A 72,089-nucleotide genomic window follows, 5' to 3' on the forward strand; every position below is an offset into this window, starting at 1 on the left:
ATCAATTTGGTTTTTAAGATGGCCTCTTCAGACCGTCTTCCCCCTGCTCCGCCTCCTCTAAACTACAATTGTCTCCTTGCTGCTGCAGAATCGAGCTCGTGCATGACAACGGGGAGACGCTGCCAAGTTCTATGTTTCATTGAGATGGTGCACATTTCTCGCAGAGTCTTCTATGTTGCCTACGGACTGGTTCTTCGGTCTTGAATCTCCGCTCTGAACCGCTAATTACAGGTCCTTCTGTTCCCATTGACCACTCATTCTTTGACGCTACTCCTGTATAAATTTTGAATAATATGACACTTATTCACAGAGATTATCCCGATTATACACTATTGCGGAATACATGCATAATACATAACCTCCTCTATGTTGATCATCAATTTAGCAACATTAAAATCAATGAAACATCAATCGCATGCACACATTAACACACTATGTAACCCGGGAAAAGCATACCACTGAAAACCCCCCACTATCTGTATATTATAATGATTGAGAACATGTAACAATACATAGTACAATACTCCTCACAAGTACTCAGTACTATCTCCACCTGTTACACACAAAACTAGCTCAGATCTGAACAAGTCACAGGTTCAAATCTCCTCCGCTGCTTTGTCTGCCTCCACTACACAATCCCAAGTGAAAATCACGTGAGCACAAGCTACAATTTCCTTGGTATTGGCCCACACTGCGCAATCCTCATTAGCATTACTCAATCCATGAAAGTGCAAATCCCATGCACAACTGATAGTCACAACTCACCCTTTCACTTACCTCAATCGCCTGTCTCTGTTGAATTGTCCATGAACTGAGTTAACTGATGTATTCTTTAGTTTCTTTATGAGTTAATAATTAGTGAATTAATTAACAATCAATTCACACAACTCATCACTAGTGTATTCTTTAGTTAGACTAAATACAACTAGTTCAACTAAGTCAAACTGAACACAACTCCATCAACTCCACATCCAACTCTACAGAACTCACATGCATGAGTTCTAACTGAAGTCCTCCATGCAATAGCTCAACTAACACATAAGAAACCACGTGATTCCTTTTGTCAGCTGCATGTGCCACATCCGTAGCTCGAACTGAAGTGCTCCAAGAGAATAAGATAATGTTTAGAGTCCAAATATTACTAAGGGCTAATAATATTTGACTGTTTCTATTTTTAGCCTGGTAGTCTAAAAATAGACTCTGATCACTCCGCTGTGAACCAAAAATAGAAGTCCATCTATTTTTCCCAACATGACCAATCATCCATAAACAGCATCATGTAACTCATAGACCATGATCCATATGTCTAAAAATAGACATAGTCTAAAAATAGACTTTGCGCCAAAAATAGCCTGCGGGCCCACTTAGTGAAGGCGACTTCTTTCCACTAAGCTCCATCATCTTGTTGCATTTTCAACACTCCCTCTCAACAAGATATGGATTATCTGCAACCCCTATCCTGCAACTCTTGAATGTTCTACATGCAACATATTTGCCTAGTCCACTTGCTCCAACAACACTTGGAACAAATAACACTCCCAACTGACCACTCTGTTGGGCTACGAACATACTCTGATGTTGAAGCTCTACCTGCTGCTGACAAGTGCTCCCTCTCTGAAATCTACGCTACTGCAACATCTCCATGCATCTCGCACCATTGCACACCTCTTTGTGCCACCTAGCACTGTGCAAAACACTTGTGCCTCTCGCATTGTTGCAGCCTGCTAGCTATGCGTTGCCCTGGGATTCCCTACACTGTCGCTCTCTCTGCTACTCCATCTGCATCTGTCTCTACCCAATCAGTCGGTTCCTACTACTCCACATCGGGGCTCCCGTAGCAAGGTCTCATCCAAGAGGTTGGGTACCTCAAGGATCCTGCCCCTCCTCCTTGGGACGATCAATCCACATCACCACACCTCCTACCTGGGGGTATGGCTGCATGCAATCCCTCTGCCCACCTGGCTCGAAGTTTCCCCCTACTGGAGGTCTCTACATGAGTAGATGTCTCTACTCGATCTCCTCTCAGCTTCCCTTGTTGTGGCTGCTCCACAACCTCCTGAAGTTGTTGCTCCAATCGTGGCTCCTCCATAATCGTTTGAGACTTCTTCTGGCTTTGCATGTTGAGAGGTAATATACACTCCCTCTCAACCACCAAGTCTCCATCAGTTTCCTCACTGCTCAAGGCTTTGCATGCATCTTGAACCTCAAGAGCATACAGGTTCTTGACCCGTGAACCAATTTGCTTCACTTGTCTAGTGATGATGTGTCTAAGGAAAACCTTTCCCTTACTGAAGACTACATTACAGCCTCTGTCTTCTAGCATCGCGATCGACACCAAGTTTCTCTTCAGTCCTGGTATATACTTGACATCGGTCAAGGTAAGGCGAGCTCCATGCTCCCTCTGAAAAATAACCGTGCCTACACCTAAGACACTATACTTCTCATCATTACCCATTACTATGAGTATCTGGAGATCTTTCTCCTCCAAAGCACTGAACAAACTCTTGTCACCGGTCATGTGGAAAGAAGCTCCACTGTCAAGAAACCAACCACTTCCCACCATGGATGAAACCATGCATGCGAAGAGTGTGAAATCCAACTCGAACTGTGAAGCAAGTGCCTCACCTTCAGATCCTTCCCCAGATCCCTTCTTGGATTTCTTCTTTGGGCAATTAGTAGCATAATGGCCCAACTCATGACAACGAAAGCATCTCATCTTCGACTTGTCAACCTTCTTCCCATCATTGGAAGAACTGGATTCGGAAAGAGAACCCTTCACCTTCCCCTTCTTCGCCTTACTCGCTAAGGCACAGTTCTCCTCATCATGCATGCATGAAGAACTGTCTTTGGTGCTCCGTCTGATCTCCTCTTGCACAAGATCCGACCAAAGTCTCTCCCATCCTGGCAATTTCTCTCGTCCATTGACAAAGTCCTGATAGGAATGCCAACTCTTCGGAAGACCAAGGAAAGCCAAGCTCACCAAGTCCTCATCATCGACAGTCACCCCCACACTTCCCAGCTCATCCCGGCATTGGGTGAACATCGTGAGATACTTGGGCATAATGTCTCCCTTCTCACACTTAATGTTTCTGAGTTTATCCTTGAGCGCCAGCTTCCTCTGATCACTCTTGCTTTGGAATAGATCTGTCAACGCTTTCCACATCAAGTATGGAGAAGCCTTTCCATGCTGGATGGACACAATGTGATCCTTCACGCCCTCCAATAGAATCCTTCGACACTTTGCTGTCTTCTTTTGCCAAACCTCAGCTTCAGCAGCATCAGTAAGCTTTGGGACCTCAGCCTCTATGAACTCCTTCAGCGCATTATCATCTAACACCACCTCCATCTTGTCCTTCCATGCAATATAGTTCGAGTTGCCTTCAAGAGCATACTCCAATCGCAATCCGTTGAAAGACATTGCCACGTTGACACCAAGAAAACACTGCTGCAAATTCGAATTCCACCAGCTCAACAACTCAACTGCTTCGGATCTAAAATTCGTGAGAACAAAGTATTTCTCGTACAGATATTGACTGTATGGGCATTCACCGAATATCTCACCTTCCAAAGAAGGATGAATCCAGAAGCTACCTGGCCCGATTACAGACTCTGCCTGAAGAAATAAAATCTAAACACTTTCTGAATAATAGATCTGATGATCAATCCCGCTTTGATATCCTGTAGAACTTTTTCTACAAATCAACCAGCTCCGATACCATGTAGAAATTTTGAATAATATGACACTTATTCACAGAGATTATTCCGATTATACACTATTGCGGAATATATGCATAATACATAACCTCCTCTACATTGATCATCAATTTAGCAGCGTTAAAATCAATGAAACATCAATCGCATGCACACATTAACACAGTATGTAACCCGGGGAAAGCATATAGCTGAAAACCCCACACTATCTGTATATTATAATGATTGAGAACATGTAACAATACATAGTACAATACTCCTCACAAGTACTCAGTACTATCTCCACCTGTTACACACAAAACTAGCTCAGATCCAAACAAGTCACAGGTTCAAATCTCCTCCGCTGCTTTGTCTGCCTCCACTACACAATCCCAAGTGAAAATCACGTGAGCACAAGCTACAATTTCCTTGGTATTGGCCCACACTGCGCAATCCTCATTGGCATTACTCAATCCATGCATGTGAAAATCTTATGCACAACTGATAGTCACAACTCACCCTTTCACTTACCTCTCACACCTGTCTCTGTTGAACTGTCTATGCACTAAGTTAACTGATGTATTCTTTAGTTTCTTTATGAGTTAATAATTAGTGAATTAATTAACAATCAATTCACACAACTCATCACTAGTGTATTCTTTAGTTAGACTAAATACAACTAGTTCAACTAAGTCAAACTGAACACAACTCCATCAACTCCACATCCAACTCCACATAACTCACATGCATGAGTTCTAACTGAAGTCCTCCATGCAATAGCTCAACTAACACATAAGAAACCACGTGATTCCTTTTGTCAGCTGCATGTGCCACATCCGTAGCTCGAACTGAAGTGCTCCAAGAGAATAAGATAATGTTTAGAGTCCAAATATTACTAAGGGCTAATAATATTTGATTGTTTCTATTTTTAGCTTGGCAGTCTAAAAATAGACTCTAATCACTCCGCTGTGAACCAAAAATAGAAGTCCATCTATTTTTTCCAACATGACCAATCATCCATAAACAGCATCCTGCAACTCATTGACCATGATCCATATGTCTAAAAATAGACTTTGCGCCAAAAATAGCCTGCGGGCCCACTTAGTGAAGGTGACTTCTTTCCATTAAGCTCCATCATCTTGTTGCATTTTCAATAGCTCCTTCTCGTCCTCGTTCGCTCAATTTTTCCCAGGTGAGCATGCCTCGTCTGCGTCATCGAATGCGCTGCAGGAGGGGCAATAGCAAAGGAAGATCATCCTCCTCCTTATCCCTGCCACTCGCAGCGGTCGGGGGCGGGCTCAGACCGCAAGTCCTCAACCTATTGACGTTGCTCCCCAGCCTCTTGTTGCCTCTATATCATCATTGCAGCCCAGTCATTCTGCACAACTTCAATTTCACTGCACAATGGAATGTCCTTGCATAATAGCGACTATCTTGGTGGCATTTAGAGAGGAGCCACAAAACTCTGAAGACTCAACCCGCAATACTCAGGTGCGGAATACCACCAGCAAAAGAAAAGCCCCTGGAAGTAGCTCAGGGACGCACAGAAGCAGCGAAGCAGTGCAAGGACGCACAAAAGCAGCTCAAGGACGCACCAATCCAGGCCGCTTCAAGAACATGGAAGAAACTCTGAGAGACAAACAGGATGCAGAAGATGACATGGAGGCGTACAGGTGTCTGATAGTGGAAGAACCTCCTCCTCCTAATGACACCTAGCTAGTCAATGTTTTTCAGGTTCTGGGTTCTCAGCTCCCAATACTATGGGTTTATTCTGGTGTTTTTTTTATGTAATGTTGTTAATTTTGATGATTATTCAAAAAATTGTTCCACTCTAGCACTACAGGTTGTTACCTTTGCGTGGGCAACAAACGTTTATAGTTTTGGACTAGTTTCCCCGGTGCGGGCAGTCTCTTTCCAGTATTTTGTTGTTAAGCATGGCATAATTTGGGGCTTTCTCTGCAGAGGCCGGTGCCTCCTTGTACTACTTTTGTTACATTAATAGGTTTAGTCTAATTTAGAAAAGAAGAAAAAAATGTGTTATAAAGTTGGAATTTTCCGTGAAATGGAAAATGACTATAGTTATGAGTGCTATTAAATTAGTTTCTTTAGCAAAGGTTCTCATGGATCCCGAAGAGGATATGGTGGGAGACCTAATGTCATTTGGCAAGAAGGAAGGAACAAGAGGATAAGGTCTTACGTACATTTTGGAGCAAACTTTGATGAGTTTCACTAGTTGGCACAGACAGAGAATCATTTCTTGGGTTGGCAAGATTTAACTTAGCCATTCATCCTTTTTAATTCTCCCTTGCAGCCTCATCCTCGTATAGCAAACATCCCACGGGTTCACCCAAACCTTGTGAATGATGAGTGGGTAAGGAAACCAAATAAAACCGATCAATCACAAGAAACCACTTATGTCAATCATTGCCCTTGTTGCTACCTCTGCCAACTCATTTGGTCAAGACCAACAACCCATTGAGATCAAGTCTTAATAAAGTTGCTAGTGGTTGGAAAGGGAAAACAGCCTATAGTCAAATCCCCTAGTATTGAGTCTTCCCAATCTATCTCTGCTCACTCAAAAGTAGACACTAAGAAGACAAAATAAGCCAACATGAGAGATATTTCACATTCAAACATGCACCCAAAATTATCTCAATATTGACGTTCTTATTTTTATTCTGCTCATGTTGATGGCATGCATTTGATTTTGACTAGATTTGATATTTTTAAAATAAATTACTATAGCTTTGACGCTTGTGATATTTTTGGATATCAAATTTTATATCTTGAACTTGTTTTGATATATGGATAGATGGAGTTATGATGTTGATATATCTTGATACTTGTATATGTTATTATCATGGTGTGCATATGGTTTTAGATATATTGTTTCGAGGTAATTAGGAGTTACAAGTGGTACATCAATATGATGGGAGACATAAATTTATTTCATTTATGAATTCAGTGGAAATGTTCCCTATCTTACATAAGTCATAAACATAATCCCTTTATTAATTAAAAATTAATTTTATGGATTCTTATTTCTCCTAAATGTTTATTATGTGAAAATAAAACAATTGAAACCTATTCATTGCTCGAAGAGAATACAAAAGTAGAGAACAAGTGAAACAAAATTCATACAAAGAGAGGTATATTAGAGCTTTTTATGTGCTTGATTATTTTCCACGTCCGTACTTAGTTTTCTATGGACTGAAAAATTTTGTTGATAGAGGGAGTTTCTTGAAAAGGGGTAGAGAAAGACGAAGTCAGATTGAATTGGTCTTCTTTCTTTTAGGTTGTTTATTTTTCTGCATTGTTTGCTTTTTAGAAGTTATAAATTTGTTTCAATTCTAATCAGTGGTACATCATGCAATGTAAAAAGTGTGCATCACACTATTGAAGTGGTCCAGGTCGAAATCATATTATTTTTCTTTCCAAGGCTCTTGGTTTCCCTTGTATGATTTTCTTTACATCTAAGGCTCCCAAAGTTTTCTTTGGTCCAAGTTCTCACATAAACTTGACAAAATTTCTATGTCCAAGACTATGGGTCAATCAATAAAGGATCATTGAATTTTCTTCATTGATGAATTTATTTTCATTGTTTGACTTATTTTCTATTCCACATGTATATTTTGTTTTGTTTATCATTTAATACTCTTGTAATTTCCTTCATTTTCTTACATTTTTTTGAGTATTTTGGATTCAAGTATCTATATGATATGCTTGTATTTGTAAATTATTACGTTTTTAGTTCATTCTTTATAGTTTTTTATAGTGCGTGTGTGTGTGTGTTATTCAAGTTTATTTTAAAGAAAATTTTAAAATTTATAAAATTTGGAAAATGTCAAAATGATTGAATAAGAGATTTTATGTTAGAACTTCATGAAATATGAAGTTTATATCATTTTCATAAGGCTATAAATTCAAGTCACCATCCCAGCCTTACCTTGTTTAACCTTGGGAAGTTCAAAGTGTTGTCACTGAAACATCACAGTTTCAGACTCAACACCTAAGACAATAGTCTTGGTTGTTACATCCCATACACTTCAATTATGGGGTTACCTTTTCAACCATTCCTCTAATATCCCCTATTGTCTTCTTTCGTTCAATGCTATCATCATCACCTATTATCTCTTGCCTTAGTTAGGTATGCCCTAACATCATTGCCTTTTATTTCTTGCCTTCACTTACTCTACCATGGAGTCATTACCTCTTAATTCTTAGTCTTTGCAAGTTTAATGTTAACAACATTGCCTCTCCTCTCATCTCTTCCTCTCTCTACCTTTGCTTGCCCCCTATGCTTCCTTGGAATCTTCATCACTATTCCCTCCCTACTCAAGGCAAGCCATTAACATTTATGTTTTAGCTCTATGGTTTGCTTTGGTTTTGAGATAATCACAGTGACATCCTTTGCATGCCTTAACAACTTCCTTCGTCATCAACTTTTATCCTCAAGTATTAGCATTGATTTTTTAACTTCTCCCTTTATTTTTTGCATTTCCTCTATCTCACATATATTTCACTTTCTAGTTATTGTTCACTCACATTTGCCTTGCTAACATGCTACATTAGGCAACACATCAAAAATGGCCTCTTGAATTGTATCGTTTGTGTTGAAGTGAGTGTAGGTATTGATCTTTCATCATATTCATATCATTTCATTTTAGTGTTTATCTTCATAGCGTAGTTACTACTCTATTTTCATAGTTTTAAACTAATGTGCATTTTATATATTCAATCTAGTTACTATATTTTTGTAGTTTTAAACTAATGTGCATTTTATATATTCAATCTAGCTACTATCTCATTTACGTGGCAATGAGATTTACTTACATATCCATTCAATGGTTTAGTAGTACTTACATTAGCTTGTTTCCCATTCCAGGGTTCTTTGCTTCTCATGCATATTTTGCTTCTTGTGCTTTTGTTTTTGTCTTACACATGCTTGATATCACATTCCCTCCACAAGCGTTCTAGCTTTTCTCATTGCATTGATTCTCAAAACATGAGATCTGATGTAAACATCAAGCATGTTGGTGTTCAATCAATGATGACTATTCCCTCTAAGTTTAGGGATTAGCTCATGCTACATACACTAGCAGGGCCCTTCCCATGCATCATTACTTTGTTATTGTCACAACCTTTATTTTCTATTTGTCTTCTATCACCTTGTTGCATTCTTCAACTTCCTTTCAAATCATTACTAATCTCATAATATGAATAGCAACACTCGCAAGGGGGCAATATGTAGTGTATAGGTTTCACATAGTAGTACTCACATACACCTACCCATTAAAGGTGTTGTAAGATGGCCTACTTTGTGTCATATCTATGTGCACACAACATAATAATGACCTCAATACTTCTTTATCATCTTGGTGTATATTACCTTCCTTGAGTCCCCCTTTACCTTAGTTTAGATGTTTAACCTTTTAGGGATGTTTGAGTGCCCCTTCACTTCAATTTAGATGTTTTACCTTTTAGGGATGTTTGAGTCCCCCTTTACCTTCTTGGTTTAGATGTTTAGCCTTTTAGGGATGTTTGGTACTTAGGTAGGGTCCTTTTCCACCTTCATCATTCCTCTCTTCATCCTTGGTCACTAATTTCATATGTTAGACCCTTTGGGGCACTTACTCTATGGGCACAAATTGGGGCTCCAAGCCTCTTATTTGGACAACAATTATTTTGAACGCATATCCCCAAATTCATCTTGGTTTGCTCAATTGGAGATTTACTTAGTCGAATCTTCCTTTTCCCTTCATGTTTTGTTCCCAAGTGAACCACAAACTCTTTGAATTGTATTATGACTACAAATCACAACTTGCAAAACAGAGGGCACATTCCAAGAAAAATACATGCACTACAATCCAAAAAAGGTTGTGATATAAAACATACACCTTGCAACATTGTGATTCGTCATGTCAACTATTTCATATCTTAATTAGTAATATGTTTATAACATCATGGGTCATGGAAGTGAGGACGAACCACCTTGGGATAAGGTACACCTTTTCCACAAATTTTGGAAACTCGATTGACATTTTGCTAAACACAAAGTTAATGTACCATGATCCACAAATTATGGCCTCTAGTTTTAATTTCATCAATGGTGACAATTTACTAATCATGAAAAAGTGAAATGTGACAATGATTTGGCTAGATCATGTTAAATGGCCTAAATTGTCCATCAATGAGTTGATCATTATGTGGGTCTTTCTCACAATGGGCTTAAGAACAAAGTCTTGTTGCAACAACTTTACTAATGACACAATTAAGATAGAAAAATTATACTTTTTCATTTTTTGTTTATTAAATATGTATTGGTTTACAAATATAATCTAGACCCTTTTAATATAGGCCAACTTAAAATTTTACATGAAATGCAAATTCATTTGGAAATAACTTCTTAATTTTATTTACATCATCTCTTTTAAATAATTTTATGAACAATATTTTGAACAAATAGATACCACATCTGAATATTTGCTTTTGGAATTTTTAATGAAAAAGACAAAAACACATGACAACCCCACATAACACTAGCTTTTTGCTTTTGAAATTTTTAATGAAAAAGACAAAAACACATCACAACCCCACATAACACTAGCTTATATTATAAAACAAATTTCACTGGTTAATAAACTTCTATAAATTATTATTCAGGTTTTTCAAAACCTAATGTCATAGTAACTCCAATCTTGTTTAAAATAAAAATAATAAAATTAATTTTAAAAAATCTAACAAAATAGGCATATTTCTCTTAAATTTGGAACATTCACACTTAATGTCAAATATTTTAGCATATAAAACTTTTCAATCTTATAATCCTCTGGCTAAAAAGCAAACATCATTCCAACACTTGAAAAGATCAAGGAACTAAAAACCCCCGAGAATAACAATCATTGATTCTAAAATCTAATCCCTTGAATCCCATTTATTCACCAAAGTGCAGAGCCTTGTGATCTTAGGAGTCTGCGTATGACACAATCATGTGAGCACTATATACCGCGTTGTATGAGATAAGGAGAGTATTAACATGAAACAAAATTCAAATTCTCATTTTGGGATGGGCTACGAAGTAAGATTTACAATTATTATGAATTTATATAAATAACCACCACCAGACCCATTAGATATGACATCGGAACGACCCACAATGTTAGTACCAAAGTGGAGGATGTTATCACATCAACTAAAACATATGCACCCCAAAACCTGTCTCTTGATGATTTATAGACCACCTATCATGCATGTGCAATAAGGTTATTTTTCCGAGAGCTGCACATATAAAAGCTACTAATAGCATTTTGTCGAGAACATAAACTTTTGGAAATAGTCCAAGATTCCCTTCAATGTTTGAGCTTGTATAGTTTGTGGAGGTTGCCTTGATTTAGTTAAGGATATGTGCATGCATATGGTGCAACCAAATCTCAGTTTTCTCTAAAATAACTGTTGTCCTCACATGAATGAGAATAGCAGGTCAGTAGACACTAGAAGAACCCAAGTTTGTGTGAAATAATGTTGGCCGACTAGACAAAAAGTACAGAGGGTCAAGTTTAACGATGCAACCATTGAGGAAGTGGGGTCAGTGTTCCAGAACAAGCTCCAACATAATAGTATAAAGTTGGTCTTGCATACGGTAGAGAGTTGGTCTTACCTAATATGACTTGAGTTCTCTTACCTAAAATGGCATCTATTCTCTTACCGCTATGAGATATATGCCCATCCCATTCATCAAGATAAAATTTCCTGTTAGCATTTAGATAAATGGGTTTGGAGAAGATGCTGTAAATGCATCACATCCAAAAAGATTCAGGGTTTTAGAAACAAACAATAAAAGATCCTGATTTAAAGACTTGTAGATGTATTTACTTATCAAGATGCACATTTCTCTTCATTATGGACACCATGTTTTTCTGCCAACTCTGTTGCAGAACAACATAAAGAATTGAGACGATCTTCCACTGATTCAGCACAGCCTGTTCACCTTGGCAGAAACCGTATCCCTGGCTAGTCCCTTCTTTTCCAAAAAATGATAGCACTATTATTATAAAATATAATCAACTATATCAAGGTGGACCTGATAGAAACTCAAATCTGGCTCCAAACATTTTACAAATCTAATAGAATTTCCTCCATTTGCTTTTTACAGAAAACTACTCATAGCCCTACCCATCGTGCCCACGAGAAGAATCTTGAGATTCCAAATGGCAAACCGTAATCCTTTACAACAGCAGGCTCCTTCCTAGCTGGCTCTGAACGAGACCATATATAAGTCCCCCTCTCCTGTCGACTGCCAGGAACAGTATTATCCAAAATCAACGCTACAATGAATGCAATGACCATGTGCATTGAGAAAACCGTATTTAGGAAGAAGTTAATCTGCACACATGTATTGTCCATAAAATGACAATGTTAAAGAAGATATTAAACACACATTGAGCAGTTAATGACAATGTTAAACAAGATATTAAACACAAATTAAGCAAAATTGTGAACAATGCTTTGTCCGCACTACTTTCTAAAATAGTTCCAAAGCAACATAAATCAATTCAGCAGCAGAATCAACTCTCTCAGCAATGTTCTTCCACTTCGGACATTATAAGACCAAAAAAAACTACGAAATCATCAATGCACTTTTGCATGTTAAGAGTCGAGACCATTAGGAACTGCAAACTAAACATCATATAATGTAAATAAATTTAGTTTGTAGCTAGAAGGGATGAAATTTTCAGACTGGGTCGTTTCTTCCGGACCCACCCTTCCATAATCAGACGTAGAAGCTGCAGTATGTAGGGTAAAAATTTTCAGAAATTTGCAGGCGATGCTGAATGCTAGACTATGCGAAGGAACTCATAATAAAAGGGAGACAAAGAACCCTTGTAAGAAGCAGTTATTTCAAAAACAGATGATTGAAACAAAATCCAACTACGGAGTTCGAAATCCATTACCATAGAGATGATAAACCATTGAGTTCAACTAAATTTGGATAGCATATTTTTAGCAATTTAGGCATGACTCATTAGAAAAGCATGGAAAGGTTACCTACCTCTACAGAAAACTATTGAGAAAGGACCATCACTAAACAAGTAAATTATCGAGGAGGAGTCCCATACATCAATTTGGTGTCTGGCTAGGTTGTGACCTTGAAAATAGACTAGTATTGTTATAAAATTTCTTAAGACACAAGCAACCGAATCTAAGAACATCTTCTGAAATGTGCTAGCCATTTCAGTAATAGGCAATGCCAACTATTATATACAGCAGCATTTATAACCTACTGTAGTTTTCTAAGTTTAACGCACCACTAGCTCTAACAACTTTTTCTCAGTTGAGAAACAGGAAAAGCCTATAGCAAAAGGTGATTACTTACAATTGGACATGACCAAATCATCCCCTCCACTTGATAACAAACGACATCCAAGCCAAGGGTGCCATAAAGACGTTCCTTATATGGTTCTTTTCATTAGTTTAGCTACTTTAAAATCTTGATTATGCATTTATATGTTATTCCTTACTGCAAAATGACAGAACCATTTAGAAAATGGGCAGAGATAGCTTACCGCATGCACACCAGTTTGGATGGGACCATTTTCCCCAATTGCATATGGTTGGAACTGTTTTTGTAACTGGGTGTTATGTCCTTTAACATGTTGTTGAAAATAAGAAGGAATTGATAGAGAAAGGAATAAAGATAGTCCCACTATTATCATATTCCGCGAGCTTCCAGTTTCACTATATCTCAGGTTTGAAAGACCCAAAGCAACAAGCATTGTCCATATGAAACATAAAAGCCCAGCAACAATAACTTGTGGAATGGATGCAACAAATCCTCCCACCTTACCTGCACACATTCATGATGTAAAAACAAATGTCATTCAATTAAGGGATGAATTAAACAGACAAAAAAAGCCATGAACGGGTAGGAAAGAAAACTTGAAGCATATTTGCAGCAAGATTCCTAAAAGTATAAAGATGTTTTCTGGAAGTTCATCTTACCAATGAATGACAGAACAATCAAAATGTATGCCCCAAACTCCACAGCACGACGGCTCCCGACCTTTGTTACAGCAACTGTATGCACATTCTCTGTGAGAGTTGTCATTCCTGTGCCTGTGCCCCAAAGACCAGCCAACAAGCTAGTCAAGCCTTCCAGACCAATTCCTCTACTTACAACATTTCGTGTCGGTGCCTTCGATGCCACCAGAAGGGATATTCCATGATATGTTCCAACCTGAGATGTATGCATAGCCAATAAGTTGATATTGCAAAGTAAAGTAAGTCTTTAATCACCCCTGGTCCTAAAGATGAGACAGCTAGATAGCTCTTACATAATATAAATGTCCACCAAATGCCGTAACCAGCCTGTGAGACTGAGAAAGAAATAAAGATTCATCGATGTCTAAAATAACCAAAATAGGTCAGTGGGACTAGAAGTACAAGTAACCAAAATAGGTCAGTGGGACTAGAAGTACAAGTCAAATGGCAATGACAGTACCAAATGCAACACCATGACACAAAAACAATAGAGATAGAGTACGAAGGGGTGAATCCAAAAGGTGGACCCTTAAAAGGAATAAATGTAGGCACACCAATAGGTACCACTATACTTTAAATCAGAAGTAAGAATCAAAGTAGAAGAGGAGCTACCACAGTCATCACCAATCACATTGAAGGTATCAATACAGAATCCATGAATGTCCTCTAGGGTAATGGCTTGAACTAAATGGACCTAGAGAGAACTTCAGTGCTATCTGCAAGAGCACTCCTAACATCCAAGACCAAAGGAAGCCCACCGAGGTGTTTTAGCAGTCCTCAAACTCGGAGGCATATTATTTATGTCACTCATGTTGATGATCTCTTGTCTAGTAGTGGTGATGAGTTTGATCATGATGAGGAGTGATCATGTTGTTGATCACTGATGTAGACTTGTAGTAGTTCAGTGACCCCATAGCTTAGAGCATTGTTTTCGGACTCTAGAGGCCATTTAGGGCCTCATTGATTATGTATTTTGATGCGGATATGTATTGCACTTGATGCCATTTTGATATATTCACATTTACATGGTATATAGATGAGCAAATCTTGCATATCTTGTTTCTATTGGCTTGGAATCATGGTTTTAAATCTTAAAAATAGTTTTTTTTTCATTAAAAATTAACTATTTAATGTAATTTTTTTAAATTTTAGACCTGACCAGCCCCGGTTCGACCGGTTCCGGTTCAAAACCCGGTTCATTAGGTGGACCGGTCCGGTCACCGGTTCCGGTTTTTAAAACATTGATTAACGGGCATCTAACTGTTCAATCCAGCCCACGGGGCTTTGGATTGACAGTGAATGGGTGCACTGTTAAGGCACTCCTTGCGATACGTCACTGGTTCAAATCCCCCGTGGGTGCTTACCTACCAAAAAAACTGCTCAATCCAGACTTGGAGATAGTCCAGCATCATCAATCACTGTGAAGGTAATTGTGGAGAGGATTTACCTCAGTGCATTTTCTTTAAGGAGATATATGGGCATAATTTTCAGCATCAATTGTGTTGCTCTCCCTTCAATGTCTGCAAGCTCAAGATCATGTCTCAAATTTTAAGAAAAAAATTATCTTAATGAGTTTGTGAAGCGATATTATGAATGCACTCTTTCCCATGGAGCAAGCTTCCCCATGTAGTGGAGGGTGTTTTTTTCCTATGCAGCAATATTAGACTTTCATTCAACATCCCCTACAGCATGGCTTTGTGGTTTTTAGGGTTATTCAATCAACACAAATCCCATATTTAACAGAGTTTCCCTATCTCACTACCTATCAAGTTCTTATTAACCCATGGTCTCTCTAGAACCATTACTGAGAGCAATTTTTTTGGGAATATGTATTGCAGTTTCACCTCATATATCGTTAATATCAATTGTTACAAACTTGGTCTCTGAAAAAATTTGTTGGATTTTAGCACACATTGATAGGATAACATTGTAGGTAATCATTAGCAATCTGGCATATTCACTGACATATATGTTGTAATAGCAGTGTGTTTCTTGTTGTCTATTTCAGTGTCTGTTAGACTGTTACTATGGAAGTTCTTTCGCATGGTTCAACTTGCAGCCCATCATCTGTGATATCTGATGCATGTGTTTTTCAATGAATTTTAGTAGTCTCAGTGAACCCAAGCTCATTATTCCTCTCCCACATGGTCTACGGCAGCAGCTTGGTCCTCCTTGTTCAGCATAGTACAAGTTAACTTCTTTATGTGGACAGCAAACCAAGCTCATGAGATATCATTTTTTAATCTCACTCTCACCTTCATTTATTTGGTGCTTGCTTTTATTAATCAACATTAATGGAAAGGAGTTAATATAACGTTTGGGGTGAAAGGGAAGAGACCCAATTTCAAGTCTCTTACCTGACCCTTTGACACCATCAAGCAAAGGAAGGGTATGTGAACATCTTTTTGGAGGGAAAATTTCTTTTCAATGGTAAAATTAAAAGGTAATTTTTTACCTTGGAATGCTTTCTCTCGAGGAGGATATTTGAAAGACTTAAGGTGTGTTTTGGCCATGTCTTTGGCACTAAAAAGTTGGTTCAATGAGTTTTCCAACCACTGGCTGCACACCTATATTTATCTAGTCTATGTATTATTTGGATGATGACCAAGAACAAGTCGCTTCTATGAAGGTTTCTAATACACAACTTCATAGTGAAGATGCTTCCTTGCAGAAAATTCAGGACAGTTAGCAAGATATTATTAATTAATGACAGATTACTAATTTTCATCTTATTGATCAGAATGTCATTGCAGGAGATAACTCTCTGACTTCGTGCTAACATCAAGTCTTCCTGCGACCTTGCTTCTGAACATCAAGATCAATTCTTAGAAAGAAAAAAAAGTGCATTCTTGACTTGCAGCACCTGAATCAAGACCTCGGAGAACAAGTGAATTGAGAAGTACCAAAGGTTCATTAGAGAATTGCATTAGTACATTATAAATTTCCAGTTCTTTTCCTATATCTATTTGTGCATTTACTCCTACACTTGAGACCACCTCTGAGATATCTTCTCTTGACATTGGTGATTCTAAAATACAAAAGAGAGAGGAGAATTCATTGACATGTTGCAAGAAGATAGTCATTATCATAGGATATTCCTTGGATGCATCTTCTCATGCTCTAGTGGCTACACATGGATCTCATCATCTCATCACTTCAGTGGCATACAAAACACATTAGATCCAAATTGCTTCATCAGATGGGCTACACTGGTGGTGATATTGGTAAGCATGGATTGAGTATTGTTGCTCCTAATGCGCCTGAGATGAGACCAGTGAGAAGTTGAGAACAGGCGTAGTATATGTTAAGACTCCATTTCTAGATAAAAGTTATCCTGATACTTTTACTAACAATCGGCAGGAACCAGATCCTGCAGAATCTGTCGATTCATCTAGTGATGATGATGTGTTGAAGCTTGAATCTATCACTCCAGACGATTCTTCTACTATTAAGTCGCCAAAACAACGAAAAACACACCTTACTTAAACCAACATCAGAGTTTCCACCTTCCACATTTCAACCATATCAGGATCCTAATCAAGTGATCAGAGGCATTCTCGCTCTCCAGCTAGCTCGCCATTCCTATTGCTATGCTAGCAAATATTTTTACAGATCTTGATTCTTTAGTGATGAGGTGTAACAGGTAAAATCCTTGGAATGGCACCAACTACTAGAACTTCCAGTTGTTGGATTGATGATTAGTTGTGGTGGTATTGAGCAGTTGTTTGAGGACTTCATATGAATCATATCAACTTGTGTCGTCAAATGTACTACCATATAGTCCTTACTGCTCTTGTTGATTGGTCGATGGTAGCAGTAGCCTCCATTTGCTACTTCGAAGAGGTTTGCATGAAGAGGCATGCTTTGCCAACTTCGAAGATGCTTGTGTGAAGAGTTTGCTACACCACCTTCAAAGAGGTTTGTGTAAAGGTTTTGCAGAAAAACTATTCTAGAGTTTGACTCTCCATTTTAAGCTTGAATAAACCTCATCTTGTGCAATATGATGTTGTCAATGCTGCACATACTAGTATTGTTCCTTGATGGAAGCGAAGTTCATCCACCTTCACAACCTACTAGGGAGTTAGTTGCCAATAGCAGTGTTCATTGTTCCGCTCAGCAGTTTATTGTTGACAAAAGGAAAAACCATCCATATTCGCAGTTTATTGGGGATGTTGTTGAAGCTTGTGGTAGCTTGTGGTAGGTTCAGAAGTTCTTCTGCATAGGCTTGGTGTCTTAGCATGTGGAAGATGATTTATTGTCTCTTTAGGTGCTTGCTTGGTGGAGTAAGTGATTTATGTCTTCTTTCCTAAGTCTAACTTAGGAAAAGTACAATAATTAAAATCAATTAATTGTTGTGGACTATTAAGTCATTTTATAAGGATAAATAATATAATTATTTGACTTAGAAATAATCTCAACCATTGATCTTCAAGATCTTATAGAAGGGAGATTAGGGTTAGGTATGTGGGCTTAATGAAGATTATAGAAGAAGCCTAGCAAAGAGGTGAAGATATAAGAACACAAGAGAGAGAGGCAGCTACAACATTTTTGGCAAAGCAATTTTCTCAAGGAGAGAGTGAATTCTTTGGAGCATGAGGCTCAATTCGACTGAGGAAAAGGAAGAAGAATAGAGGGATAATTTCAGGGTGTCTCCGAGAGGCTGATTTGCTGGGAATTGGAGAGGCCAAATTGTTGATATGAGGAGGCACAATTGTTGGGGAGGCCGATTTGCTAGCCCAAGTTGTGAGTGCATAGAGGCCTAGTGAGAGCTAGGCGTAGAGGTCGATTTTCTAGTGAGAGGTGAGCCGATTTTCTTTAGGCCGAATTTCTTCAAAGGTTGATTTCCAATTGGTTGATTTTCCTTGGGCTGAATTATTTTAGTGGGGCCGAGTTGCAAGTTCAACTAAGAAAAATTAGATACTATATCATTCTTTCGTCATAATCAACATAATTACGAGGGGATCACTGTGTTTTTCTTTGTAAATTCTTTGTGAGTTGAAACCTTGATTTTCCAGGTTAATAAATGATGAAGAATTGTTGAGGATAGATTATTTCTATTGCAATCTATAATTTATCTCTCCAATTTATTACCGTAGCATATATTTCTAGATGTTAAAATACCAATTAGTTTATTTTTCGGTAATTCAGGATTTATTTTGCTAATTAAATAAATTGTTGGGAATAAATAATTGTCATGAGAAAATAAATCAGGGCTAGTATTAGGCGATTTAACAGATGTATGATGTTGTCATTAAGGAGGAATGTTAATGTAGTGGTCATCTTCATATGTATTTGTTCCCCTATTCTACAGTGTGGGGGGGATGTTAGAATATGTAGTAACATTATCTAGCAACTACATTTGTTGATACACTTAGTGTCAGTATGATCTCATATATGACATTTAGGGTTGTCATTGGCGGAGCATTAATGTGCACGTAACAGGGAAACATCAAACTTCTTAGTGTTAAGAAATCGATAGGGCCATACTTAGGATGATTTCTCTTATACTTGATAACTACTTGTGATGTATTTTTACTTTTTTTTTATTATTAGCTTCTTCTCTTATTATTATGTTGTTCTTATCATCAAACAGCTACCAAAAACATGAAGATCAATGGTACACAAGAACACAAGATGTAGGTTGCAAGCCAGTGCCAAAACCTCTCCACTTGAGAGGAAAACCCACCAATCTCTCCTCTTCTTATAGATTCTTCAAATGACGAATTCCAAGACCAAGCCAAACCTTTTTGATGATGTGCTTCTTCTATCCAAGTCAAATCTCTTCCAGTTGCACAATTTCGACCCCCAACTACAAAATTTTGTCCTCCACTACAGGTCTGAAATTTTCGGCCTTTGCAACAATTGTTGCTTCCACACATGCAAGCAAATTTAGGGCTTCCAAGGCTTCCTAGCTCCTTCGCTTGGGTTGCTTCTCCTTCTAGGTCTTGTAGGTGACCTAAAAGTCCTTTCTTCGACCTTCTTTCTATAACTTGACAACTTCGATCTTGCAGCTGCAAAACACTAGCTTTATCTTCACACGTGTGTGTGTGTGTGTGTGTGTGAGAGAGAGAGAGAGAGATAACCCAAAACCTTCATCTTTCGTCCTTCTGTCCTTCTTCACTTGCCTTTCTTTTGCCTCTTCTTCACTTAGATGATGAGTAGTGAGTGAGCGACCATAGGAGGTCGAGTTCCCTCCTATATATAGGCTTCCAAGGAGGACGACATGTCCTAATGAGGCCGACTTCTTAGCTGTCAGGACAGCTTGGTTTTAGAGGGGTATTTTAGCACTTTAAATACAAAAATAATTCTTTTGACATGTTACAATATGCCCAATGGGGTCTTCTTCATATGACAATGGCTCTATCGACTTCTTGACTCTATGACAAACCCTAGAAGCACTCAATGGGTGCTTGACCTCTATATAAAAAAGCCTTGAGCATGAAACCCATGCTACAAAAAATAATAATAATATTTTTTCTTTCTTTTTACAATATACAGGAATCAAGAGCACATTTCATATTTATGAAGACCAAACCTAGTTACATATTTCAACACTCCCTCTTAACTAGGGAGGTATTCATAATGGTACATGGACATTCTCAAACTAAAGAGATCTTATAAGAAGAGTCAGATTAGTAAGCCATCTTATAAGTTATTATTTCAACTTATCTCATTGCCTCTCATCATAACAACAAGCATTGTCACATAGCAAGGCCTTGACTAATCGCTCTATCTCTCCACAAGATTAGAGCAAAATGTTGGAAAGACAATGACTGATAGACACCATCATCATTGTCTCTCAAGGCACATACCCCATCCGGGTGTTCAAAGAGTATGTCCTTTTAGGACAATTCTTGTCTTGGAATAACATGTCCTCAAGAAATTTCCTCTTCAACTAGTCTTACCTATTGGATGCCCTACATCATCCTCAAAAAGTATCGGAAACCAGATGTTTACACAATCCTCCATTATTTCTTCACAAAGTGAAGACAAGAACGACGCGTCTATCTCTCCCTCTCAACTAGGGAGGAGATATCAACCAATCCAAGCTTATCCCTCAAATACACAAGCTTCTTATTAAGAAGAGATTTTGTCAAAATGTCAGTGACCTGCTCATCGGTGGAGATATATTGTAGCTGCAACACTCCATCTTGCACCACCTTTTGTATGTAATGATACTTGTTATTCATGTGCTTTGTCTTTCCATGGAATATTGGGTCTTCAGACAACCTTATACAACTGATGTTATCACAATGTATAACTGTAGGGTCCATCGGTCCTTCAAACAAGTCAGACATCAGCTCCCTCAACCAGACAACTTCTATGCTTACTTCACACACTACATTATATTCAACTTCAGCACTACTCAAAAGCAATTGACTCTTTCTTTCTACTCATCCATTGTATCATAGAGGATCCCAAGCTAAAACATCCTCCAATAATGCTCCTTCCATCTATCTCACTGCCTCCCCAATCATTCTTTCTATCGTACTTCAGGCAGTAATGGATTGTTCCTCGCAGATATTTCAGTATATGCTTGGATGCTATCCAACGGTCATACTTAGGCTTTATCTAGAACATACTAAGAATATTCACTGCAAAACAAATGTCTAGTCGAGTATTCACAAGATACATCAGAGAGCCAACTAATTGTTTATACCTTGTAGGATCCACGAGGCTTGAATCGGAACTTCTTAGCCTCTTCAAATTTGTGATCATAGGGGTGGTCATAGGTTTGCAATTCATCATGCCAAACCTCTGCAGCATCTTAATCACATATTTTCCTTGACCTAGGTATATCCCACCAGATCCTTGCCAAACTTCCAACCCCAAGTAATAGTGCATCAGCCCTAGATCCTTCATATCGAATTGTGTTGCCAATGCTTCTTGCACTCTTGAATATGACCTTCCACACTTGCTATGAGAAGATCATCCACATATAGAAGAATGATTACAGTTTCATTCTTCACTACCTTGATATAGAGATTCAGATCAACAGAACTTTTTCAAAAGCCCAATCTTTGTAGGTATGTGTCCATCCTTGCATACTATGCCCTTGGAGATTGCTTAAGGCCATAAAGTGCCTTCTTCAACCTGCAAATGTGAGTCTCTCTATAATTCACTTCAAATCCCAAGGGTTGTTCTATATAGATTTCTTAATCGATATTACCATTTAGGAATGTTGTCTTGACATCCATTTGATGGATGTTCCATCCCATCGATGTTGTCAAAGAGAACAACAATCGTATAGTCATGTATCTAGTTGTAGGTGCAAATGTCTCTTCATAATCGATGCCTTCTTGTTGGGAGAAACCCCTAGCCACAAACCTTGCTTTATATTTATCAATACTTCCATCTGTTGCATGCTTAATCTTGTAGAGCCATTTGGAAGTCACCACAGATTTGTCTTTCAGCCTAGGAACGATTTCCCAAACTTCATTCTTCATTATTGATTGATATTCTTCATTCATAACATCTTTCCATTCTTAATGATTGACAGCATCTTCAAAGGTGGATGGTTCTGCTTCAATCAACTTTGTCATATAGGCTGCATACCCTGAAAATATTTTAGGCTTCTTACTTTCCCTAAATGTACCCTTGGTTGCACCATGTCCTTCTACATCTTGAAAAGTAGACTTCAACCAATTAGGTCTCTTTCTATTTTCAGGAATGATGACCTGTTGCACAAGTTCACTAGGACCTTCTTCATGATTGGAATTTTCTTCCTCCCTAGAACATTCTTCAAATATCGATAGTTCTTCATCATTCGAGTCAATTGACAAATCTTTATATTTCTTATATGCAACACTTTCATCAAAGATCACATCTCAACTTACTTCAAGTCATGTTGTCCAATGATATGTGAGGACTTCGATTTTGAATGTAGACAGTGGTTTTAGATGCTTCACCCCACAGAAATTGAGGTAAGTCTTGATCATGTAACATAGCTTTAACACTTTCTTCAATTGAGCGATTCTTTCGTTCTACTACTCCATTTTGCTCTGGATTGTATGGGACTATCAACTCCCTCTTAATTCCAGCCTCCTTATAGAAAGCTACGAGCTCCTTTGATGTGGATTCTCCACCATTATTAGATCTCAATGTTTTTATCCTTCTTTCTGTAAGATTTTCTACTTTTGCTTTGAATTCTATAAATTTTTCAAATACTTCATCTTTGGACTTCAACAAATAGATCCAAGTTTTCCTTGAGTGGTCATCAATGAAAGTTACATAGTATAGATGACCTCCCAGAGACTTTGTAGACATAGAACCACAAATATCAAAGTGAATGAGATCCAAGATTTCTTTTGATCTTGAAGCACTGCTTCCAAATGGTTTCTTAACGTTTTTACCTAATGCACATCCCTTGCAAACTCCTTCATGATCCTCCTTAAGTTCAGGGATGTCATTCACCATTGTGTTTAGAGCTGGTAATATTTTGTAGTGAAGGTGTCCAAACCTTCTATGCCAAAGCTCACATGTGTTGACTTCAATGTAAACCAAGACTTGAGAGAGAGGTGTGAGTAACCTATAGCATCTTCCTTCACGAATCCCAATGATTTTTTCATTGTTGATGCTAGAGCCTTTATCCCATACCACAATTTTTCCATTTATAAAAGCGACTTTATCTCCCTTATCTTCTAGACATGAAATAAAAAGAAAATTCTTTTGCAAACCTAGTACGACTAGAATGTTGTTGAGATGTATGTTTCCTCCATTTTCTAGCTACAGCGAGGTTGATCCAATTCCTCTTACAGGATAGCTCTTCTTGTCACCAAGTTCAACAGGGTAGGAAGACTTTTCTCTTGATAGGGTCTTTAGTTGTTTGTGCTCACCTATCATATGTCTAGATGCTCCACTATCAATTACCCATATATTTTCATCCTCAAACGTACCTATAAGTACTAAGAATAACCCTTTGTCCTTTGTAGTAGAAGTCTTGGTCATATGATTCTTGATAGATAATAGGAGATCCCAAAATGCTTTGATGCCTTGCTTGAAATCACTTGCCATAATAGAAAACTGCTTCAATGACTTCTACCAAGATGTAGTGATCTTCATCATGCCCCATGTCAACCTTAGCTTTGAAACCATGTTGAAAAATTGATAGGGCTATACTTAGGATGATTTCTCTTATACTTGATCACTGCATGTGATGTATTTTTACTTTTTCTTGATTATTAGCTTATTCTATTATTATGTTGTTGTTCTTATCATCAAACAGCTACCAAAAACATGATGATCAATGGTACACAAGAACACAAGATGTAGGCCGCAAGCTAGGGCCAAAACCTCTCCACTTGAGAGGAAAACCCACAAATCTCTGCTCTTCGTATAGATTCTTCAAATGAAGAATTACAAGACCTCTAGACCAAGACCAAGCCAAACCTTCTTGATGATGTGCTTCTTCTATCCAAGTCAAACCTAGTCAAATATCTTCCAACTACACAATTTTGACCCCCAACTGAACAATTTCGACCCCCAACTACAGAATTTCGGCCTCCACTGTAGGTCTGAAATTTTCGGCCCCTGCAACAGTCGTTGCTTCCACACGTGTGAGCAAATTTAGGGTTTCCAAGGCTTCCTTGTTCCTTCGCTTGGGTTGTTTCTCCTTCTAGGGCTTGTAGGTGACCTAAAAGTCCTTTTTTTGGCCTTTGGTATCACTTGGCAAGCCAGTGCCTTCTGCCCTAACCTTCAGGATTGGGTTTATAGCGGGCCCCATGGACCCACATGCTGCCTGTGGAATCATCTTGTGTGGCAAGCCTGTTCAGCCCTAACCAGGATGGACACCCTCAGCAATGGGGCTGAGAGCTTTGGCTAAGTGTCTTTCTGCAACTTGACAACTTCGATCTTGCAGTTGCAAAACCCTACCCTTATCTTCACACGTGAGAGAGAGAGGGAGAGAAATAACCCAAAACCTCTGTCTTTCATCCCTCTATCCTTCTTCACTTGACTTTCTTCAACCTCTTCTTCACTTAGATGATGAGTAGTGAGTGAAAATCCATAGGAAGTCGAGTTCCCTCCTATATATAGGCTTCCAAGGAGGACGACATGCCCTAATGAGGCCGACTTCTTAGCTGTCAGGACAGCTTGGTTATGGAGGGGTATTTTAGCACTTTAAATACAAAAATAATTCTTTTGACATGTTACAATATGCCCAATGGGGTCTTCTTCATATGACAATGACTCTATTGACTTCTTGACTCTATGACAATCCCTAGAAGCACTCAATGGGTGCTTGACCTCTATATAAAAAAGCCTTGAGCATGAAACCCATGATACAAAAAATAACAATAATAATTTTTCTGTATTTTTACAATATACAAGAATCAAGAGTACATTTCATATTTATGAAAACCGAACCTAGTTACATATTTCAACACTTAGGTCCCGTTAATCGTCAACTTGTGGGCTACATCGATACCTTATATGGCGCTTGTTAGTTAAAATAGGTGATTGTGAGGCCCCTTGTTCCTTAATATGGGTGGCCCCTTGTTCATTCATTATGTGAAGTGGTATCCTCAATATGGAGGCCTATCAATTGAGGAGCTCTTACTCCACTTTACTCATTCACTGCTAATCATTTTACCCAATATTAGTGTGGATTTTTTATGAGCTCTATTCACAAGGAGTTTTGGAGGCTTTATTGTAAGGGATTTGTGATTGATAAAGATGTATTCTTTAAGGTGGATTTTTTCTACCCCGTGAGGGTTTCTCCACTATAATCTCAGTGCTCTTGTCTCTTTCCTTTTGCCTCTTGATTTGTTTTCTCTAAAGGATGCATGTTGATAATCATTGATACATGATTGTTACGTGTATTGGATTATCTCTCTATCATACAATGATTATTTATGCTTAGGCTATTATCTTAAACATATTGATGACAATATTCAAAACCTTGTTCGAGCATGTTTTTCTAACATGAATGTAAAAATGTAATGTACTTGTCTATGTTTTCCCAACCCTATGGATTAAGAATGTTATAAATATAATTCAAAGTGGAGAGTGGGTAAATAAACCTGTTTGTTTAATGATTCAAAGGTAGTTGAGCAGATGACTGAGTGGACTAGAAAGTGAATAGATTAGAGGATCCCACAGATCCAAGAATGTTATCAAATGTACCTTAATGTGGGGAGGCATGATGGTGGATGAATGTTGAGCTAGATATGGGGAAAGGGGACATGTAGTGGACCCATGGCCTGTGCGATTCTTTTGCATGCATATTTCATCCAAGGCATCCATCCTTCCACATACTTGAAACTATTATATAATATATACCTTTGGGGTAGACAAATTACATATAGTGGGAAAATACAACTAGATGATTTAAGTGAGAGGAGGCCCAACAGTAATATATAAAATGGCTTAATGCATGCTTGCATGCACACCCTTATGAAAACTTCAAAGACATTTAGTACGAATCAAACACCAAACCTACTTTTCACCCATTGACTTGAATTCCCTTTGCTAGCCAAAAGGTCTACACAAATTGTTGATGAAAATAAGCTACATAGATAACATGCATAGCTTCTACAATGTTTCATGTTTTTGCAATTCATCATGAATCTCTCCAGTGTTTCTATGCTATTGTATTTTGTTCCATAGTTGGGGAAACCAATTGAGAGTAGGAAATTAGAGAGCATAATAGAGGGGATAAATGTTCTGTAGTAGTCGTACAAGCCACAGGTCTCAAGTAACTCCATAGAGAGTACCTCTTCCTCTGTAGTTGCACATTTTCTAAGCAGAGAAAAAGAAAGCACAGTAGTCTCACCTTCTAGCTGGGCTTTCTCCTGTAAGGATTTCCCAAGGCAAATCTTTGGGTCTATTGTGGGTCGTGTGTGTATTTGTTTCTAATTTCTATCTCTCGCATTTCAGCTAACTTAATTAATTAAGCAGAAAATCAACTAACAAAGAATATGGAATCTAGGGAAAATTAACAGTAAATATTTCAATAATTTTATTAGATATGTTGTGGCAAATTGTTCGAGTGGATATACACCGGAGTTTACAGATCATGATTCAACAAACTGGTTGTTTGGGCAAACATAGTCGAGTAAAAAATAAAGAAAAACGCCAATTGGTACCTATAAATCATACATGGTACGGATAACATGGATTCAAAATCCCAAACATTAAAAAATGTGATGTACAAGAATATTTTGAATGTATTTTCCCATGACACCTTGGACTCTAAATGTCTAATTCCTAGAAATCCTGCATGGTTAAGAGATAATAGTTGGTGTCACTTTCCTAGAAAAATGTCCTTGATATTGCCAAAATTTATTTCAAGATCAGCCTCAAACACAGGATCTTCAGTCTCCTCCACCCATTCTGATGTTGGATCAATATCGTCCAACACAATGGGATCTAGATCAAGTGATTTGCTCATCATTTGGTTCCTCCTCAGTCGAAGGTTGTATTGCACAAAAACAAGATCATTTAACCGTTTTTGTTCCAAACGGTTTCTCTTCTTCATGTGTATGCGCTCAAAAACAGACCAATTGCGCTCACAACCTGAAGCACTACAAGTTTGACTGAGGACTCTAATTGCAAACCTTTGCAATTGAGGACACTGGCCACCAAATGACTCCCACCAATGTGCTGCAAAGAAAAAGACATTAATTAGTAACTTAGTTTATAATTTGAACTGTAAAGAACGTAAACAATTTTAACTTGAAAAGAAAAACAAAATGGAAATTGGAATTGCTTACCTGGTTGGTCCACATCTCTTGCCATCTTTGCCAAGTTTTCGCCAAAAGTACCACATGCCATATTGAAAACAGTAAGTTGTCTATGTATTTCCAACTGGTCTACATGGCTAGGGACCATGCGCTCCAAGCAATCAATCAATCCAGCTCTGACCTCCCCATCATGCAGATCTCCTAGCCGATTTTTATAGTGATACCTTGGGTTCAAAAAATACCCAGCTGCATGTATAGGACGATGGAGTTGATTGTTCCATCTGTTATCAATGATCTCCCATATACGACCATATTTAGCTAACCTGTCCTTGTAAGCTGCCCGTATCTGCTCCTTTGCCTGATCCATAGCTTCATAAACGTAGCCCATGGCCAATCTTTCCCCATCCACCAACCTTAGCACCTTAACAAGGGGCTCGGTAATTTTTCACAAGCTCTAGAGACCTTTTCCAAAAATAAGTGTCTAACACTTTCTTTTTGGTGTCTTTTCCATCTGGTCTACGAGCCCACCGAGATTCAGACCATTCTTCGGAGGAAAACATTTTCTGCAAGTTTTTATGTTGACCATTGAGACATTGCAACGTGAGGAAGTGAGTTGCAAATCTCGTAATTGCAAGCCTAACAAGCTCTTTGCCCCCAGTGTGTTTCCTCATTAGGTTCAATACCCATGAGTGGTTGTAAATGTATTTTGTAATGCACTTGGCATGCTCTACAGTGTTTTTTACCCACTCCACTTTGCCTATATCCTCAAGCATGAGGTCTATGCAATGCGCAGCACATGGAGTCCAAAATATGGTCTTATATTTGGCCTCAACCATCTTTCCAGCAGGAACATAGTTTGAGGCATTATTAGTGATGACCTGCACAACATGCTGCTCCCCAACTTCCTGAATAACGTTATCCAAAAGCTCAAATAGAAGGGTTGCATCCTTTACCTTATCAGATGCATCAACTGATTTCAAAAACATGGTTCCTTGAGGGCAAGAAACAAGGAAATTAATGATAGTGCGGTTCTTTCCATCGGACCATCCATCTGACATAATGGAACAACCTGTTTTGAGCCATGAATCTTTAAAATCAACCAAATACTCATCAATGGAAGATATTCTTTTTGCACAAGAGCTCCCCTCAAGTCATGCATACTAGGGCCTTTGAAGCCCTTTCCTGCAGCTATAACAGAGTCCCACATAGCTTGGTAATAAGGTGAGCGAGCAGCATTAAATGGGATATCTGAATCATACCACCATCTAGCAATGTATTGATGAGAAGTTTCTTTGCATTGTCTTTTCCAATGTTGATCCAAAGTGGGTTGAGAACTTGGCTGGGAGGAAGTGGGATTAGAAGAGGCAATGTTGGCAGAAGATGAGAAATAACTTTGGATGTTTGTTCTCTTTGTTCCTTTTGATGGTTGGCCAACAGAAGGATGAACATAGTGAAAGGGGTCATTGGTGGAAGGGATAGAAGAGGAGTCTTGAATCTCATAATCATCATACCCACTCTCTTTCATGGCTTCTAATAATTCCCTCTTCCTTGCAATGTCATCTTGGATGGCCTTCTCCCTAGCCTTATCCTCATAAAAATTTTCAAGCTTGGAAATGTATTCTGCCCTAATAGGACCTAACAGTGCATTTGGTGCATCACATGGCTTTACTTGGCCTCTTATCCCAGCCAAGTGTTGTTTCAACCTAAGAATACCCCCACCTCCAATAGATTTATGGCATAATTTGCATATCATTTTTCCATCAATTACATCACAATGAGCCCATGCACTGTCCTTTCCTTTTGGAGCCATGTTTGCTTGAAATAATAACAATTTGCAAAGAAGTCTGCCATTTGAAAAAAAAAAATTGCAGCTAAGCAACATGGAAAACCAAAGATAAATGTAGGAAAACAAATGCACATGCAAGGCTCAAGCTACAAAATTTGATAACATAGAGCTAGAGAGTTTATAGCATACATGATAGATCATAGAAGTGAGAAGTTTATAACACATAAAAAAAAAAATCATGGACAGCAAACTCAAATGAGGTTTTATCAAGTGCAAATCTTTACCTGGAAATGCAAACTAGCTCCCTTAGCCTCCTCTTGAAGATGGCAACTCCACTGACAGCTACACACTATCTCCAAAATAGCTCCAACTCCAACTCCAAGATGACTACTTCAGCAAAAACTCCACAGTCTCCAAGCTCACAAACAAACTCACAAACACTCACAAACACTCCAAATCAGTTGTGTGAGACAAATGAGAGTGAGAGGGGTCTCTTATAGCTTGGAGAGGGTGTTTTTGGAGGGAAAACACCTTTAGTTCCCCCCCAAAACCCCTAAACCGGCCGGAACCGGAACCGGCCGGTTTTCACTGGTTAGGGCTAAAAAAATGGCGAAATGCCCTGTCAAACCGGGTTTTTTGGGTCGTTCAAACCGACAGCCTTGCTAACCGGCCGGTTTGACCGGTAACCGGTTTTTAAAAACGGTTTTGAAAACACTGGTCATAATTCATAATCCAAACATGCATAAACCATTATACTTATCTGAGTGTATTAGAATAGTTGGCAACCGAAGGAGGGACTTCCACTCTCCACCCAATAGTAGGTCAGCTACAATGCAATCTCTCTTGCAATTAACCATATCGAGTTGGATCCAGAGTCTGAGGAGATGCTTGCATAGGGGAATGGTTCTGCAGACACTCAACAGATGGAGTCCATTGTCCAAGTGGTTTATCAACACAGTGACTCGCTTACTTCTCTGAGTTCAATCACGGGGCTATGCCCCAAGGTCCAAATGGGGATGTTGCTCAGTCTGGGAGGTTGAATCCATTGTCCAAGTGATCTTCCATCTGCCTCTTCATAGCAAGCACCACAGGGATCTGCAGTCCGCTGTTGGATCCAAAGTCTGAGGAGATGCTTGCATAGGGGAATGGTTCTGCAAACACTCAACAGATGGAGTCCATTGTCCAAGTGGTTTATCAACTGCTCTTTGGCAATGAGCACCACAGTGACTCGCTTACTTCTCTGAGTTCAATCACGGGGCTATGCCCCAAGGTCCAAATGGGGATGTTGCTCAGTCTGGGAGGTTGAATCCACTGTCCAAGTGATCTTCCATCTGCCTCTTCATAGCAAGCACCACAGGGATCTGCAGTCCACTATCCAAGTAGTTAACAGCTCTCCAACAAGCACCACGGCGACTCAATTGCTATGTCCAAGTGGTTAACAGCTATACAGCAACACCATAGTAATTCAATCATTCACCTAACTGTAGGCCAGCTACACTGTAATCTCCCTTGCAGTTAACCAACCCCGAGCCAGATCCAAAATCTGAGGGGATGCTTGTATAGGGGAATGGCTCAGTCAAACACTCAAGAGATGGAATCCACAGTCCAGGTGATTTATCAAATGCTCTCTAGCAGTAAACACCATAATGACCCACTTACTTCTTTGAGTTCAATCACAGGGCTATGCCTCAGGGTCCAGACTCCAGATAGGGATGTTGCTCAATCTAGGAGGTTGAATCCACTATCCAGGTGATCTTCCATTTGTCTTTTCATAGCAAGCACCACAGGGATCTGCAGCCCATTGTCCAAGTAGTTAACAGCTCTCCAACAAGCACCACAGTGACTCATATTGCCATGTCCAGGTGGTTAACAACTATACAGCAACACCATAGTGATTCGATCATCCACCCAACTGTAGGCTACACTGCAATCTCTCTTGCAGCTAACCAACCCCGAGCCAGATCCAAAGTCTGAGGGGATGCTTGCATAAGAGAATGGCTCAGTCAAACACTCAAGAGATGGAGTCCATTGTCCAGGTGATTTATCAACTGCTCTCTAGAAGTAAGCACCACAATGACCAACTTACTTCTTTGAGTTCACTCACAGGGCTATGCCTCAGGGTCCAAATAGCGATGTTGTTCAATATAGGAGGTTGAATCAACAACTCAGGTGATCTTGCATCTATATTTTCATAGCAAGAACCACGGGTGTTTGCCGTCCACTATCCAAGTAGTTAAAAACTCTCCAGCAAGCACCAGAGTGTCTTAGATTGCCCTATCCAGGTGGTTAACAGCTATACAAAAATACCACAGTGATTTGATCATCCACTGAGCCTCCCACTCACCACACAAGCTTAGACAACAAATTCTAGTGGCCTCAAATACAAATTCACAAAAATTAACACCCCAAAGTCATAGAGCACAAGCTCAATAATCAGCTCCAATGCTACCCAGTCATCTATATCACACTCACAGCTCCACACCATCCAGAATTAATCTTGAACGCCTTCTGTCCTCCAAAACAATGAGAGTACGCACCAAAACTAGAAAGAAAGGGAGAACCAATATCCACACATGGATCAGTGATCAATCCCAAGAATAGACTTTAGAACAAAAGAGTTTGAGCCAGCCAAAGGCAAACATGAAAGCATGAGAGAACCAGCACCCATATCATGACCAACCACAGAAAGTCGAACAGTGAATTGCTAATCAGATGAAGTCCAACAACCCCGTTTCTCTTCTAGTATATACAGATAATTGTTCTGCATCCCTTCGTGCACCTGAGAGAGCACCAACTTGGCTCTTTTGTGCATTTGAGAGGATGCATCTTGCCTCTTCCATGTGTTTTCCTAAAGGGTTGTTTCCCTGTCTCCTTGATCCGCAAGGGAAGAAGGGGAATGGACACTGCCCCAATCTGATCTTCATAATGACTGTCATCAAAATCCCATTCTTGCCCAATCACATCACAATAAATCTGTTAGGCAGTGACTTTCCCCAATTTGCAAGTGGCTTCAGGGCCCAAGCATTAGATTTGGCAGGTATGGCTTTACAAAACATGCAAGCAAGCAGGCAGCTTCCCTCAGACTAAGGATCCATAGGTTGTCCTTCCTTCAGTTGTTTTAAATAGCAAACACTTAATCAGTGTATCAGCCAGCCGTGGTTCTCCACGCTGCTATTGCAGTCACATTTAACATTACAAAAGAAAGGCAAGGGTAAAACGACGGATGTTACATCCTACACGAATTAAAGCTTGTGCCAATCAAGCTGCAAATTCAACAATGGAAGTAACTAACACCAGAGTCAAAATTGTTTCTTGCAATGTAGCACAGGACTCGTCCCTGAGGACTTAGGGACTGCAGGTGGGGAGTTCTCATTTGGAGGGGGACATGCCCAAGAACTTACCAGAGATCCACTAGACATTTCCACTAAAAACCAGGAGGTCTGGGAGATGTTCCTCAATAATTTTGGAAATAAATGGGGTATTGGTTATCCAAACAAGTATTCTCGCTAGTTTGACATTTAGAACATGATAATTATTATCTGTGTAGTGTCTGCAAGAAGACCATGTATGTCTTTGTATTACATTAAAAATTATACTTCCCTGATTGGTAGATTTTTAAACCATGTAACTACTCTTTTCTTCAAGGGTTTAATATCAGGGTTTAGATATTCACACAAACAAGGTCTTTCAGACCTATTATTTAATAACTGTTACTTTCATCGAGTTAATCATGATCCTCTGTTCTAAATATATCTTTAAATTTTCTAGATTTTTTGATAAATTTTTGTCCCTGTCTACCCATCCCCTCAAAATTTGGGGGTATCTTCCAGTTGTCCCTAAAACCTGCCCCCTCATCGCCCCATTCCTATAACCCGATGGAACATAGGCTTCCTGTTCCAAGTGTTGGGGCTATGCAGCCTTACTTGTTTCTTTCCCAGAGAATAAAAATTGGGCTGATTGTCATACTTTTATCTCGAATCTGATGATTGCTACCCTTCTTGATTATGCCATAATTTGCAAATACTTCATTATCCATCAGTACAGTCGCTTTGAGGCAAAGAACTTCAAGGAGAAGGCACTGTTTTGTTACATCAGAATATGTACTGCTCACCATCTAGAAAAGATGCCATTATAATTCTCAGCAGAGAAAGTATTAAGTTTGACACCAAGTTTTGTGTTAAAAGGGCTAGGCATAGATTAAAAATGATTTAACCTTAGAATTTGATAGAACAACTAAGTGAGCCACCTACTCTGACTACCCTTTTGTGGCAAATAATCTATATATTTTTGTACATAAGCTTCGTTGACTGAGCGTGAGGTTATGAGCCGCTTGCTTGAAGCAACAATGGATTTGGTATTAGCGGTTTCCTGTATCCCATTGCCTATTTATAGGTGCATGCCATGAAAATGAAGGTATATAGACATTTAATCTTGCAGGTTTTGCTTAGAAGACTAAGTTGGACCAAGGCCAGAGTCCACACAGCCTTGGATAATCTTGGGCCTAAATTGACAGCCATACCTTAGTATCTCTGTGTTGCTGAGACTCACTACTATTTATGTTCCAACTAAATTATATAATTGTAGCGATTCTTTCTACTGTGCTGATTTTTGCGTATGTTATTATCTAAAATCTGATGCATTACACTTGCTGAATTTATTGTTGTAGACCAGGCTGAATTTACTCTGTTATTTCAGTAAGCTCAGATCGTACTTTAAAGTCAATCTCATGAATCACAAAATTTTTACCTAATCTTCTTCTCCGAGCATAAAAAGGAAGCAAAGAGGAGTGAAGTTCAAGACATAAAAAGAAAATGGATCAATAATAATAATAACAATAATAATAACTTTTACTTATCAGTTAAAAGCAAATCATAATGGAATTCAGGATATAAGAAAGGCAGTACAGTTAAAAGGCTTCTAAACACACGAGTAAAACACACTGAACTTGCTTACCGAATCAACAGTTGCAATGATAGATGCCACTATCATCACTGCTGCAGTCTTGAAGTGGAAAGTCGGAACACCCCACTGAAAAGGGTAAGGGAATCTAAACCATGCTGATGTCTTGAGAACATCGGAAACATCCGTCCGACAATGCTGCATGGTATAAATATGCCTCTGACATCTCTCATTTTTAATATGAGAACCCATTGCCTTCATGTCACAGCCTTTATAGTTGTAAACTCCTATTTCCGTAAGCAAAAATGCATATGCCCATGTGATTGCAAGCCCTAAAGGCACCTAAAAGCCAAAAACAATAGCAAGACCAAAATAATAAATACTAAAGCAATAAATAAAATAAATTTGCCCTGAAATTGCCACAAAAGCAAACTGCCTCCAAGAAAATTATTTCTGTTTTATTTTAAAGCTAACCTATTTGGAAAGAAAAACAATAACTAAAATTTCTGTACATTTTCTCTTTATCATCACACTCCAATTTTTAAAAGATTCCCACATACCGCATAAACTTGAAAAACTCGATTTCCAAAAATTGATATTTTCCGAAGATGCTGCAGCAGCAAAGTGCATTTCAATGTTAGAGAACATGGATTTGAGCAAAAGAAGTGTCCAAAGGCAAAACACAAGGAGTGACTGGACATAGGTTATCTGCTCTTGCAATAAATAGTTGTTTACCAGTGCAAATAGAACAATAACAATAATTTGAGGAAGCCCAATCTCCACACAAGTGCCAACCACAGTGAAACCATAGGGGAAAAAGGCAAGCCCAACAGCAGCCACAGTAGGAGCAACCACAACAGGATTAATCATCCTGCAATACAGCTACTAGAAATGTCTCAGTTCTAGATCACAAATAATTAGAGAAAGCTCTTTACTGTCCAAGCAATCTTGTCATTAAGAATTTCTCAAATGAGCTGTAGATTCTAAAAGATCACTTGATAACTGGAAACAGCCCAACCACTTTTACCTGCAAGAAATCATTTCCATAAGAACATCCACAAAACAGAATTTACAGAATAAAGCTTTGAGAAAGAGCACCACATTGTACTCTTGCAGAATCAAAGCAACTAATAAGCAACTGGAAGGAAATATTTACAGCATATTGCCTTAAGTACTCATATTTGTGAAATAAACAATTGTTACTTGACTGAAGTTCTCAACCCAGTGAGATAGTCCAATTAGCATCTGTAAGAAGAAATATGATAAATAAATATGCCAAAATCATCCTGACCCGAGGACCTTTGCGAAGTATGACCTGAAATCACAGTAATGAACTGCATGTAGAAAATAGAAATTGATGCAATTCGTATTGCTTATAAAACAGTATTACAATTCTGTCCAAGGTACCTTCTACTTAGCTAGAATGTTGTTTTTGCACAATATTACCAAATGGCAGTAGCAGACATGAAGGCAATGAATAGTAGTTTCTCAAATTGATCCCAACCAAAGTATTTTTGTTTTGGGCCTTTGGCATATGAAAATATGAAATCACAAGAAAAGATTGCATCCTGAAATCCAAATGAACAAGACATTTGATTGCTCACTGCAATACAAATTCATTTAAATGACCTTCTCCTACATTAGGCATTTTTCTCATCTTCCTTTTGCCTTCGTGAACACTACCAATGTCTCTTCCGTTGTAAAGAGCAAGCATTCATGCAGCCCATGAGGAGACATGAACTTCATGCAGCCCTCTCCCACTTCCCAAAAACCTTTCCCTCAACACCATACCATCTCCCCAAACCTAGACCCCCTCCACACAACCTCCCTTTATGACATTCATGGACAATCACCCATCCATATCCCCCCCCCTGCCCCACCTCCTCATGTCACCTTTTCTCTAGGAGAGACATCAAGAGAGCAGCCAAAGCTTATGAGCAACAATAGAGCAGCAAATGAGAAGGATCTCCAAGCGAATTCCTCAAGCATGGCATCTGATCTCTCAACTCATATATTGTTGATTTATTTAACCATGTGGTATATTATGAGCCCCCCAACACCTAGACTCGACACATCATTCACCTGATCCACAAATTAGGGAGTAGCTCCAATCCAAACAATTACCAGAGTATCATGATTGGACATACATTCTCCAAGCTTTATGTCATAGTCCTACATCAATGGTTTCTAGACATGCTAGAAAATTAGCACCTTGGGGCCATAGGATAGGCTAGTTTCTCCCCAAATTACCAAACAACCAATCACATCTTCACACTCAAGGTCATTATCAAGGAAGCCCGCCATCACTCTTCAAAAGCCTACTGCTACTTTGTAGACTTTCAAAAAGCATTTGAGACGATCCTGAGATAGGCATTTCCAAAGGCTTTATGACATTAGCAACTCTAAGACCCTCCTAGAGGCCATTCTGATATTGTACAAGTCAGTTCCGAGTCACCTCCAAATGACACACAACCTTTTTTACTTCATCCAAAGTACCCTTGGGGTAAAGCATGGATGCCCCTTTTTTCCAACTCTCTTTGGGATATATATGATGAGGAGGCCCACCATCACTCTTCAAAAGTCCATTGCTACTTTGTAGAGTTTTAGGAAGTGGTTGACACAATCCCGAGAGAGGCATTACTCCCAAGGCTCCGTGACGTTAGCATCTCCAAGACCCCCCTGGAGGTCATTATGAGATTGTACAGGTCAATTCTAGGTCAATTTTGAATGACACGTGAACCTTTTGACTTCATCCAAAGTACCATTAGGGCAAAGCAAGGACACCCTCTTTCTTCGACTCTCTTTGGGATCTATATTGAGAAGTTAGTTGCTAGAGTCTTTCCTCCATGAGCACATCCAGAGGAAAGATGCATGCCTTCCACACGAAGTGTTGATTTCCCTACTCCTTTTTTCCAATGACTTGATCTTACTAGCCTCTATTCATGAGGGCCTACAAAGACACGCTAATGTTTTGGCCAACTTCATTGAAGAGCTTTCTTTCCAACTAAAATTTCTACTTATGAAGGAAGACATCAAGATAACAACTATTTGCACCTACTTAGGGGTCTTGTTCATGAGGCCTCATTTCAACATGTGTCAAGCCCTCCAACCTTGACCCAACAAAGGCTACATCTCCCTAGCCATCATTGAGAGACAATGTTTCCAAGGTCAATTTTAGAACATCTCGTCCAAACTTGACCTCATGGAGGCTATTATCAAACCCATGATTCCCTATGGTTCAAAGATCTGGTGACTAATCCTACTACAAATAAATTGGGCATCAATAAAGAGAACTCAGATCCAACTTCTGAAGCGCATCATTTTGATGTAAATATATAGTTCTCCAACACATTATTCAAGCAAAGTTCAATGTCCACCCCTTTCACCTTGAAGTTATCTTTTGTATAGTCTCTTTTCTGCATAGAGCAAGGACCTTTGAGGACTCTACCTCTGAGAGATAGAGGTATCCCTACCATGCACTCTACTCCCAAAGGCCCTTCCCTCAAATTGCCACACCAACCATGCACGAGGTTGGTTACAGAGGCCTCTCAACTTCTCCAATCAATTACCACGCATGAGGTTGGTTTACAGAGGCCTCTCAACTTCTCCAATCAATGACCATCTCCTCAACGCTCCTTATCCCCTTCAAGCACTCTCCAGACGTGCTAAGCCATCTCTTGTGTACTATACAAAGATCTCAACCAAGCATATACAGAGGATATCTACAACTTGTTGATTTGGGTAGCATCAGATGTGCTCTAAGCCTCAAATTTTGCAAGGAGGCTTGGGCACATGTATTCCAAAGAACCCAAAAAGCATTTTGGGAAATTCCACCCATAAGTGATTTTATTAAAATAATGAATATTTTTAATGGGATTCCTAAGTCTAGACTCTAAACTTAGCAAAATTAAAATATTAATGGGTATTAATCTAATCAGGGGTGAAACTTCTAGAATAAGCCATGGATCAAGCCAAAACAATATGAGCCTTTGATTAAGATGTAATCTAGGTCATTAGTTGTCCAACAGGAAGATATAAGAAGGGGCTTGAGGGTCATTTGGAAGACACACAAAGAGATTGAGAAAATCGATTTTCTGAAGTGAGAAGTTCTCGGGAGGAAAAATCGATTAAGGAGATCTCTTGCAGTTGAGGGGAAGGGATAGCAGCTTCTAGAGAGAGAGATTCTCAGTCGGAGATACATCAGCAGAGAGAGGCAGTGAGTGATCCAAAGGCCTTGACGCAGGACCAGAAGGGCCACACAGAACCAGCATAGAGGGAGAGAGAGGAGTCTAAAATCTGCAAAGGAATTCGATTTTCAGAAGTCGGGAGTCGGGGTGTGAGACCGGGAGGTAGAAATCGAATTTCCTGGGCAGCAAATCGACCAGCCAAAGAAGTGACACAACACCCAGAGAGCTTGACGTTGGGCTGACGCACACACTGCGTAGAGGCAGCCAGAAAAGTCGGGGGGCAGTCAATTTGGGGTTGGATCAACCAAGATTTCTTAGTGATTGTGTGAGGCAAAACTCGTAAAGCTTCTGCCAATATTCCTCTCTGTAACTGAATAACCCTGTGAGGTATTCAGTGATATATTCAGATTTTTCTACTGCTTAATAGCAATAAACCCTCAGAGTTGTTGCACTGGTTTTCCCACATTGGGTTTTTCAGGGTACTTTTGTCCAAAAATAACTGTGTCCTATGTGTTTCTATTTTCCTTGCTCAATTTCTATGTTTCATAATCATATTTAATTGGTGTAGGCTGCTTCAGGAATTTACTTCAATATTTCATGAAGAAATATGAAATAAGCTTGTAATGTAATTTATAATCTAGGAGAAGTAGATTCAATTGGTTGCAGTAGGATTCCTAAGATTGTTAGATTCTAGGAATTTTCACACAAATTGCATATCCAAGTCACTTGCCTGCGGACCTCGCCTCCAAATATCTCAGATCTGAAGCTGACTTTTTACCATGAGCACTTCTTGGAGTTGTGGGATGGCATCATCATCCCTATCCCATATACACACAGACATTAGATACTTTCACTTAGAAAATCCCTCTAGGCCAGCTCGAGGTTAGCTCTCACAAACTCTAGGTGGAGACTAATTACCATATTCCCATATTAGATGGAATTTGTTAAATGTGCCACCGACTAGAGCTAGAGATAGAAATGCACCTCTTAAGGTGCCCCTTCTACTATGAGATCGAAGGATGCTACCATTACCTCTATAAGGACTCGAGGAGGTCCCTCTCCACTTTCATTCTATATCGTAATCAAAGATACCTAGCCCTATTCATCAAGAAGATATTCAACCACAAATCTAAGTTCTTGCACGCCTCCCCCTACCATGGGACCACTAGGAGAATCACCTCATACTTTCATGTTGCTCTGTCAAATCGAGGTAACAAGGGATAGGAAAAGCTACAAAGCACTTCAAACCAAAGAATGGTGAGACCTTGTGTCTCCCCTCAGCCCCCCGCCACCACCACCAAGAAGTTCAACCAAGATCATCAAGGTCAATTTGGAGGTGATGAACCAATCAAATAACCAAAGCATCCTCATAGTGACAAATGAACATTGTCATAGAGAAAAATGGACCAACTCCATAGCGATCCAAAGCAAGATGACACCCACATGTCAAAGTGCCTCCCAACCTTAGCTAGACAACCAAAGACCTATCTGAAGTTTCTTTCCTTAGTCTTGTTGGAAAATGGATAATGGCAACTAATAATCTTATTTTCCTTTAACCTTGATAATTGCTTGTGAATCTTAATTATCTTCTTTAGTTCTTTAGTTCTTTAGTTAGATCTTTTCATCAAACGATATCAAGAAAAGTAACAACAACAATAGAGGACACAAATATTAGGCTCTCAGCCAAGGCAAAACCCCTCCAAGGGGAAACCCCAAAAACTCTTCTCTTCTTAGAATCTGCTTCAAATGAGATACAAAGACCCAAACCCTAGACCAAGTCCTTCTCCAAGTACCAAGTCAGCCCTTCCTCAAGTCCTTCCTTGATTCTGCACTACCCAGCTTCAATACTACATCTTCACCCTGCCAGCTTCAATACTGCAACTCATCTTGCAACTTCGACCCTGCATTTTCAACCTTGCAACTTCTCTAGAAACATCAATCTAGCCTCTTTTTGAGACATTCATAGAGCAAGACAACTCTCCCAAGGTCAACGAGGTCAATATAGGGTTTTCTTTCTTCCAACTACAATATTTTGCACTTCGTCCTACTGCAACACGAACCTGCAATTTCAGCCTCCTTCTGTAGCACCAAAAACCCCAGAACTTTGCACGTGAGAGAGAGATAGAGCCCAAAACCAAGATATTTTGTCCTTCTTTCTTCTCTTAGACATTCGCTCTCCTTCTTCCAGCTTCCCAGCTACAAATTGAACTCTTTCTTGATAGATCAAACTTGTGGAGTGAGTGTGTGCCAAGTGAGGTTGAACTGCACCTTTATATAGCCTTCCTCAAGGGGTCAAATTCCCTCCTTTAGGCCGACTTGATGTTCCCAAGGCCAACTTGTACTTTGGAGCTTCCAGGACTTTCTAGACTCAAAAAAAATCTTTTTTTTTGCAATATATTTTTGCCTGGAAGGGTCTTATAAACATGATGTTGACTCCTTTGACTCAAGACAATAAATCCTAAGACCTAATCAACCCTAGAAGCATGAAGAACATGCTTTTACCTAGAAGACCATCAATAATGAGCATGAAACCCATGCTTTAGTAATAATAACTTTTCTTTTCTTTTCTTGTTTGTTACATAGGATACATATTGAAATGAGTACAACAATTATGAAGATCGAAACTAGTTACATTTCTCAACACTCCCTCTTAACTAGGGAGGTATTCATAATTGTACAACCAGTACAACATCATATCTCAAACTGAAGAGTTCTCACAAGAAGAGTCGAATTGATAAACCATACTATAAGCATCATTATCATGACCAGCATTGTCCTTAAGGCCTAACTGGACAAGCTCTACTTTAATCAAGAGCATTATGTTGGGAGGCTTTATGTGTGATACCGCACTACCTCTACAAGGTACATACCCCATCCGGATGTCTACAAGGTATGTCCTTTTAGGACTATTCTTATCTTGGATCTCCAATCCCGAGTCCTCAAAGAATATTGGTCCTCTTTGACCACTCTTCTCTTGGATACCTATCACATCCTCAAAGAGTGTTGGTCCCTTTCCTTTCTTGGATGTTATATCCTCAAGGAAACCACAGATGCTTATCCAATCCTCTACCATTCTCTCTTCATCACCTGAAGAGGAGAATGCACATGTGATGTCCAACATCACTCCCTCTCAAACTAAGAGGACATCCCTATTCTCCTTTAGTCTTGAGAATATAATGTTGCTGCTATACAAGGAGACTTCTTTGCTCCCTCTCAAAACCAGAGGACATCTAGACTTCCTCTATATTTGGGAAGTCATCACCACAAGCCTTACAGCGTGTCTTCATAAGAGTATCAGCTACTAGTTCTTCATAGTTGCCCGGATCCCTCTTTCCTTTGTATCATCAAGCTTTCTTTCTTTCAAGGTATCATGGAGCCACCTTTTCTCTTCAATCTTATGACAGGTTCTAGGCCAATCTTCTTGCTCATCACTTTCTTCTTTGATATAAAGGAATTACATTGAGCCTTTCCAAACTTCTTCTTGAAAATGATCTTCCTTTGACCTCCAGATTATCTTCTCGTACTGCTACCTTTTAATCCCAAGATGTCCACATCTTGACTTCACAATTGCCATGTAACAGATATCGAGCTTCCCTCAATATCCTTCATCCATACACTTGAATTTGCCTCAACTGCCATTATATATCCCTACAACATTCTTCCAGGTAGCAAAAAGATATGTTAACCAGAAAACCAATAATAATGAAAATCAGACTTACCTTAGCATGATGAGCTTCTCATCCCCATCAACATCCTCATGGTCGATTTCCACTTGAATCTTCCTTCATGCATTAGAGTGCCCAAGATCAAACTTGATTGCCAAGTTACAACTTCTCTTCCGGAGACTATTCCGGATGTTAATTATTATTGTATATATTCTAGAGAAAGTCTTAATCTTTTATACACCCTTAAGTCAGTCAAATCCTTTTCAAGCATCATATACCCAGATTCCATACACTTCAGCGTATTTTTATGACCAAATTTCCTTTCACAAGATTCTATACACATGAATCCTATCCAAAAATTTTATATCCAGCATGCATTCCTATGCTTTCATCCAATCATCTAGCTATTCGTATACCTCACAAAGAGCCTACATCCTGACCCATTGCACTCCATCACTTTACTAGTATTGACTCCACATTACATAGAATGCATACTAATCTTGTCATAATGCTTTTCCCAAGAACCTTCCATAATGATGGTTCTTCCAGGATCATGATGATCCACCTAAGCAAGATACTACCTCTAACATAGTGTTAGATAATGCTTGGATGATCAATATGCAAAATGGTCCATCTATCCATCTATCTAGAAGCAACTTAATCATTTTAAATTCTAGACGTGCTACTATCATATGCTTCTTTTTATAATGCTATGCAAAACATATTATTCAAAAGGAAAGATTAAACTTCACAGAGAACCTGACAGTTAGTGAACCTTCTTTAATAGTAGAGATCCTTCGCTGCTTCCTTCTTTGCCTTCTTCTTAGGTTCTCCCACGACCTCGGCTACATGAACTTCACTCCTTTCCTTTCTCTTGTTGTTTTGTAGGCTTGGACAGTCCCTCTTATAGTATCCAAATTCATTACACTTGAAGCATTGAACCTTGGACATGTCTTTCTTCTTGAACTTACCAAACTTTCCCTTCTTTAACTTCTTGACTCGAGCTAGAAAGGCTTGAGATTGCTCATTAGATCCAATATCATCCTTGACCTTGATCCTTGATTCTTCCAATATGCACTGCGCCCACAACTCATCAAAGGGAGTTGAATCCTTCTTGGAGTAGATGCTTATTGCAAAGTTGCCCCATTTTGGTGGCAATGCATTTAGTACACAGATGGTAAATCAGAATCAGTAATTGGTTCCCCAAGTCCTTGCAAATGGTCTCTTAGTTGAGAGACTCTCATGAGAAAGGATGCCACATCTTCATCCTTTGATTTCTTCATTCTATACAATTTGTTCCTCAACGACATCTTTTGTCCTGTTGTACTTATTGAGTACAAATTCACTAGCTTGTCATACATGGCCTTGGAAGTCTTCAAATTTGCAACAAATGGAACAAGAGAATCCTTAATTGATTCAACTATGATCCTTTGAGCCCTTACTTCCCCTTTCTTGTATTTTGCTAGTTCTTGTGTCTTATCTTTCTTAGGTTCAGTAATTTCCCCAGTAACATATTCCATTACTTCTTGTTCTGTGAGTATCAAGTCAATTATTTTCTTCCATGCTAGATAGTTTGATGCCCCAACAAGCTTATTGCTCTCCTTGCAGAAAGAACCCATATGACTTGAAGATTTAGGCATGATGTAATAATATGTTACTTACTTGAGATCAAGATTCTCCTTGATGATGTCTTCAACCTTCTTTGATGCCTTCAAGATTCTTGAAGAGTCTTCAACAATGTCTTTGAAAGATGTCTCCTGGGATTCTTCCAACAACAACTTCCAAGATCCTTGATGCCTTCCAAATAGATCTTCTTCCAAAGAGAGAGATCAGCAATCTTCTCGTACTCTTCCTTTCAGATTTTTTCTTTGGATGCGTGCTTGATGTATACTTGATCTCCTTCAATGTAGAAACCCTTCTTCTAGGTCTTCAATGAGTCTTTCTCTTCACACTTGAGAGTTTCCTTTTCCCTTCCCCTTGATAAGCAGTTCCTTCTAGTGTCCTTTCAGTTGCCCTCCTTGTTCACCTCAGCTCTAATACCATGTTGGAAAATGGATAGTGGCAGTTAGTAATCTTATTTTCCTTTAACCTTGATAATTGCTTGTGAATCTTAATTATTTTCTTTAGTTCTTTAGTTAGAACTTTTCATCAAACAATATCAAGAACAGTAACAACAACAATAGAGGGCATAGATATTAGGCTCTCAACCAGGGCAAAAACCCCTCCAAGGGGAAAACCCGAAAACTCTTCTCTTCTTAGAATCTGCTTCAAATGAGATACAAAGACCCAAACCCTAGACTAAGTCCTTCTCCAAGTACCAAGTCAGCCCTTCCTCGAGTCCTTCCTTGATTCTGCACTAGCCAACTTCAATATTGCATCTTCGACTCGCCAGCTTCAATACTACAACTCATCCTGCAACTTCGACCCTACAATGTGAGCCTTGCAGCTTCTCTGGAAACCCTAATCCAGCCTCCTTCTGAGACCTTCCTAGAGCAAGACAGCTTTCCCAAGGTCAACAAGGTCAATATAGGGTTTTCTTTCTTCCAGCTACAAGATTTTGCACTTCATCCTACTACAACTCAAACCTGCAATTTCAGCCTCCTCCTACAGCACCAGAAACCCTAGAACTTTGCACGTGTGAGAGAGATAGAGCCCAAATTTCAAAACCAAGATATTTCGTCCTTCTTTCTTCTCTTAGACCTTCGCTCTCCTTCTTCCAACTTCCCAGTTACATATCGAACTCTTTCTTGATAGATCACACTTGTGGAGTGAGTGTGTGCCAAATGAGGTTGAGTTGCTCCTTTATATAGCCTTCTCAGGGGGTCGAATTCCCTCCTTTAGGCCGACTCGTGCTTTGGAGCTTCCAGGACTTTTTAGACTCAAAAATAATTCTTTTAGTTTACAAATATATATTTGTCTGAAAGGGTCTTATAAACATGATTTTGACTCCTTTGACTCAGGACAATAAATCCTAAGACCTAACAACCCTAGAAGCATGAAAACATGCTTTTACCTAGAATACCATCAATAATGAGCATGAAACCCATGCTTTAATAATAATAACTTTTCTTTTCTTTTCTTGTTTGTTACATAGGATACAATTATGAAGACCGAAACTAGTTACATTTCTCAACAAGTTTGTGGACAGTAGAAGAGCAAGGCTTCCTCATTCCAACATCCCCTCGAGGGTGATACAGTCAGATCCCACAATGGTACCCAAGGGCTCTGATAACAAGCTAGTGCCCCTATCAACCCCTCACCCTTAGTCTTTTGGGGCCCAAAGATCTTGACAACATCCTTAGATCTCCCTCCCTCTCTCTTGATCAGCATCTAGATGACTATTTTTCCAGTATCAAACTCTCACATTGATATGATGATATAGATTCCATCCTCCCCACCCTCAACCAACAATCCAAGGTAAGATAATTTTATTAATGTCCAACAGATGGCCACAAACAAGAATAAAAGAGGACAACCCGTGCAATACATAGTGGAAAGACCAATCTTCACTCAGACACGAAAATCTCTATTAGGAGCAAAGGAGAGACATTTCCATAAGTTCAAGTAGATTTCATAGCTACTTAATATAAAATGTGAGCCATTTGAATCATTGCACAATGTTTCATTTTTCATTATCCGTATTAATATCAGATTCCTAGCACTAGCTGCACTAATCATTTAATATTTTTTTTCATTTCATCAGTCATTAATTTTAATCCCCCAACACATACTGTACTGGACCAGTGTGATTATAATGGTCAATAAGAACATCTGCGATAATTAATATCTTCATTCTTGACCTTCACAATCACCTATTTCTTTTTGAGTAATTAATGGCACAAAGCACATCAACTGAACAATATATTTAAAAGATTGGAGGTGGAAGATAATCACAAATGTTTTCTTCTTTTTCCTTGTTACCGTCGCTTGCTAGTAGAAGCAATAAAAGTTGAGGGAAATAAAATTACAACAATGACATCTGAGTATTGAAAAAAGAGAGTATTGAGTTACCTAAGCAACACTGACATTAGGCCACTGTAGCCTACAATAAGTTGAAACATAGCCGCAACAATCATTGCTCCCTGAAGCTCTCTCATCGTGTCCTTAAATCTCTGCAAAGCAATCGAGAAAGACAGCTTCGAAGATAAACATTAAGATAATATCCAAAGCTTGTGATACTCACAAAATCAACTTCAAAATTGCTGAAAATGTGGGATGTTTACAGTTTAAAACCAAACTTTGCCATCTGCTATCTGGAAGATTAACCTTCTATTCTCCTGCATGATTGAGACATAAAAAGAAAGAACGTGGGGGAATACATTTTTACTCGTAGCAGGCACTTCATTGGAAAATATGATAGTCAAAGCCGGTGCAAGATACACAAAAGAGGCTCCCTGGACCAACGGTAGTCTCGAACCAAACAAGGAGTGCAGAAGGGTTGAGATGCCAGAGACTAGAAGCACAGCTGACACCAGCTTTGCTGTATCTTCCTGTCTAGCAAAAACTTAAGATAAGAACATACAATGTAGGCTGCGAACTAGAGATATCAAACAGTCTGAATAAAAATTCCCAAAAGAACAAAATGCAATTCTTGTCCACAACAACTCAGAGAGTGGATGAAAAGAAAAGTACTCACATTACTTCCATTCATGGCAGGCACAATCACCAACGGGATAAGGATTAAAGATCCTATGATAGACAGATAATGTTGAATCGCATATAATATTAGAAAAACTGTGCACAAACACCATCAGAAATGATCAGATACACCACCTATCCTAGAATAAAAGAGATTGAGTAACACACCATTGTCAAATACACTATATTTCACAATTTCGCAAATCAGCAAATTTCAAAATGCTCAATTTCTCTCGGTGTAAAGGCGTTGCATTTATCTATTTCACGGTTCAGAGAATAGCAGCAATTCAAAATGCTAAATTGCTATATGTGTAAAAGCATTTAATTTAAATCTATTCCACAATTCTGAACAGAAACAAATTGTAGGAGACAGTAGCAATATTCTGATTTTAAATTTCAGGGAAAACAAATCACACAAAATCAGGATTCATACTGAATGAGCACAGGCAGACTTACATAATCCAGGAGTCTCCCTGAGCTCATATTTCAAGTGAGAAGACTTGACTGTCGCTTCATCTGCATCCTGTGACTGTGACACAAGATCCGGTTCAAGCTCCCTTTGGATTCTAACCGGTTCTGGCTTAGCTTGGCCGCTTTTCGGCAACACCACGGTGCTCTTATCAGTATCTAAACCCTTTCTTTCCGATGGGACAACAGAAGGTGAAGGAGTTGAAGCAGGGGGCAATGCATCAGGTGGCTGTTGTGCTGGTGGTCTCTTTATTTTCTCACTCAACCTCACATTAAGGCTATTTCCATTGGTGGCAGCAGCCGAAGTAGTTGGAGCAGGAGGAGGACCGGCCTCGAGATCGAAGGCCCTGGCTTTATTTGCATATCCTGGGGGCTTAGGGAGTGGGGGAGGAGGGCCTGCAGGCTTACCGTAATCTGCATTGCCGATCTCTGCATCAGTGCTATAAGTGGGCAAGCTCTCAGATGAAGCTGTGCTTCTGAAGCCAGTTCTCTTAGCCCAATTGCCCACAAGCTTCGGACTGTGATCCGCATCTGCTCTTTGCGGCTCCATGCCTAATCCCACTCTGGGTGGCCAGGGACCCGGCCTCTTGCCCAGCGAGGGAGATTCAGGATCCTGCTCTTGGGCCTGTGATACTCTTGATGGTGGGGATCCTGGCCTTCCTCCTTCCCTTCCTCCTGCAACCATTTTTTACTTTCTATACTAGCGTCTACTGCTTATAATACTTTTGGGTCTGTCTACAGATGATGGGAAACTCCAGACCAGATCAGAGAACAGGGCCTATGGGAAGGCAGAAAATAACCGAGATAATGCTTTAATGATGAGGACTAGCAGTAACTGGGCAACGAAGACTACTCCTAAAATATAGACAGCCAATGATTTCGCGCAGGTTGGCAGTCATTGATCTGCCTAAATCATTGCAAAAGCTGCATTTAAAACAAAGAAGCGTTCCGTGTGGTGCATTGATGGAGATCATATAACCCAAAACTGAGGATCTCGAGGAAACGGGTACAACAAGCTATGGACTTTGAGCAATGGGCATCGGAATGCCCGATTCAAATCGAGATTTCAAGCATTTGGGCACTAGGGAATCGGCTCAGAACGAGGATAGCCACTCGGAATTTGGCCCCAGTCATGACAAGCTGAGGATTTGAAGTATTTGGTTTGAGTCTATATTTAGTAAAATCGGGGATTTGATGGAAACCCGGACCTTGATTTCTAAACAAACGAAGATTCAAAAGTTGTGGGCAGCGGGGATTCAAGGAGGAGAGAAGTGAAGCAAATGGGCAGAGGAGATTCTGCTCAAATGATGGACCCAATAATCATGTCAACGAAATGAGCATTCACAGCAGAAGAATGTAGTACTGGGCTGGGAGGAGTGATATCAAGCTAGAAAGCTGGTGAGTTACCTACATGAACGCAAAATTCCTCTATCCTGCCCCTACTAAGTTGCTGACAAGGACCTGTTTGGCACAGTCGTCCAAACTTGTCCAGTAGAAACGGTAACAACTCAACAGTGATTTCAGAGGAATGAACCCCACAGCCTTACAGGCGCCTCTGCATCCTGGATAAGTAATCTGCTTTTCTTTATCTTTGCCTTGGATTCTGAAACCGTTGTAGATGCCGACAAGCCCCTTGTACTGGCTACTTGACTTTCTCGCCTCTCCTTCCGATTATTCTAATCGACCTATTTTATTTGCATTTGTTGGAATTTGAATCCCTCAAATCTTGGTCCGAAGGCAGCTTGCAAAACAAATGTGTCGAAATCCAATCCAACGAATCCAGGCCATGCATAATTTAATCGTAGCTGGTGTTTATTCGACCGGCCTACTCACCAGTTCAGCCTATGCATGGTTTATTAGTAACTGTGTGTTTACAGGAAGTTAAAATTCGGTCGATCCAGATTTAGACAACTTTTGAGGATATGGGTAAGATTATGTTTATTTTACATAATTAGTTTTGAATTTTAAATTTTAAAGTGATAATGCCAATTTTTTTGTTAGAATTTTGGTTAATCTTATTTGGTATGGTTGTATTATATTGGGCCACGGGTTTTCATCCGGCATGGTTTGTGGCGGGGCTATTATATTTTCTTGGTAGTAGGGCGATGTGATCCTTCTGAATACAGATTTTATGGTCTTACATGTAATAATCTTTAATTGTTGTAGTTACTCTCTAGCTTTAGATATAATAATTTTTAATTTATCTTTAATTTAAATAAAGTGAATTATTAATTTCAGAGGTGGTAATGGTAATGGTAGGGATTCTCTTCAATTCAGAAGAAAATACAATAACCATATATATATAATTGGAATAAGTCATTTAGAACTTGGTGTATTAATGAAAATTTGAAAAATTTAAAAATCATCATATTTTATATTTGTATATTCGTTTGTGTTTCCTTAGAATGGTGATCTCAAGTCATGTTAACTTCCACTTGAGTGAGTGGACAAAGGATAATCCTCCTCACTCCAATATGGGAGAGTGAGAAGATAAAGGATAATCCTCCTTACTTCAATACGGGAGCTCAGAGAGATCATCTTGTGATACTTATAATATGCAAATATTAAAACAAGACAGCACTTGAAAGCTCTAGCATTATAGTGTGCATTGGTTGTGGGATAATGGAGAGTGCCAACAACAAAATTGGGCATTAAAACAACTTTGTTTCATTGGGATAACATCATTAGTATATATGATCCCTCTCTTTGGGCTATTTGTTAGCACCACTTGGTGTATTAATGAGAAAACTGAAGCAACATCACATGTTATATCCCTTTGTGTTTCCCCTTGGAAACTGAGGCAACATCACGTGTTATATCCCTTTATGTTTCCCGCTAGAAACCAAGGCAACATCACATGTTATATCCCTTTGTGTTCCCTTCTGGAATGGTGATTTCTCGTCACGTTAACTTCCACATGAGTGAGAGTGGACAAAGGTTAATCCTCCTCTCCTCAATGTGGGAGCTCAAAAGACAACTCGTGGTACTTGTAGCATGCAAACATTAAAATAGGACACATCACTTAAAGGATCTAGCATTATAGTGTACATTGGTTATGGGATAATGGAGAATGCAAGCAACAAAATTGGGCATCAAAGCAACTTTATTTCAGTGGGGATAGCATCATTGATATGTATGATCCCTCTCCTTGGGCTATTTGTCAACACCACTTATGTAGGCTAGGATTATATGTCATTTTTCTATTCAATATTTTTCCATCCCTTGATTTCATTTTTGCCTCCAAAAGCTCATACTCTCGGGATTTTAAGTACCTTGGGTGTTATTTATCTTAGCCTTGATCATTTTAATAGGCAATTAAATCAATTAAAAGTTGGATTTCTAGGGAATTCGAGATGGAGTTTGGCCTCTCCAAGTTTTCTCCTTTCACTACATCAATCCCTAAGTTTGTTTTCATGGTTTCTCTTATGCCACTCATCTTGCTAGAATTTTCCCATCAATCAAGGTAAATGTGCGTTCTTTGTTCAAATTAAGTAGAGAAAAGCTTTATTGAGTTTATTTTGGTGAATTGTACCTTAGCAATTTCATTCTAGCATTTGGGTTAAGTCAACAATCACCAATTTTTTGAAATTTATAAATTTGTGAGTAAGATTTAGGATAAAATTGTAAAAAAATTGTCTCATGCTAGTGGTTTATGTCTCTCATTCTAAATTTTTCTTCACACACCTTTTCAATTTAAAATAAATCTCTTGGCTTAAATTTATTATAGTTGAATAATAATGATTTTTCAATTTAAAATTACTCCCTTAACTTAAATTTATTATAGTTGAATAATAATGATTTTTTTTAAAAGAAAAGACTTGCCTATGGTTTCAACTCTATTTCAAATTTGAATTTTGTAACCAAAGTTCATGCGAGATCCTTGCTTTTGGCCTAGGCTATTAGAACCCTCCCTTTCATGACTTAATTCATGAATTATGGATAATGGCACAGTGTAATATGGATGATAGGGATCTCCTTGAGTTTAGAAGAATCTTTAGGACACACAAGGAATCCACTTCAACAATAAAAAAATTGTCTTGTAAATTACTTCATAGATCAATGAATTGAATTGAATTGTCAATTACTTCATAGATCAATGAACTGAAACACCATTGCATAGTAGAGCTTGTCAACATCATGAACATGTTGATTCATCGGAAACAAAGAACGAGTCTTCTTGAAGCTAAGTGTAACATGGCTAAGAATTTGGCTTTGAACTTTGGGAAGGAAATTTTGTCTTCGACCTCTAAACATCAGTGTTTGATGACTTGGCACATGCTAATTTCAAAGAAGAAGATATAGTCCACCAAAACAACAAACCAATGAATATGGGACAACACCACTCCTTTGTGTTGTGTCTCATGGTAAACAAGAAGAAGCATAACTAGCAAGTTCTTTGTTAAATTTTATGTATTTTAAAACCATAAGACCTAAAAACTTTTATAAAGCATATCACAAGCAATAATGCTTAGAATGATTCCTCTTAATATATAATGAATTACTTTTATAATAATTATAAATGTTTAATTTGATTTTTTTAGAAAGTTTTTTATAATCAATATATTTATTATTGACTATGTTACAACTCCATGTTGATATGATATTTTTATTACCCATGAGATGTAGAATAATTGGTTTCAGTGGGGTGTAGTCCTTACCAAGTCTCAAGTTCAAACCTCATGGGGAGGGGTTCAGGATGGAAGCCACTTCTAGGATAATTAAATTATCCCAAGGATCATTGAGGTAATAGAGGCTATTACATCTTATTATAAGCAAAAACCATTCTTCCATTTAGTAAACAAGTTAAACTCAACCTATATATATAATGTCTATGAGACGTAGAATAGACGGTGGTAGGTGTACTATTAAGTTACTCTGTGATGTGAAGGTAACTGATTCGAAACTTTGTTAGCAAATATCCAACCATGTTAAGGGTTGGTGTGGCCCAGGTCGAGTGCGATCCTCAGGTGATTTTGACGGCTTAAATGCCCATCGGTTGTGGTTTCTCAAGCCACATGTCAAACCTAATATAACCTCGAAAGAACTTAAACAACTTGACATATATATATATATATATATATATATATATATATATATATATATATATATATATATATATATATATATATTAAGACATGTTTTCAGTGATAATCACATCAAAATTCATTTGTCGACGCATTTCGAACCAACAAGTGTGATTCATCATCAGGTCAGGATGACGAATCAGATCATGGCAACAAGTTATATAGAGAGACCAAACACTCCAACAACTATAAAGAAATGACTACTTTTGACTAGAAGAAACAATTACTTTTCACTGGACCAAACATTAGGGAATATATATATATATAAAAACTAAACTTTTTATATAAAAACTAAACTTTTTAATATATATGTATGTTGTTTTTTACATTTAAATAAATAAATGAAAAGTATATTAGTATAATTTATATATGATACCGAGTGTATAATTCTTTTTAAGGGATAAATTATTATCTTTTTAATTTAAAAACTAAATAAAATATAATAATATATATATATATATATATTATATTATATATATATACATATATACATATATATATATATATATATATATATATATATACGAATTGTCTTTAGTGCGACTTTTTTGAAGCTTTTCCGATCTAATTTCTCTAAAATCCGGCAAGAATTTATTGAAATCACAAGTTTGATGGGTAACCCCTGCACAATCGAAGTGCCCTAGAGTTTTTTTAGGGTGTTGAATCCATATACAGTCAAAAAACCAGTTTAAATAACACAAATCAAGATTTCACCTCAAATTTTCCTGCCAGATTCCGGTACCAAAAAGTCCAAAAAATTGCACTAAAGACGACTTTTAATTTATATACCTAAACCAAAAGAATTATACTTGATATATAATTATTTTTAAGGGACATTATTATCATTTTAATTTAAAAACTAAAGTTTATATATATATATATATATATATATTATTAATGGAATTATGATGAGATAAATTAGGATTAATATTATTAATGGAATTATGATGAGATAGATTAGGATTATTACAACAACAACAAAAAGAAGAAAAACAATAAAGAATAGAGAATGGAACAAAGAGGAAGCAACAAACGCCAGGGGGGGAACAGAAGGGACCCGTATTCAAACCTTTCATGAGCCTCATGAATAAAATTAAAACCAAAAAAGAAATCAATAAAATCAAACCAATGAAGAAGGCCAAAAAGGGGGGCTAAGAGGAAAGGGCGAGGATCCAACAATTGCTAATTTTCCAGCCGTCATCCCTGTTAAGATTACTCGGCCTCCTTTCAATTTCAATGGCCTCTCTAAACTTACGGTGATGAAAAGGAGCAATCCTAGCAATAACCTAGGCCTCCTCAATGCATATATGATGCTTAGTCTTCTCTACATGTTCTACCAAAGCTGAAGACCGGGTCCTCCCATGCTTGATGTCGGTTGCATGCTCATGAATCCTCTGATTAATAGAGCGCCTAGTTTCACCAACGTAGGGGGTCCCACAAGAACATGGTATAACATAAACACCTTTCATATCCTTGGGGTCAACTAGGTCTTTTATAGATTTTAAGGAGCTACGAATGGTGTTAAGGGGTCTAAAGGTTGAGGGAACATTATGCTTCCTTAGGATTCTTGCAATCTTGTCTGTGGTCCCCTGGATGAAAGGGAGATGCACCCCTAAGATTTTATCTTTAGGGTCTTTCTTAACCTTGGGACCTTTACTAGCTCTAAGGAAAGCTTTAAGACCTTGGTGCCTACTATACCCATTATTAACAAAAACATTAAGGATATGGGATTTCTCTTTATAAAGGTGGTTTTCATCAGAGATTCTCAGTGCACAAGTAGCTAACGTGTTGAGAACACCAAACTTTTGAGTAGGGAAATGATGAGATTTGGCATGAAGATACTGCTCAGTATGAGTTTTCTTTTGAAACACTTGGTGGGAGAAAGAACCATCGTCCTTCTTCGAAATGAGAACATCAAGAAAAGGCAGGCACCCATCAACTTCTTGCTCCATAGTAAACTTTATGGAGATAGATTGATTGTTGAGATGCTGGAAAAAATGATCTAACTTTTCTTGACCATGAGGCCAAATGACACAGGTGTCATCCACAAATATTTTCCATAGCTTGGGTTGGAATTGGGCCAAGGCTAAAGCTTTGGATTCAAAATCTTCTATAAAAAGATTAAAAACAATAGGGGACACGGGGGAGCCCATGGAAACACCGCATGTTTGTTCATAGAATTCCCCTTCAAAGAAGAAAAAAGTAGAAGTAAGACAAATCTCTACTAATTTAGCTTTATCAGGATCAATGAGGCAATTAATGACCTCAATAGCCTCCTTAATAGGGATGTTAGTGTAAAGGGAGACCACATCAAAACTAACAAGATTGTCCCCATGATTGAACTTTATGCCCCTTAACTCATTGACAAATGAAGAAGAGTCTTTGACGAATGACTTTGTAAGGCCAACAAGGGGTTTAAGCTTCAAGGCTAGGTATTTAGCTAGGAGATAGGTTGGCCCTCCTATGGTGTTGACAATGGGTCTTAGGGGGGGGGCCTTCCTTATGGATCTTTGGAAGCCCATAGATCCTCAGAGTGATCGGGCTACTCTCAATAAGTTTGTGGCAAAAGGTGCCAACAGTGCTACTAGACTTTATAGCTAGAGCGACTATTCTGGAGATCCTTTTCAGGGGATTCTTATTAAGTTTTTTGTAGCTTTCATTGTTACACAAGTGATCCAACATCTTCCTTCGGTAATCTTCCTTGTCAAGGATAACTGCGACCCCACCTTTGCCTACTTTTAGAACAACGATGTCCTTATTATGGTTCAAGGATTTGAGGGCATCAAGGATTTGAGGATTAAGGAGGCCCGAGTTATTGCTAGGATTGCTCCTTTTCATCACCGTAAGTTTAGAGAGGCCATTGAAATTGAAAGGAGGCCGAGTAATCTTAACAAGGATGACGACTAGAAAATTAGCAATTGTTGGATCCCCGCCCTTTCCTCTTAGCCCCCCTTTTTTGCCCTTCTTCATTCATTTGATTTTATCAATTCCTTTTTTGGTTTTAATTATACTCTCAGGGCTCATAAAAGGTTTGAATATGGGTCTCTTTTGTTTCCCCACTAAGTTTTGTTGCTTCCTCTTTGTTCCCTTCTCCATTCTTTGTTGTTTTTCTCCATTTTTTTGTTGTTGTAATAATCCTAATTTATCTCATCATAATTCCATTAATAATATTAATCCTAATTTATCTCATCATAATTCCATTAATAATATTAATATATATATATATATATTAATTATTTTTTTAATTAAAATGATAATAATGAATCCCTTAAAAATAATTATATATGGGGTATAATTCTTTTCATTTAAGTATACACATTATACTAATATATATATATTTATTAATAGAAAACACACCTATATAAATAAATATATAATATATAGAGCTAAATAAATAAATAAAATATATATATATATATATATAGCTAAATATATATAGAGATATATAGCTAAATAAAACAATATGTATATGTATATTTATACACATTTAAATTAATTAATATATATATTATTTAGTTTTTAAATAAAAAAATAATAATTTATCCCTTAAAAATAATTATATATTAGGTATAATTCTTTTGGTTTCAGTGTATAAATTATACTAATATTTTCTTTTTCCTTTTTAAAGTAGAAAACACACCCCCATATATATATATATAAAATTAAAAAGATAATAATTTATCCCTTAAAAATAATTATATATCGGGTATAATTCTTTTCATTTAGATATATAAATTATACTAATATATTAAGTATGGGGGTTTTCGCAGTGCATTATATTAGATATAATTTTTCGCGCTTGAGCTAGAGGCGATCTGGGATGGGTGACCTCCCAGGGAGTCCTGGTTACCAGGTGCAAGCCCCGGAAGTGATGATTGATGTTATGTGATTTATTTCATTAGTTTCAATCCCACTTCTTCACCTGTGTGAGCATCACCCAATGTAATGAGTGCTAAGTGGACTATTCAATAATCATGAGAAATTAGTCAAACTACCTCTCGTGGAAATGGTCATAGATAAATAACTTACTTAACACAATTGAATCCAAAAAATATATATTATACTAATATACTTTTTAGTTATTTATTTAAATTATATATATATATATATATATATATATATATATATATAAAGTAATAAATTAACTAATTAATTAATTAATAAATAAATGTTCCCTAATGTTTAGAGTGTTTGGTCTCTTTATTTAATTTATTGTTATGATTTGATTTTTCATTTTATTTTATAATGAACCACACTTATTAGTTCAAAAAGCGTCACTTAGTATAAACCACAAAAACTTTAATTTAATATATATATAATTAAAATAAAAATAATAATCTATTTAAAAATAAAAATAAAAATAAAAATTTAAAAATTCCCAATAATTCTGGTGATCAAAGGTATAAAAAATGAACCATTAATATATTTTTCTTTAATCTATTGAATTGGGTAAGTGAATAACCAATCATAAAATGAATCCTTAGTTGTACCCCACTAAGTTGGACATTAAATTCTTTTGTCCATGTGAGGAGGACAACAAAGGAGTTGACTAAAATACTATTGAAAGCAATCAACATCCACCATGTCATTTCGAGTGGAATTCACGATGAGGTTTTTGGTTATACTCAAATCTTCTTTTATGCTTTATTATTGATATTTTGAAATATTCCGAAACGTTTTGTGTTTTCAGTTACATTAATTAAATTTTAAATCGATAATTTATATATTTCTTTGTTTTTAAAATTTAGAGAGTCACTTTATTATTTCATACTTTTATATATATTTGTTTGTTTTTTAATGTTATTATTGTGAGTGGATGGTATATTTGAAAAGTTTTCCTATAGAAATTTGTTTTATGTTATACTAAACATAGGAGTGGTAATTATGGAGAGGGTTTATGATTTTGGAGGAAAAACTCTAATTATTTTTAATTGGGGTTTGGTTAAGTTATAAATAATTAGGTATAGTAATTGTGGTAATTATGGAGAGGGTTTATGATTTTGGAGGAAAAATTCTAATTATTTTTAATTGGGGTTTGGTTAAGTTATAAATAATTAGGTAGAAGTTCTTGTACACTTTTTTTTTTATGGTTAAAGAAGTTAATGTTAGAGTATTATTAGTTGTTGGAGATTCATTAGTAGTTATTGAAGTAATGTTTGGGAAATCTTCCCTATTAAATAGTAAATTAGTAATAATCATTACATGAATAAAAATGTTGATTAGTTTTTTGTTTTGTTTAGAATTACATAGTTCCAAGTTAAGTTAGATTTAAATGTTGAAGCGAACCATTGGGCTAAGAAAGCTTCTCAACTTAGCTTGGGGATGTATTTTAAAAACAAGGTGTTTAGTCAAATTTCTATCCTCTAAGGTTTGGTTTGAGATGACTCATCAATCACCATTAATATTTGCATGATTCAAATCCTCACATATCATATTTATGATTTTGGAGGAAAAACCCCAATTATATTTAATTGGGGTTTGGTCAAGTTATAAATAATTAGGTAGAAGCTCTTGTACACTTTTTTTTTATGGTTAAAGAAGTTAATGTTAGAGTAGTATTAGTTATTCGAGATTCATTAGTAGTTATTGAAGTAATGTTTGGGAAATCTTCCCTATTAAATAGTAAATTAGCAATAATCATTACATGAATAAAAATGTTGACTAGTTTTTTGGCTTAGAATTACATAGTTCCAAGTTAAGCCGGATTTAAATGTTGAAGCGCGTACCATTGGGCTAAGAAAGCTTCTCAACTTAGCTTGGGGATGTATTTTAAAAACAAGGTGTTTAGTCAAATTTCTATCCTCTAAGGTTTGGTTTGAGGTGACTCATCAATCACCATTAATATTTGCATGATTCAAATCCTCACATATCATATTTATGACCTCAAGTTGGAAGCATCAAGGATAAGCCATATCCTTCATCGCATGTGAACCTCTACACGACCTTTGGTTATTGAATGTAGTGATTTGGAACATCATCAACTCTGTGGGACAATGGAGAGGTCATGGTCCAAAATTGGTCATACATTTAATTAGCACTCAAGAGTGTTCGACTGCTAGGTAGGAGTTTCCTTTGCATATGGGATGCATGTCTAGTTCGTAAATTGCCTTGGATAGTTCGTCATAATAGATCTACTGTATTGAAACTAAAATCTATAATATGAAGGTTAAATTCCTTTTGATTCCAGATTTGTTAATTATTGATTTATTGTTTATGCATGAAATAGATGAAATGTGGAAAATAGAGAATAATAAAATACCATCACACACCAACCATAATGAGCAAAAGATATGCTCTGGGAAACCCTTATGGAAGAAAAAACTTGTTGAAAGGTGAGGTTGCTTTGCTCTCCCTTTCTTTGGAATGGAAATAAAGTAAGTACAGAAGAGAAGTTACTCTTCATGGAGTTGCCTAGACTCGTGGCTTTTTAGGCTATTGTAGAGCATTCAAGCTCCTATGTTATGTTTTCTCACTCCCACTCTAGTTATTCTACTCTATTATTGAACAATATACAATCAAAATGAAAGGAAACCCTTTTCTTGCTAGTGGCATAGTTATAACATAGCCCAATAGCCAATTAGGGGTAAGGTTTAACTCTAAATCTAAACTAGAGTTGCACCTTTGACCCTTCTAGGGCCTTCTTCATAGTCTCCATGTAGCTAACCCCTTTGGCATGAATAATAGGACCTGATGTGGCATCCTCTTGAACCATGGTGATCAATCATGACATGTCAACTTGTGGAAGGCATAACTTTCTCATGCAAGCTCTAACTGAGATGATTCTTGCACTGTTGGAAAGATGTCGACGTGTAGAATATGGAACCTACACAAAAATTCTATGACCACAAAATTTTTCCATTTAAGGCCTTAAAATGGCTCTAAAAAAATTCACCCCCAATTTTCCAAATTGGTATCGTTGATAAAAATGGCTTTGCAAGTTGCTTCCTCTAATTTTTCCATTCTAAAAGCATCAATGTAGATGAAAAATTTTATTGTGATCCAATTTGGATCATATCTCCCATTTTGGAAGGCTCTTGGTCCCCAAAAGCTTTGCTAAATGAGATAAGGAAATTTTTCCTCTGCCTTCTCTTTGGAGTACCATTTAGCCTTGCCTAGAAATTGTCCTTTCAACCTAATCTGCCAAAGGTCATGTTACCCCTTTCTTGTAGTTATAAACCTCTTTTGCAAAATTGTATCCTCTATCAACTTTGCTTGGCTATTTGGGAAAAGTTATCTATGGACTGTAGGACTTTCTCCTCTTCTTGGTCCAACATGGAAGGCTCATAGAGTTCAAGGTTTTCCACATTCACCATTAAGTAAATGCACATCTATGGAAATAGACTGAGTCTATAAGCATTATATCCCTCATTTTCCAGTATCTCAAAAGGATTGTATCGTAGAGCCTTGATTTTCTTACCAAGATCTTGTAACCTCTACTTGTTGAACAACAACCATACCATGCCCCTGACTTTGAATGACTTCTCTGTTCAATGTTGATCATGCTTGGCCTTTTATTTTTCCCATGATTTCTTCAGTGTCTCTTGTACTTGAAAATGGATCTACCTAATCTTCTCAACAAAATTTTCTACTCTTAATGCATCCCAGGTGAGATCCTGCCTCTCTCCTTCTTGTTGTCTATATACAACATCCAAAGTTGAAGGTGGAAAATGTCTAAAACTAGCATTTGCACCAGATGTTGCAAAGGAAACGCCGTAAGGCATAAAATAAATGGTCATTGAAAATAAGAATTAATAAAGAAAATTGCATGCAAAGGTGGAAGATGAAGCTAAATGATTTACATTATTTGAAACTTATAGATAGTATAATACTTGTAACAAAGATGGGCTCTTGATCTTCTAAGATGTTTGTTAAGTTTCAATAATAAAATTACAAATAGTAGATTATAATGGATGTAAATGGTCATTGAAAATAATAATTAATATTTGCAGATGGCCATAGAATATAGGCCCAAATCCTCCTCTGCCAATTTGCCTTCCAAAGCCACCAGTTATTTCCTTGACCTCATCATAACTAAATTTTCTGCATTGAGGTGATGATAAGTCATGGCCCTTTGTGGCTTTTTTCAATGGATTTCTCTCTACAAGAACAATCGAAGAATGTTGTTACAAATATTAAAATCACTCACAAAATATGTAGACCAATAGAGAATGATAAAAAAATACACAAATCATATATACATACCAATAGCCCTAGCCCTAGCCCGTTTCAATCTTCTACCAGGTACTATTGCATTTTGGAATTAGTCCTCTATCAATGCTTTCACAATGGTTTGCAAAGAACAAGGTATTCAAATCTCTCATAGAATATAGGTGATTCAGAACCCTCTTCCGGAGGAAACACATAAAATTAAGATGAAAAATCGACTCACCGAAACATCAATGCAAATATACATCGACCTTCATCACCTGGGTCTGCAGTTTAGTAAGAGATTGTAGTATATGGGATAGAAGAGTTCAACAAGGAGGATTATCTTTAAGAATCCTATGTAGCAAAAATCAGAGTGAAGTAGATTAAGCAGATATGGAGGATGAGATGGAGGATAAGATGCAAAGATACATAGTGTGCACTTTAAGGATTTAATTTCCATGTCCATATAGGCGTTATACATCAATATCTGACTTCAACAAATCCATACATTCATGAGAAAAACATCCAAAAGCTATTTATGATATAATATGAGAGGAAAATGGAAAACATATGAAATAAGTATAGCAAGAACATACACTACAAACTAAGGTGAGCCAGAATCACCAAAAACTTGTATTAATCTTCAGCAAAGCAATAATACATCAACAATGCACATCACTTCTCTATTGGAAAGCCAAAATTTTACAAAAGTTTTGAACCTCCTTAAAATATCATCTCACTTAAAATGTCATCCACTATAGTTATAGGGCCTCCAGAACAAAGTCGTTCACATACTTCATCTCAATGCATTTTGGAATTAGTCCTCTATCAGTGCTTTCCAGTCACAATGGTTTGCAAAGAACAATGTATTCAAATCTCTCCCCTTCTACATATTATGCCGCATTTGGCATACGAGGAATGCTAATATTTTTTACCAGAAAGATATGGATGTAAGGGGATCCATCATCAAGATTACTGTTTTTTTTTTAATGGAGAAAGGACTTGTCACAAAAAGTACCCTTTTATCTAAAATGCCTTCAATATTTCCTTCGCGAATCATGAATCTTCGCTGCACACAAATTCAGAATCCACAGCAACATTAGAATTCTAATGCTCCAATAAATTCATACCCACAAATACAAATATAGTTGCATTAACGAAGCTTACCCACGAGACGATATGACTGTTTTCACCAGAAACATTTGTATCCACTAGTTCTCTCCCAGATATTATCTCAAAAGTCACAACTCCAAAGCTATATACATCACTATTCTTTGTCAAATTGTGCGTAATGGCATATCTATTCAAAACAACGGCACTATGAAATCAAAGAATCCATTTTCCCTTTTGATTTTAAGTTCCAAATAAATTGAATGAAACAATAGAGAGAAAAATTGAATGGGAAATGTGTAATATTCAGGATCAAGGTAGCCGAATGTGCCCTTCACATCTGTTGAGACATGGGTTCCTTTGCTTGAGGGGCCAAACCTAGATAGCCCAAAGTCTGATAGTTTTGCTTCCATCCGTTCACTTAAAATAATATTAGTAGTTTTGATATCTTTGTGAATTATGATAGGTTTGCAACCATTATGCAAGTATTCTAGCCCTAATTATTATTTTTACAGAGACATTGACAAAGTCTAAATTCATGGTTTTTTCAAGAGGGAAAGACACTCACCTTGAGCTGCATTCAATGCAATGTCAAGCCTTGTTTTCCAGTAAGCCAACTGTTGTAAAGCATTTGGCCCTATACCGCAAGAAAATAATAGTTAAGAAGTTGCATTCAATGCAATGTCAAGCCTTGTTTTCCAGTCAACCAACTGCTGTAAAGCATTTGGCCTTGTACAGCAAGAAAATAATAGTTAAGAATATATATATATATATATATATATACACTGCACAATAAGACAACACACACATATATATATATAGATAAATTGAAATTGTTTTTCAAGATTAAACACAAGACAAGATAGCCCAGGATTTGACCCATACCATGGAGAATTCCCCCCAAGTTTCCCTTGGATATATACTGGTAAATCAATATCTGATTTCCTGCTTCATAATAATAACCCACAAAGGGCATAGGACTTTTATTGTGACTTTCGAAAGCATAGTAACCAATATTATACCTTTCTTTTCAATGAGTCACACTGCCCTTTGCACATATCTATTTTTAAAAATGCTGAAATGTTTCTCTAGAGATAAAAATATTTTATCTTTAATTAAGAAAAACCTTTCTTCTTTATATAGGAAAATGTGAAACACTGATCAATTAAGCAACCATACATACCTCTGTTGAGAATTCCTTGTCTCCTTGTTTTGATGACTCTGGCAGTACTTTGACAGCCTCCTCAAGCCCATTTTGCAGACGGACAGGCCCAAATCCTCCTCTGCCAATTTGCCTTCCAAAGCCACCAGTTATTTCCTTGACCTCATCATAACTAAATTTTCTGCATTTAGGTGATGATAAGTCATGGCCCTTTGTGGATTTTTTCAAAGGATTTCTCTCTGCAAGAACAATCGAAGAATGTTGTTACAAATATTAAAATCACTCATAAAATATGTAGACCAATAGAGAATGATCAAAAGATTCACAAACCATATATATATATATATATACCAACAGCCCTAGCCCATTTCAATCTTCTACCAAGTACTGTTGCATTTTGGAATTAGTCCTTAAAATATCAACTCACTTAAAATGTCAACTCACTATCTTTATAGGGCCTCTGAAGGAAGATCAGATATCTCAACTCCAGCCAGAGGGTTTCAGAGGAAGATCTGTTGAAGTTAAATTCCAATGTGACTCCTTTTGCCAAGGCAGGATTCTTCAGCAGGATGACATTTTGGTGGTTGAATTATCTTTTGTCCAAAGGAAAGAAGCAGCCTCTAGAAGAAGATGATTTTCCTTGTGTGTGTAGATGATCAAGTACAAAATATATATACAACATTTACAGAAGAATTGTTGAGGCGAAAAGCAGAAAAACCCATCTGCCACTCTATCAGTTTTCTGGGCTTTGGTTTGTTGTCACTGGAAAAATATGGCAAGGACTGGGTTCTATGCTTTTCTCAATGTATTTACTGTGTCTTCTAGACCACTTGTTTTGAATGCCTTTATTGGAGTTTCAGAAGTTAGAAATTCATTCAAATATGAATCATTTTTTTGGTAGGAACACTCTTTATTGCCAAGACCATAGCGTCCATATCTCAAAGGCAATGTTATTTTGGCACTAGATGGATTGGTCTGCAGATGCGCTCTTCACTTGTTGCAGCAATCCATCAGAAACAACTACAGTTGACCAATGAAGCTAGTTGCTAAACAGGTGCATACAATCGGAGAAATCATGAATTATATGGCTGTAGATGCTTATCATATTAGCGAATTTCCTTTTTGGTTTCATCAGACTTGGAAAACAGTAGTCCAACTCATAATGGCTTTAAGCATCCTCTTCCATGTAACTGGATGGGCCACACTTTCAGCCTCAGTAGTTATCATCATTACCATGCTTTGTAACCCTCTAATGGGAAAGTTACAGCATAAGTTTCAAACTGAACTCATGTCAGCCCAGGATCAACGGTTAAGGGCTACCATAGAAGCACTGGTGCATATGAAAGTACTGAAATTTCATGCATGGGAGGAACGCTTCAAAGAAAGTATTGACAAGATGCACAAGGTAGAGTTCAAATGGCTATCTATAGTTTAACTTATTAAAGCCTACAATAAGTGATTGTTTTGGTCATCTCCTATTTTGATTTCGATTGCAACATTTGTAACCTACTATTTTCTTAAAATTCCTCTGACTCCAAGCAACGTCTTCACGTTCATAGCCACTTTGTGCATCGTTCAAGAACCTCTTTGACTAATTCCTGATGTAATCAATGTTATTATTCAAGCCAATGTCTCATTAAGTCGTATCATCAACTTTCTTGAGGTTGCCGAATTACAGGATGGGGTGGTTGAGCGGGTAATGGTATTTCATCAGAATTCTGACCTGTCTCTTCTTATCAGTTCTACAACACTAAGTTGGGATTCTAGTTCATCAAAGCCCATATTGAGAAACATAAATATAGAGGTTAAGCATGGCCAAAAATTGGCAATTTGTGGAGAAGTTGGATCTGGAAAATCAATTCTTTTAGCTGCGATACTCGGAGAAGTACCAAAGTTGAGGGGCAGTGTGAGTATGAATTATTTATCCCCTTACCTTAACATTGTCAACCGTTTAAATTGATGGATTCTCCTTCTTAACGTTTTCAACCCTGCCACTACAGTTGCAAGTCTATGACACCGTCGCACATGTTTCTCAGACTGCATGGATTCAAATTGGAATAGTACGGAACAACATATTATTTGGACGTTCCATGGACGAGTAGAAATATCAGGAAGTTATCTTCAACTCTTCACTAGATAAAGACATCCAAAATCTTCCCTTTAGCAATCTGACTGAAATAGGAGAAAGAGGTATCAATCTCAGCGGTGGCTAGAAGTAGCGGATAGCTTGCCCGTGCCTTCTATCAAGATTATGATATTTATCTTTTGGATGATCCTTTCAGTGTTGTTGATGCTCATACTGCTACTAGCCTGTTTATGGTTAATGTGGTGATTTTCTTTTGATATAAGGATTTTACAGTTAATATCTAGCTAGTACTAATTTGTACGTTGCACCTTTCTACAACAATGATTTTCATTTTCCTTAGCTTCCTCAGTTCTTATTAATCACAGATTTTGATGTGTAGGAATACATAATGGGAGCACTGTCAAACAAGACAATGATCCTTGTAACACACCAAGTTGATTTTCTCCCGACATTTGATGCTATTATGGTGGTTAGTAAATAGTTGTCCTAGTTGTGTGGATGTTGTTTGTTTGCTTGTATACAACCTTTTGACGAAGTTTTCTAACAGATGCCACATAATTATAATTTCTGTAATTTTAACATATCTAATGCTCGTAGTTTTGGCAAGTTTTCTTTGAATTTCTACACTAAAGTCTCTCTTTTGCAATTGATGGTGGATGGAGAGATTCATCAAGCAGGGCAATATCAGGAACTGTTGGTCTCAAGTGAGGCATTTACGGAGCTTGTGAATGCACACAGGAATAATTTTGGTTCCAGTGAATCAGCAGCGACAATGCTATCCACAAAAGATGAACCCATCAATGAAGAGAGAGAAATTCAAAGGAGAATATCACAGAAAGAACGATTGATTTTAAATAGAGCTCCTAAGGGGGATGAGCTAGTTAAAAGGGAAGAGAAGGAAGTTGGGGACACTCTTTTGAAGCCATATATTGACCATTTGAAACAGAAATGCTATTATGGTGGTTAGTAAACAGTTGTCCTAGTCGTGTGGATGTTGTTTGTTTGCTTGTATACAACCTTTTGACAAAGTTTTCTAACAGATGCCACATAATTATAATTTCTGTAATTTTAACATATCTAATGCTCGTAGTTTTGGCAAGTTTTCTTTGAATTTCTACACTAAAGTCTCTCTTTTGCAATTGATGGTGGATGGAGAGATTCATCAAGTAGGGCAATATCAAGAACTGTTGGTCTCAAGTGAGGCATTTAGGGAGCTTGTGAATGCACACAGGAATAATTTTGGTTCCAATGAATCAGCAGTGACAATGCTATCCACAAAAGATGAACCCATCAATGAAGAGAGAGAAATTCAAAGGAGAATATCACAGAAAGAACGATTGATTTCAAATAGAGCTCCTAAGGGGGATCAGCTAGTTAAAAGGGAAGAGAAGGAAGTTGGGGACACTCTTTTGAAGCCATATATTGACCATTTGAAACAGAATAAAGGTTTCTTATACTGTTCTTGTGCTGATCTTGGTCATCTTATATTTTTTATTGGGCAGATTTCAGGGAATATTTGGATGGCTGCAAAGGTGCAAAGTCGTCACGTCAGTGTATTATGTTTAATAATAGTGTACTCAACCATTGGGTTCACATCTATATTCTTCTTATTCATTCGGTCACTATTTTGTGTTATTTTGGGGCTTGAGGCATCAAAGTCTTTCTTTTGTGAGCTTCTGTCTTCTTTATTCCGAGCACCAATGGCATTCTTTGATGCAACTCCATTGGGAAGGGTTCTGAGCAAAGTAAATATTTTATTTAATCACCATAGGGTTCTCACTTCACAGAGATATCAAAACTACTAATATTCTTTTAAGTGAACAGATGGAAGCAAAACTATCAGACTTTGGGTTGTCTAGGTTTGGCCCCTCAAGCGAAGCAACCCATGTCTCAACAAATGTGAAGGGCACATTCGAATACCTTGATCCTGAGTATTAAACATTTCCCATTCAATTTTTCTCTCTATTGTTTCATTCAATTTATCTGGAACTGAAAATCAAAAGAGAAAATTGATTCTTCAATATTCATTGGGTCGTTGCTTTGAACAGATATGCCACTACGCACAGTTTGATAGAGGAAAGTGATGTATATAGCTTTCGAGTTGTGAATTTTGAGATAATATATGGGAGAGAACCTGCATGATGAGCGAAGTAGAGATCCAACCTCTGGAAATGGCACACCCGCAGGATGAGCGAAGCAACAACGATCCATTGGTCCTTGAAAATTTGGAACATTCACCTGAACCGGATTCAAGGTCCCTCGGTTATGTGCAAGAAATGCCTGCCTAAGGGGTGTGTAAGCATCCAAAATAAAACTGAACTGCGTGCCAGAGTCCACCATGGTCTGCCCGGCGCCCATGTTGTCCAGAAAGAAGACAGTTGGCGGGATTGAGAGAAACGTAGTCCAACCATGATGTCGTAGAGCTTGACAGCGTAGGCCACTCTGTTGAAATAGGGCAGAGGAATGGATTGGGTATACAGGGGCGTGTAATGGAGATATTTAGGAAATGGGGAGTCTCCGAACAGGAGAATGCATGCGGATTATGGGTAAAGAACATGGTCCGGAATGCAGTAGGAAAAGAATGACAGAGAGCCCTGGCTCAAACCAATGAGACCCGGGGTGTCGGGTACCAGTGATGGCATGCACCCGAAGACGAAATTGGGGATTTTCAAAATAGGGGAGACATGAATTGGACTGAGGTTCACAGTATCAGAACCGAGGACCCATCTGCAAAGGTCCCGACATAAGAGTAGCAGTGTTGGCAGAGACGGTTGCTGTTATAGGCTGTGGGAACTTGCAATTGTTGGTCTCTTTTGTGCAGACGGATGAGCTGCAGGGGATAGGCTGGTAAGTTGGTAAGAGGCGGAGAGAATGGGATTAAAAGTGGAACCAGGAGCCGATAAGGGATTGCATTCCAGCCATGACAGCTCGCTGCCTGTATCGACCACCATTTCTTGTTTCTGAGGTGGGTTGGGTTGCCTTCGGCAATGCCCGTTGAACATGGAAATAACTCTGCAACTGAACACAGGGAAGGATTTAGCAAAAGAACATTTATGTATATATTCAAAGGTAATGGGAGGACCTTTTGGCAGATGGTAAAGGGTTCAGAACACATTACCTGTACCGAAGGATTCAAGTGCCTTCTTTGGTGTTGAAGCCCTTGAATTGCAGAACCACTAGAGGACCTTTGAATTGCAGAATAACTGGAGGCCCTGCACGCAGGACAAGAAACAAAGAATTAGCCAGATTAAAAAAAACAAAAGAAATGAATAGGCTTAGGGTTAGATGCACCCAATGGAGCCATGGGAACATAAATGGGACTATGGTCATAATAGTGCTAGTGCAAATCAAGATTCAGTTGATTTTACAGTTAGTAATATCCAATGGTGGAAAAACATTTAATCGTCTAACAATAGATCTGACAGTCAGGATTATGACAAAAAAGCAGTTGGGGGAGTTGATTTCATAGGGGAACGCCTTACGGCGTAACAAGTTTCAATTGGGGATTTACCAGTAGAAGTGTGCACTGCTCTGTTATAAGAGTGTTGTGTATATACCATATTTTCATCCTAGTTCTTTGGATGCTTATGATTGTAACCCCTTAAATGATGTACCAAAGTTTTGTTGACTAATTTTGTTTTCCCATCTGTCTATGGATCAAATTCTTTAGACCTCTTCAACTTCATGTCCATCTTCTCCCACATTGTAGTCCAAAATGCACTGAGAAATCTAGTGTCCCCACCTGAAATGATACTCCTTGGTATCCCAAAGTGCACCCAAACTTGTTCAAATAACAAGTTTGTTGCTTCTTTACCTCTAATGATCTTTTTACAAAGCATGAGAATGCACATTTTGTTGAACCTGTCAACTACTATGAGCAGATAGTCATGTCCCGTCTTAGTTGTTGGTAAAGATCCCATAAATTCCATGGAAATCCTTTCTCAAGGATGAGTGGGTATAGGTGAGGGATGGTATAGACGATATTTCTTATTACTAGGCTCTTTCGTATATCAAAAAATACACGCTTTAATGAAATTTGCTACATCTTCCTGCATTTTGGGCTAATACACATACCTCTGTAAGTTGGACACTATTTTCCTTGCACCAAAATGCCTTGCAACTTTAGGTGTGTAAGCCTCTCTAATTAGTTGCAGTCACTCACCTTTGGGAACACAAAGTTTTCCCAACCAATAGAGCAACCCATTCTAGAGATGGTAGTCAATTATGTTGTCACAATTACCTACATGACTTTGGCTCCACAATTTCTAAAACACCTCCTTAAAGTCCCCATCCTTTGTATATTCCTTTATGTATGCATCAAGGATGAAATTCTCCATGTGCATTAGAGTTCCCAAAGCTATAATTTTTTATGTGGGTGGCCTTGAAGCATGTTGGCCAAATTATTTGTGTTGCCTTCTTATACTCGATGAATAAATGAAAGTACTATAAGAATCCCATCCACTTATAGTGCCTAGTGTGTTGTAGCTTACTCTGGGCCTACAGGTATTGTAGTGACTAGGGATCTATGGTGATGACAATCTCCTTCCCCATCAAATAGTGTTTCCACTTTTTGACAACTTATACTAGAGCATAGAGCGTCTTATCATAGGCAGGGTAGTTGAGGATTTCCCCATGAAATACTTTGGAATAGTAATGTACATGTCTTTCTTCTTGCATCAAGGTCGCTCCCATGGCATACCCATTTGCATTGTCTCCACTTCAAAGGGATGTTGTAAGTTTGGTAACACGAGAACTAGTTCTTGGCTTATTTTATTTTTCAACTCTTCAAAGGCCTTTTGTTGACCCTCCTCCCATTGGAAGTCCTCGCCACTTGTTGTTACGATGTGGAGTGGTGCAACTACTACTAAAAATTGATGTTATGAATTTCCTTAGGTACTATGGTGCTCCAACAAAACTCTTAACTTCATAAATATTTGTAGGCACTAGCCACTTCATGATGGCCTCCATATTGGTAGAATCTACCTTGATCTCCCCTCTACCAATCCAATAGCCTAAAAACACCAAATATTATTGTGCAAACTCACATTTATTGAGATTTTCCAATAAGTGGTGCTTTTTTAGAGTCTCTAGCACCTACATAAAGTGTGAGATGTGCTCCTCTCATGTAGTACTGTAAACCAATATATCATCTAAATAAATAATAACAAATGAATCTAAAGAATGGCATAATACAACATTCATTAATATCATGAATGTAGTTAGTGCATTGCATAAACCAAATGGCATGACTAACCTTCATGCAAACTCTACTCGGTTTTAAAGGTAGTGCCCAAGTGCCTTCTTCTTTTACTCAAGCCTATTGATGCCCTGATTTTAAATCCAACTCGGTGAAATATTTCTCTTACTTCAACTAATTCAATAGATCATCAATTTTGGGTAGGGGGCACTTGTTCTTGAGCATAATCTTGTTTAATTCCCTATAATCAATGTACATTCTCTAAGTCCCATCCTTCTTTGGCAAGATTATGATGTGCGACCCACAAGGTGAGGTACTTGGTCAAATCACACCCTATTCCAGCATCTGCTACAATTGCTTCTTTAGTTCGCTTGCTTGCAAAAAGTATTATTTGTATAACCCAACATTGGGCAATGAAAAGTTTGACAATAATCGGATCTTGTGTTCCACTTCCCTCTTGGGTTATAGCCCTTTAGGCTTCTAAAAGACTCCCTTGTGCTACATGCTGGAAACTAACTATAAGGGGTTAATATTAACCATTATAAGATTAATTGAGTAGTAGATTTTGGCTAAAAATTTATAATGATGAAAATACTACCACTATTATAATGTTATGATAATGATTTAATAAGATGTAGTATAATATTTTTATAAAACTTATTAAATAAACCAAGAATGTATTAAATGGCATTATAAAATATTAATATTTTTACTCTAATTCATTGATAATATTATTATAATTAAATAATTTTAACCTACCTAATCTAGCCGTTTCTTAATCAATTATGGCCTTGGTCCAATCGAGTCTAATATAGTCGTTTTTCCAGTCAAACCTAACCATTGGAAGATCTACCATCCCTATTTAACATGTAGCCATGATCTGATTTTTTCAACTTGTCCTGACGATGAACCACACTCGTTGGTTCGAAACGCGTCGACAAAGATTTTCTAATGTGATTTTTCCGAAAATATTTCTAAAAACTCAGATTATGGATCACAGAAGCTTAAATTCAAAAATCATTCATATTCTTTTATGTGTAAAATATTGTGACTCCATGAACTTATAATCGATTTCCGTTATTAAACTCAGTGATTTATATTCCACTAATTGTTATGGTTTACAAACATCAAATTTAATGTCGTGTCCTATGGTTTTGTGTGCAATTAAATTTTGGTAAGGAAAATATCCATATACCATGAAATTAAATAATCCTTGACAACGAAGGTACATTCGATAGGATTTGTTATGAATAAATTTTGTGTTTTGATTATGACCTGACTTAGCTTATCCAAACTGGCAGATGTAACTCTTGGCACCTGGTTACATTGTTCACTGTTATCATGTCTCGATCTTTGTGATTAAATTATTGCTCTAATCATTATCATTATTGATAGGTACCTATGGTATTGTGTGCCAGTGGCCCAATTTAAAGCTTAGGGTTTTCATTCCTATATTTCTTACATTCTCGTTTTGAGTTTTTGACTTGCATGCATTGTGCTTAGGGTTTGTTCTGTAGAACTCTATTTGGCTTGTTTGAATGAAGACACCGCCCAGTTTTCTCATGTTGTATTGTAAGGGTTAGGGTTTGAAACTCTGTTTGGTTCGTTTTTCCTACTTTCCAAACTGAATCACAGTTGGGTTTTGTTAGTTATTTTGCAATGCCTCCCGTGATTTGAACTGAGTTGATTTGGGGTGAAATTATTAAATCATATCAAGAGAATCTGACTGTGTTTCGAGAGGTCAACTAGTGGGATTTTGTTCAATGCTTCCAGGGTTTTAATGGTGAAGTGGTAAGTGGTAAATGCTTTTGCTTCCACTTTTAATTGGGGAAAATCCAAGGTTGGCGATGTAGAGATGCAGGTCGATGATGTTTCCATTTCAGAGGCAGCTCATCTCTCCACAAAAAGCAAGAACGAGTCAAAGGATTTGCCAGTGCACAATGTGCCATGGCGAAAGTTTCTGGCATCTTAAAGTTGTGTGTATAATTTCAAAGGTATTCCAGTCAGCTTTCTTAAAACTAAGTGACAGGATTTGTTAGGATTTTTTCGGTGTTTTATAAGTTGTGAAGGTAGATACTGGTTTGTTTTCATTGACCACATAGAGTTGCTAAAGGTTTTTTTGTTTTTGTTTTTGTTTTTTGTTTTTGTTTTTTTTGTTTTTTTTGTTTTTTTTTTTTGTTTTTTGTTGTTGTTGTTGTTGTTTTTTTTTTGTTTTGTTTGTTTTGTTTTGTTTTGTTTTTTTGCTTTTT

The 72,089-nt window shown here is 37.8% G+C and overlaps 1 protein-coding gene and 1 pseudogene across 1 annotated transcript; both read right to left on the reverse strand.

Moving 5' to 3' along the window:
• Nucleotides 1–11,529: 11,529 nt before the first annotated feature.
• LOC149166833 (nucleobase-ascorbate transporter 12-like) lies at nucleotides 11,530–48,932 on the reverse strand. Its single transcript, XM_089432769.1, has 10 exons — nucleotides 47,042–48,932; nucleotides 46,584–46,681; nucleotides 46,267–46,437; nucleotides 45,959–46,059; nucleotides 34,831–34,966; nucleotides 34,656–34,706; nucleotides 34,150–34,437; nucleotides 13,690–13,924; nucleotides 13,254–13,534; nucleotides 11,530–12,072 (listed from the first exon to the last, which is right to left on the reverse strand). The coding sequence occupies exons 1-10, from the start codon at nucleotides 47,736–47,738 to the stop codon at nucleotides 11,851–11,853; spliced, it is 2,280 nt and encodes a 759-aa protein (XP_089288895.1). The 5' UTR covers nucleotides 47,739–48,932; the 3' UTR covers nucleotides 11,530–11,850.
• Nucleotides 48,933–61,975: 13,043 nt separating this feature from the next.
• Nucleotides 61,976–67,645, reverse strand: LOC149166834 (aspartic proteinase PCS1-like; annotated as a pseudogene).
• Between the last annotated feature and the right edge of the window lie 4,444 nt (nucleotides 67,646–72,089).

This window comes from Pinus tabuliformis, chromosome 5_1, assembly GCF_031772625.1.
Source record: "Pinus tabuliformis cultivar Carrire ecotype Pingquan chromosome 5_1, CPIR1, whole genome shotgun sequence".
In the NCBI taxonomy this organism is placed as follows: domain Eukaryota; kingdom Viridiplantae; phylum Streptophyta; class Pinopsida; order Pinales; family Pinaceae; genus Pinus; species Pinus tabuliformis.

What these genes read in the sequence shown, in the direction of transcription:
- LOC149166833 (XM_089432769.1), bottom strand. Translation starts at nt 47,738, where the DNA reads ATGGTTGCAGGAGGAAGGGAAGGAGGAAGGCCAGGATCCCCACCATCA. An exon ending in CTAATGTCAGTGTTGCTTAG is followed by an intron (nt 34,967 to 45,958) that starts GTAACTCAATAC and finishes GCTGTATTGCAG; the next exon opens with GATGATTAATCCTGTTGTGG. An exon ending in TTATTGTTCTATTTGCACTG is followed by an intron (nt 34,707 to 34,830) that starts GTAAACAACTAT and finishes TTGCTGCTGCAG; the next exon opens with CATCTTCGGAAAATATCAAT.